The following is a 72,089-nucleotide window of genomic DNA, read 5'->3' on the forward strand; positions in this document are numbered from 1 at the left end:
GTGGACAATCTCCACACATCTCTAGCTCCCATCTCCTCCATCTCCTGTCCAGACTTTGCATTGTCACACTTCAATAATACACTGAAAAATGCCCTAGATGAAGCAGCACCTTCTACACGCACCTGACACAGACAACGGCAGCCCTGGCACACTATGCAAACACGCTTTCCTCAGCGTTGCTCAAGGTGTGCAGAGCGGCAGTCGAGAAATTCTCTCTTAGCAGAAGACTTCATCCACTATAAGTTCATGCTCAAAACCTATAACTCTGCCCTATATCTGGCCAAACAATCCTACTTCACCACCCTCATCACCTCACTATCCAACAACCCAAAACAACTTTTTGAAACCTTAAACTCCCTCCTGAAACCTAAAGTACAGGCCCCCATCACCAACCTCAGTGGTGAGGATCTGGCCACTTACTTCCTAGAAAAAAATCAACCACATCCATCAGAATATCTCAGCGCAATCTCCTCAGTGCCTGGATCCCCTTCCCTGCCGCAACTCAAGCTCACTAGACATCTTTGAGCCTGTTTCAGAAGAAGAAGTTTCCAAGCTCCTTGCTTCTGCTCGGCCTACAACCTGCAACAGTGACCCCATTCCTTCACATATCCTGCAGTCTCTCTCACCAGTGGTCACCACTCACCTGACTAAAATATTTAACCTCTCTTTTTCTTCAGGTATCTTTCCCTCCTCATTTAAACATGCCATCATAACCCCTTTACTTAAAAAGCCATCCCCGGACCAGAACTGCACTGCTAACTACAGACCTGTCTCTAACCTTTCCTTCATCTCTAAGCTCCTGGAACGCTTGGTCCACTCCCGGCTAATCCGCTATCTCTCGGATAACTCTCTTCTTGACCCCTTACAATCTGGTTTCCGCTCTTTACACTCCACTGAAACTGCCCTCACTAAAGTCTCTAATGATCTAATAACAGCTAAATCCAAAGGTCATTGCTCTCTGCTGATTCTCCTGGATCTCTCTGCCGCATTTCACACTGTGGATCACCAGCTCCTCCTCACTATGCTCCGCTCTATAGGTATCAAGGACACTGGTTCTCCTCCTACCTCTCTGACCGCTCCTTCACTGTATCTTGTGCTGGCTCCTCTTCCTCTCCTTGTCCCCTTACTATCGGGGTTCCGCAGGGCTCAGTCCTAGGCTCACTCCTCTTCTCTCTTTACACGGCCCCTATTGGACAAACAACCAGCAGATTTGTGTTCCAGTATCATCTCTATGCTGATGACACCCAATTATACACTTCTTCCCCCCAAAATCACCCCTACCCTAATTCAAAATACCAGGATTGTCTGTCTGCTGTCTCTAACATCATGTCCTCCACCTGAAACTAAATCTCTCCAAAACGGAACTTCTTGTGTTTATCCCTTCTACTAACCTCACTCTACCCAACATCGAAATTACCATGGAGGGTTCAACCATAACTCCCAAGCAGCATGCTCGCTGTCTTGGGGTCATATTCGACACCGAACTTTCCTTTACTCCCTATATCCGATCACTCACTCACTCTTGTCACCTGCATCTTAAAAACATCTCCAGAATCTGAACTTTTCCTACCGTTGAAACTGCTAAGACTCTTACTGTCGCTCTTATTCATTCCCGTCTGGACTACTGCAACTTTCTTCTGATCGGTCTCCCTCTTACCAAACTTTCTCCTCTCCAATCCATCTTGAATGCTGCAGCCAGAGTCATATTTCTGTCCAGACTCTTCACCGATGCCTCCATCTTGTGCCAGTCATTACACTGGCTACCCATTCACTACAGGGTCCAGTACAAACTCATCTCTCTCACCCACAAAGCTGTCCACAGTTCTGCACCACCTTATATCTCCTCTCTCATCTCTGTCTATCGCCCTACACGTGCCCTCCGTTCTACAAATGACCTAAGACTAACATCCCCTGTAATCCGAACCTCACACCTCTGTCTCCAAGACTTCTCTCGTGCTGCGCCAGCTCTCTGGAATGCACTTCCCCAGATGATCAGACTGATACCTAGCCCCGACCTATTCAATCGCTTTAAAAACCCATCTCTTCAAACAAGCCTACCACATCAACTACTCCGTAAACTAAGGGTACCGTCTCACAGTGGCACTTTGGTCGCTACGACGGCACGATCCGTGACGTTCCAGCGATATACTTACGATCTCGCTGTGTCTGACACGCTACTGCGATCAGGGACCCCGCTGAGAATCGTACGTCGTAGCAGATCATTTGAAACTTTCTTTCATCGTCAAGTGTCCCGCTGTGGCGGCATGATCGCATCGTGTAACAAAGGTGTGCACGATATTGTATACGATGTGCGCACAGTAACCAACGGCTTCTACATCGCAAATACGTCATGAAATTATCGCTCCAGCGCCGTACATTGCGAAGTGTGACCGCAGTCTATGACGCTGGAGCGATAATGGAGCGACCCTGGAGCGTCACAGATCGTGCCGTCGTAGCGACCAAAGTGCCACTGTGAGACGGTACCTTGACTTTGCCCTGTTCCCTCCTTCCAAATATTATCTGCATGTGAATCTACACCCTACTATTCATCTGTCCCCACACCCTCCACGCACATGATAACTGCACTTGATACTTCACTATTGCACTTAAACACACGGGCTGATGACCGGATCATGCAGCTTTGTATGAAAATCCCTATTTATAATTGCCAGACCTGAAATAACAAGCACTTTTTACCTATTGTGTCCCCCCATTTCCTTGTAGATTGTAAGCTTGCGAGCAGGGACCTCACCCCTAATGTCACTGTTTAAATTGTCTTAACTCGTACCAAATTTATTGTTTGTACATGTCCACTCTTAATTATAAAGTGCTGCGGAATATGTTGGCGCTATATAAATAAAAATTATTATTATTATTATTATTATTAGTAATCCTAAAAACGGCATAAGACCCACTGGAAAATAATTTTCGATAACAGGCTAAGAAAACACTATGCATAAATGCAGATGCCCACACAAGTCATGGCTACCCTATGAAAAAAATGCTCTTACAAAGAAAGCATGTTGAAGTAGATGCTCACATAATGCATTCAGCACTGTCGCACAATGTAGATCTGGTGTCCATACGCAAAGGAGTGACCAATAATTTGAGGTACTATGTATATAATTAAGGGGATCTTAAATTCAACACATTTTTTGTGGGACAAGTTTTACTTTTGAACGACATCATTGGTTTTACCATGCCATGTACTAGAAAACGGGAAAAAAATTCCAAGTGCGGTGAAATTGCAAAAAGTGCAATGCCACACTTGTTTTTTGTTTGGCTTTTTGGCTAGGTTCACTAAGTGCTAAAATTAAAATTAACCTGCCATTATGATTTTCCAGGTCATTTCGAGTTCATAGACACCAAACATGTCTAGGTTCTTTTTTATCTAAGTGATGAAAAAAAATTCCAACTTTGCTAAAAAAAAATAAATTGCTCCATATTTTGATACCCGTAGCGTCTCCATTTTTCGTGATCTTGGGTCGGGCGAGGGCTTATAGTTTGCGTGCCGAGATGACATTTTTAATTATACCATTTTGGTGCAGATATGTTCTTTTGAACGCCCGTTATTGCGTTTTAATGCAATGTCGCAGAGACCAACAAAACATAATTTGGGCGTTTCAAATTTTTCATCGCTGCGCCATTTAGCGATCAGGTTAATCCTTTTTTTATTTGATAGATCGGGCAATTCTGAATGCGGCGATACCAAATATGTGTATATTTTATTTTTTTATTGTTTTATTTTGAATGGGGCGAGGGGGGTGGTTTAAACTTTGATATTTCTTTAAACATTTTTTTTTAACTTTTGCAATGCTTCAATAGCCTGCATGGGAGCCTAGAAGCTGGCACAATTGGATCCGCTCAGCTACATAGGAACAATCATCAGATCGCTCCTATGCAGCTGAATTACAGGTTTGCTTTGAGCACCAACCACAGGGTGGCACTCACAGCAAGCCGGCATCAACAACCATAGAGGTCTCAAGGAGACGTCAGGTTGTCATGCCGATGCATCGCTGACCCCCGATCATGTGACGGTGCAATGCGCTCATTTCCGGCCTGATGGCCGGAAGTGGTAGTTAAATGACGCTGTCAGCGTTTGAGAGCGGCATTTAACTAGTTAATAGCGGCGGATGGATCGCGATTCCACCCGTCTCTATTGTGGGCACATGTCAGCTGTTCAAAACAACTGACATGTCCCGGCTTTGATGCGGGCTCACCGCCTTTCTCCCATTCTGCTTTGACTACAGTGGGAGCTGCTCAGCAAAGACGTTGGTCTCATTGTCTTGCCCAGACTCGTGCTGTTCACTTTGTTACTGCTGGCTCTCCAGCGAAACCTAAAATAACTGCAATAGGCTGCAGGGAGCAGGCATTCCTGAGACTAAGTCCAGAAATCACCCTACTAAGCATGCTCGTGAGGTGGCGACCTCCCACCAACATCGGTCATCAGCTGCTCGGGTGACGAGGCAGTTCCAGATTGATCCACGAGCAAGGTCCTGTCTGACTGGACTTGAACAAGAATGCATTAAAGGATTCCTGGAGCACACGTCGGCATGCTAAGATCATTTATTTTTTATGAGTGTGTGGAACATAGTGGTAGTGTGGAGTGTCTGCGTGTGCTCAAGGCAGGCGTAAAGCCTCTAGAATTCCAGCACCTCCAGAGAGGAGCTCTTGTGCATGCACACTATTATTATTATTATTATTTATTTAATTATATAGCACTATTAATTCCATGGTGCTGTACATGGGACAAGATTACATCAAAATACAAATATCACTTACAGTAAACAAACTAACAATGACATGTTTGTGCCGGCTACCTGTCTTCTTAGGACCTCGTTTTACCCACGACTCTGCGCTCCAACTCTTGGCTTTGACCCAGTTTGCCATCCAATTTCAGGCTCTACAACCCAGTTGGAGTGGTTGGATAAAGTCCTATTCCAGGTATTCTGGAAGGGGCAAGCTGATCATATAAAGGATGCTCTGGCCACTAGGGAGATTCCTGCTACATTGGAAGACCTTATATAAGTCTCTATGCGCATCGACCTTCGGCATGCCGAAGGAAGGTTGGAGCGAGCCCAGTGTAGGCAGAGCTTTAGGCTGGCTCCAAATTTCACCAAACCTTTGGAGTCTTCGGCTCTGGCTAGAGGTATTGCGAGCGGAATCTAGGTCTCGTTCCACTCGCACACACCTGACCTGCCATGTCTGTTGGCAGGCAGGCCACTACACCAACAGGTGTCCCCAGAGGCAGGGGAATCTACCGCATCTAGTAGCCATCGGAGGAGGCTCACTGGAAATGGTGGAGCTGTCCTCCAAACTAACTTTTAGGGTGACGTTTTCTTATGGATTGACCTCCCACTCTCTGGTGCAGAGAGTAATTTTATGTCCTCTGCTTTTGCCCAACGGAAAGCAATACCTCTTGTAATGCTCAGCAATCCAATCACCGTCCGGGTGATAAATGGCTCCGCTCTATCCTCTCAGATCACAGATCAGACCATTCCTCTCTCCCTTGCTATTTCTCCAAAAACATCAGGAGGTAATCAGGAGGCCTCCCGGCTAACTCTCTTGCACCACGCCAGTCTGTCTTCAACTCTGCTGCCCACCTAATTCACTTCTCTCCTTTCTACTCCCCTGTTTTCCCCTCTGAAAATCCCTCCACTACCTCCCAATTCCCCAACAAATCCAGTTCAAACTACTAACACTGATCTACAAAGCCATCCACAACCTGTTCCCTCACTATATCTCTGAACTAATCTCCCAATATCTACCCTCATGCAATCTACGATTCTCCCAAAACCTCCTACTCTCCGCCACACTTATTTGTTTCTCACACAACCGCCTCCAAGATTTCTTCCGAATATCCCCCATCCTCTGGAATTCCACGCCTCAACACGTCCAATTATCAACCACCCTCGTATCCTTCATACGGAACCTGAAAACCTATCTCTTCAGGAAAACCTACAGCCTGCAATAACTCTTTTGCTGCCTCACCACCACCCGATCTGCCGCCCTACCACCACCAGAGTTGCTGCACCCCCGACCTTCTGTCTCTTCCTCATTATCCCGTAGAATGTAAGTCCGCAAGGACAGGGTCCTCTCCCGTCTGTACCAGTTTGTCATTGAAAATTCGTTTACTGTAAACGATATCTATAAATCTGTATGCAACCCCTTTCTCATGTACAGCACCATGAAATAAATGGTGCTATATAAATAAATAATAATAATTTCCGTATTGGTCATTCCTGAGGGAATAGATGAAGTATTATTGGGTATACCTTGGTTGCATCACCATTCACCTCACAATGACTGGTCTACTGGGAACATATTAGGATGGAGTAGGTTGTGTGAGGTACGGTGTCTGAGGCCCCAGGTTCTGGTCAGTTCATCTGAGGTCACCACAGATCTAACCTCTCTCCCTAAACATTATTTGAAATATGCAGATGTGTTCTCCAAAAAAGCCGTGGAGACTCTTCTGCCTCATCACCCATATGACAGTCCTATTGTCCACTTGCCAGGTTCTGAGCTTCTCCGGGGGCTGTCTCTCCTGAAGACTGAGGCTATGTCCCAATTCATAAGGGAGAATTCGGATAGAGGGTTAAATAGGAAGTCAGTGTCTCCTGCTGAGGCGGGCTTCTTCTTTGTTCAGAAGAAGAACGGGGAACTTCGTCCATGCACTGACTATAGGGAGTTAAATGCTATTCCCATCAAAAATAAATATCCTCTGCCTCTCATCTCAGAGCTTTTTGACAGACTGTAAGGGTTTAGGGTATTTTCCAAGTTAGATCTACGTGGTGCATACAACTTAATTTGTATTCGAGAAGGGGATGAGTGGAAGACCTTGTTTAACACTCGGGACACTCATTATGAGTATCTGGTAATGCCGTTCGGTCTCTGAAACCCTCCGGCTGTCTTCCAAGAATTTTAGGAGTCACTGTCCACCTCGGTAGTATATCTGGATGATATACTTATTTACTCTTCAGATATTGATACTCACAGAAGAGATGCCAGTAAAGTCTTCAAACGCTTAAGTGATAATTCCCTTTTCACTAAGTTAGAGAAGTGTATGTTTGAGCAGGAGTCTTTGCCTTTCCTGGGGTATATTATATCGGCCAAGGGGTTGGCCATGAATCCTGCCAAACTGGTCTCTGTGATGAACTGGCCAGAGCCACATTCCCTTAAATCGGTGCAGCGCTTTATGGGGTTTATCAGCAATTATCGCCAGTTCATTCCACAGTTCTCTACCTAGTAGCTCCTCTGGTAGACGTCACTAAGAAGGGAGCTAACCCAAAACAGTAGTCTGAGGAGGTCTCCAAAGCTTTTACTTCAGTGAAGTCCCACTTCACTAGGGCTCCTGTGGTATATCGGCCTGATGTGGATAAACCCTTCATAATGGAGGTGGATGCCTCTTTTGTCCATGCGGGAGCAGTCCTATATCATAAGGATGCTCAAGGTCGGAATCACTCATGTTTCTTCTTTTTTAAGACATTCACACTGGCGGAGAGAAACTATTCCATCGGAGACAGGGAGTTACTGGCCATGAAGTTAGCCTTATCCGAGTGGAGCCCGGTACCCCTTTCAGGTTTTTACCGACCACAAGAATCTTCTTTATTTGCAGATGGCCCAGCAGCTGAATTCTCGCCAGGCCAGAAGGTCATTGTTCTTTTCCCACTTTAACTTCATCCTTCACTTTCTCTCCAGGAAGAAGAATTTACGTGCCGATACCCTATCCCATTCCATTGTCTCTTCCAAGGAGGAAGATGAGCAAGGGGTTATCGTCCCCTCGGAGAGTCTTTGGACGATGTCTCCAGTGTCTCTAGAGCAGTGTCCCCGGGGAAATCCTATGTTCCACATAACTTGCACCCACTTGTCCTATTTTGGGCTCACTCCTCCAAGGTAGGAGGCCATTTTGGTATCAAAAGGACTACTGAGCAGTTGACAAGAACTTATTGATGGCCTCAGATGGCGCGGGACATAAGGGATTATGTTCAGGCTTGGTTTTCATGTGTCAGGAATCGGTCATAGATTTCCAATCTAACACCGGATTATGTACCTGTAACCATGGAAAACCCAGCACAATAGCATCATGCAAAGTACGCAACACCAGAAAACGACAATCTTCCTGATGGGCTGGCGCCATGCACATAGTCAGCTGTGTCCAAAACTGAGGTTTATTTTTAGCCAACGGTGTAGCATCAATGCCCCTCAAAGGAATAGGGTTCTGCAAAGGCTGCAAGGGGAAACCACAACGTCTGGCAAATTCTAAGTCCTTTAAGTTCAAAGCGGAGCCTGAATCCACAAATGCCATGACAGAAAATGACGATAATGAGCAGATCAAGGTCACAGATAACAGAAATTTAGGTTGTACAGTACTGATGGTAACTGAACTAGCGATTCTCTTTGTACGCTTAGGGCAATCAGAAATAACATGAGCAGAATCGCCGCAGTAAAAACACAACCTGTTCTGACTAGGGTTGAGCGACTTTCATTTTTTTAAGATCGAGTCTGGTTTTGTGAAACCCGATTTAGTCCAGAGTCGAGTCGAGTGAAGTCGGCCGATTATCGCTAAAAGTCGGGGATCGACCGAAACACGAAACCCAATGCAAGTCAATGGGGAAGCATAGCCGGCAGTGAGTGGAGGCCAGGAAAACACCTACAGTGCACATTTTACTGCCAAAAACATCCATTCTTGTTTTCTGAAGCTTGTCAATCTTAATTAACTTTATAATAATAGTTGGGCACTGGAAATTGGGGGTCATTTGGCAAAAGTTGTGGGGGTAGGGCTGGTTCAAGGTGTAAGTGGGCCCAGGAAACATGGACTACGTCATGGCGGTGGAGCAGGGAGAGGTAAGTATTTCAACGTTGCAAGTGCTGTGATCCTGAGCAAGCAGGGGGGGGGCACTCGTTCGCATTGGCACTGGCACAGGACCCCTCAAAGTACGGCGGTGTGTTTGCATGGCGGGGGCGCCTCCCACCAGCAGCGACACTTTTGCGTACTCTGAGGGGCCCTGTGCCAGTGACGTCGCCAACAAGTATGCCCCCCCACCTGATGAAGGAACCTGCACTTTCATCTGCACCTTCCTCTCTGTCCCTGTGTAAGGTGGTATAACATGCGGGAAGGGGAACCTTACTTTCAGCAGGGTCAGATTCTGGCTGTGTAGAGTATAAGGGGAATGTAGTGGTCTAGGTCAATGTACCAGCAGACTCATCTAGCAGTGGCTGGGCAATGGGCAGGATGAGGAGGAAACAGATATAGGGCCAAAGAATAAAGTAGGCTAAATGCAGTTCAAAATTGGTAACAGGACTAAACAGGCGGCATTGCTTTGTTCAGTGGAGTAGCAAACCCAAGAGCAGCAGACACTGTTTCAAGGGCCTAACCACACTAGTAGGCCAAATGCAGTTTAATATCTGATAGTATAGGGCGAAAGCCAGAATGTGGAAGCTCAGCTTTGTTCAGTTGAGGACAACACCAGGCAGGGGCAGACAGACACCTTTAGTAGGCCGGAACAGCCAATTTTTAAAAAAAACAGCAGTTAGTAAGAGGCAGAAGGTAGAAGCTCAGCTTTATTCAGTTGAGGACAACACCAGGCAGGGGCAGACAGACACCTTTAGTAGGCCGGAACAGCCAATGGCATTTTTAAAAATGGTAATTTGGAACAGAAGGTAGAAGCTCAGCTTTATTCAGTTGAGGACAACACCTGGCAGGGGCAGACAGACACCTTTAGTAGGCCAGAACAGCCAATGGCATTTTTAAAAATGGTAATTTGGAACAGAAGGTAGAAGCTCAGCTTTATTCAGTTGAGGACAACACCTGGCAGGGGCAGACAGACACCTTTAGTAGGCCGGAACAGCCAATTTTATAAAAAAAAAGCAGTTAATAAGAGGCAGAAGGTAGAAGCTCAGCTTTATTCAGTTGAGGACAACACCAGGCAGGGGCAGACAGACACCTTTAGTAGGCCGGAACAGCCAATGGCATTTTTAAAATTCGTAATTTGGAACAGAAGGTTGAAGCACAGCTTTATTCAGTTGAGGACAACACCAGGCAGGGGCAGACATTCACCTTTAGTAAGCCGGAACAGCCAATTGCATTTTTAAAAATGGTAATTTGGAACAGAAGGTAGAAGCTCAGCTTTATTCAGTTGAGGACAACACCTGGCAGGGGCAGACAGACACCTTTAGTAGGCCGGAACAGCCAATTTTATAAAAAAAAAGCAGTTAATAAGAGGCAGAAGGTAGAAGCTCAGCTTTATTCAGTTGAGGACAACACCAGGCAGGGGCAGACAGACACCTTTAGTAGGCCGGAACAGCCAATGGCATTTTTAAAAATGGTAATTTGGAACTGAAGGTTGAAGCTCAGCTTTATTCAGTTGAGGACAACACCTGGCAGGGGCAGACAGACACCTTTAGTAGGCCGGAACAGCCAATTTTATAAAAAAAAAGCAGTTAATAAGAGGCAGAAGGTAGAAGCTCAGCTTTATTCAGTTGAGGACAACACCAGGCAGGGGCAGACAGACACCTTTAGTAGGCCGGAACAGCCAATGGCATTTTTAAAATTCGTAATTTGGAACAGAAGGTTGAAGCACAGCTTTATTCAGTTGAGGACAACACCAGGCAGGGGCAGACATTCACCTTTAGTAAGCCGGAACAGCCAATTGCATTTTTAAAAATGGTAATTTGGAACAGAAGGTAGAAGCTCAGCTTTATTCAGTTGAGGACAACACCTGGCAGGGGCAGACAGACACCTTTAGTAGGCCGGAACAGCCAATTTTATAAAAAAAAAGCAGTTAATAAGAGGCAGAAGGTAGAAGCTCAGCTTTATTCAGTTGAGGACAACACCAGGCAGGGGCAGACAGACACCTTTAGTAGGCCGGAACAGCCAATGGCATTTTTAAAAATGGTAATTTGGAACTGAAGGTTGAAGCTCAGCTTTATTCAGTTGAGGACAACACCTGGCAGGGGCAGACAGACACCTTTAGTAGGCCGGAACAGCCAATGGCATTTTTAAAAATGGTAATTTGGAACAGAAGGTAGAAGCTCAGCTTTATTCAGTTGAGGACAACACCTGGCAGGGGCAGACAGACACCTTTAGTAGGCTGGAACAGCCAATGGCATTTTTAAAATGGTAATTTGGAACAGAAGGTAGAAGCTCAGCTTTATTCAGTTGAGGACAACACCTGGCAGGGGCAGACAGACACCTTTAGTAGGCCGGAACAGCCAATTTTATAAAAAAAAAGCAGTTAATAAGAGGCAGAAGGTAGAAGCTCAGCTTTATTCAGTTGAGGACAACACCAGGCAGGGGCAGACAGACACCTTTAGTAGGCCGGAACAGCCAATGGCATTTTTAAAATTCGTAATTTGGAACAGAAGGTTGAAGCACAGCTTTATTCAGTTGAGGACAACACCAGGCAGGGGCAGACAGACACCTTTAGTAGGCCGGAACAGCCAATGGCATTTTTAAAAATGGTAATTTGGAACAGAAGGTAGAAGCTCAGCTTTATTCAGTTGAGGACAACACCTGGCAGGGGCAGACAGACACCTTTAGTAGGCCGGAACAGCCAATGGCATTTTTAAAATTCGTAATTTGGAACAGAAGGTTGAAGCACAGCTTTATTCAGTTGAGGACAACACCAGGCAGGGGCAGACATTCACCTTTAGTAAGCCGGAACAGCCAATTGCATTTTTAAAAATGGTAATTTGGAACTGAAGGTTGAAGCTCAGCTTTATTCAGTTGAGGACAACACCTGGCAGGGGCAGACAGACACCTTTAGTAGGCCGGAACAGCCAATTTTATTAAAAAAAAAGCAGTTAATAAGAGGCAGAAGGTAGAAGCTCAGCTTTATTCAGTTGAGGACAACACCAGGCAGGGGCAGACAGACACCTTTAGTAGGCCGGAACAGCCAATGGCATTTTTAAAAATGGTAATTTGGAACAGAAGGTAGAAGCTCAGCTTTATTCAGTTGAGGACAACACCTGGCAGGGGCAGACAGACACCTTTAGTAGGCCGGAACAGCCAATTTTATAAAAAAAAAGCAGTTAATAAGAGGCAGAAGGTAGAAGCTCAGCTTTATTCAGTTGAGGACAACACCTGGCAGGGGCAGACAGACACCTTTAGTAGGCCGGAACAGCCAATTTTTTAAAAAAACAGCAGTTAGTAAGAGGCAGAAGGTAGAAGCTCAGCTTTATTCAGTTGAGGACAACACCAGGCAGGGGCAGACCCCTTTAGTAGGCCGGAACAGCCAATTGCATTTTTAAAAATGGTAATTTGGAACTGAAGGTTGAAGCTCAGCTTTATTCAGTTGAGGACAACACTAGGCAGGGGCAGACAGACACCTTTAGTAGGCCGGAACAGCCAATGGCATTTTTAAAAATGGTAATTTGGAACAGAAGGTTGAAGCACAGCTTTATTCAGTTGCAGCTTCTTGGCAATAATATAAAGAAGACGCGACAGGACAACACTCGGTGGATGCCATATCTGTGTTTTCAATGGAAAAAAACCTTTCAGTTAACTACTTGCAGGAGAAAGTTTTTGTAGCTGGTGGACAATTTTTTTTAAAAAAAGCAGTTAATAAGAGGCAGAAGGTAGAAGCTCAGCTTTATTCAGTTGCAGCTTCTTGGCAATAATATAAAGAAGACGCGACAGGACAACACTCGGTGGATGCCATATCTGTGTTTTCAATGGAAAAAAACCTTTCAGTTAACTACTTGCAGGAGAAAGTTTTTGTAGCTGGTGGCCAATTTTTGTACTGTACCAGTTTTTTGTTGTATGTGTTTTTGTTTTTAATGTTAAAATGTCTGCATTTGATATCTCTCCAGTATTTTCTTTTTTATAAGCAAAATACTGCAGTTTTACATCGGTTACATGGATACACAGGCAGCTTGGTGGTCAGTGGAGGAGTATTTAAAGTAGGGACCGCAGACAGGCTATCAAAGGCCTAAAATAACAAACAATCGGCTCATGGCAGTTTTACAGCGGTTACATGGATACACGGGCAGGCAGCTTGGTGGTGAGTGGAGGAGTATTTAAAGTAGGGACCGCAGACAGGCTATCAAAGGCCTAAAATAACAAACAATCGGCTCATGGCAGTTTTACATCGGTTAAATGGATACACGGGCAGGCAGCTTGGTGGTCAGTGGAGGAGTATTTAAAGTAGGGACCGCAGACAGGCTATCAAAGGCCTAAAATAACAAACAATAGGCTCATGGCAGTTTTACAGCGGTTACATGGATACACGGGCAGCTTGGTGGTGAGTGGAGGAGTATTTAAAGTAGGGACCGCAGACAGGCTATCAAAGGCCTAAAATAACAAACAATCGGCTCATGGCAGTTTTACATCGGTTAAATGGATACACGGGCAGGCAGCTTGGTGGTCAGTGGAGGAGTATTTAAAGTAGGGACCGCAGACAGGCTATCAAAGGCCTAAAATAACAAACAATAGGCTCATGGCAGCTTTACAGCGGTTACATGGATACACAGGCAGCTTGGTGGTGAGTGGAGGAGTATTTAAAGTAGGGACCGCAGACAGGCTATCAAAGGCCTAAAATAACAAACAATAGGCTCATGGCAGTTTTACAGCGGTTACATGGATACACGGGCAGGCAGCTTGGTGGTGAGTGGAGGAGTATTTAAAGTAGGGACCGCAGACAGGCTATCAAAGGCCTAAAATAACAAACAATCGGCTCATGGCAGTTTTACAGCGGTTACATGGATACACGGGCAGGCAGCTGGTGATGAGTGGAGGAGTATTTAAAGTAGGGACCGCAGACAGGCTATCAAAGGCCTAAAATAACAAACAATAGGCTCATGGCAGTTTTACAGCGGTTACATGGATACACAGGCAGCTTGGTGGTGAGTGGAGGAGTAGTGCAAGGAGTGTCTGTCCCAGTACTCCCAAAATATAAATAGATGTTAATGTCTCGCAAAACAACCAAAACAAAAAAAAAGGTGGCATACTTAGGTACAGGGGTGGGCTCATCTACTGAGTTTCTGACATAGTAATTTGGCAGTAACTATTTAATGGTGCCAATATAGGACACAGACACAGACTACTTTAAGTTGCATCATAGATGTCTACAAATTTGTATTGTCAGTGCCAGACATTGAATGATGTCAGCGAATAGACTAAAGATTGGTGGAGCTGTGCGACATAATTTTGCACGTGGTAGAGCACATTTTGAGCTGGGGTAGGGGGGAACTCTCTTGAGGCCGGCGGGACCGCCCCAGGGCCCCTCATGTTACAACGGTGTGTTTGACGTTGGGTGCGCACCACCACCGCCAGAGACACTACATTGTACTATGAGGGACCCAGTAGCAATGCCGTCAACCAAAAGCGAGCACACCCACCTCTTCAGACAAACAGCAGTCTCACGGGTGCTTGCGCCAAGTCGCGATACCACGGCCCCGTGTGGGGAGTTTTGCCATTTAGGGAGGTGTAAACATGTCGTATGCTGTACAATCAGCTGCAGCAAATTATACATTAGAAAAGTAATTCACAGGCAAGAGCTTTTCATAGGAAAGCTAGGTGTCGGCCGGGCAAGGTGGGGCAAAAGATTTCGAAATCCAGTTGTGGTTCATTTTAATGAATGTTAGATCGTCAACATTTTGGGTAGCCAGACGAGTCCTTTTTTCGGTTAATATTGAACCTGCAGCACTGAATACTCTTTCTGATAGGACACTTGCTGCCGGGCAAGCAAGCTCCTGCAATGCATATTCTGCCAATTCTGGCCAGGTGTCTAATTTGGAGGCCCAGTAATCAAATGGGAATGACGGTTGAGGGAGAACATCGATAAGGGATGAAAAATAGTTAGTAACCATACTGGACAAATGTTGTCTCCTGTCACTTTCAATTGATGCAGCAGTACCTGTCCTGTCTGCGGTCATAGCAAAATCACTCCACAACCTGGTCAGAAAACCCCTCTGTCCAACGCCACTTCTGATGTGTGCACCCCTAACACTCCTAGTCTGCTGCCCCCTGGAGCTCGTGTGAGAACGATCACGTGCGCTGTGTGCTGGGAATGCCTGAAGCAAACGGTCAACAAGAGTTGATTGTTTGGTTGCTAATATTAGTTCCAAGTTCTCATGTGGCATAATATTTTGCAATTTGCCTTTATAGCGTGGATCAAGGAGGCAGGCCAACCAGTAATCGTCATCGTTCATCATTTTCGTAATGCGTGTGTCCCTTTTTAGGATACGTAAGGCATAATCCGCCATGTGGGCCAAAGTTCCAGTTGTCAAATCTCCTGTTGTGATTGGTTGAGGGGCAGTTGCAGGCAAATCTACGTCACTTGTGTCCCTCAAAAAACCAGAACCCGGCCGTGACACGCAACCAATTTCCTGTGCCCCCGGGAAAGGTTCGGCATTAAAAATATACTCATCCCCATCATCCTCCTCGTCCTCCACCTCCTCTTCGCCCGCTACCTCGTCCTGTACACTGCCCTGACCAGACAATGGCTGACTGTCATCAAGGCTTTCCTCTTCCTCTGGTGCAGACGCCTGCTCCTTTATGTGCGTCAAACTTTGCATCAGCAGACGCATTAGGGGGATGCTCATGCTTATTACGGCGTTGTCTGCACTAACCAGCCGTGTGCATTCCTCAAAACACTGAAGGACTTGACACATGTCTTGTATCTTAGACCACTGCACACCTGACAACTCCATGTCTGCCATCCTACTGCCTGCCCGTGTATCCTCCCACAAATAAATAACAGCACGCCTCTGTTCGCACAGTCTCTGAAGCATGTGCAGTGTTGAGTTCCACCTTGTTGCAACGTCTATGATTAGGCGATGCTGGGGAAGGTTCAAAGACCGCTGATAGGTCTGCATACGGCTGGCGTGTACAGGCGAACGTCGGATATGTGAGCAAAGTGCACGCACTTTGAGGAGCAGGTCGGAGAACCCAGGATAAGTTTTCAATAAGCACTGCACCACCAGGTTTAAGGTGTGAGCCAGGCAAGGAATGTGTTTCAGTTGGGAAAGGGAGATGGCAGCCATGAAATTCCTTCTGTTATCACTCACTACCTTGCCTGCCTCAAGATCTACTGTGCCCAGCCACGACTGCGTTTCTTGTTGCAAGAACTCGGACAGAACTTCCGCGGTGTGTCTGTTGTCGCCCAAACACTTCATAGCCAATACAGCCTGCTGACGCTTGCCAGTAGCTGGCCCATAATGGGACAACTGGTGTGCAACAGTGTCATCTGCCGATGGAGTGGTTGGCAGACTGCGTTCTGTGGAAGAGCTGTAGCTTCTGCAGGAGGACGAGGAGGAGGAGGAGGAGGGGGTGCGAACGCCTACAGCCAACTGTTTCCTAGACCGTGGGCTAGGCACAACTGTCCCTAAATTGATGTCGCCTGTGGACCCTGCATCCACCACATTCACCCAGTGTGCCGTGATGGACACATAACGTCCCTGGCCATGCCTACTGGTCCATGCATCTGTAGTCAGGTGCACCTTTGTACTCACAGATTGCCTGAGTGCATGGACGATGCGCTGTTTAACATGCTGGTGCAGGGCTGGGATGGCTTTTCTGGAAAAAAAGTGTCGACTGGGTAGCTCGTATCGTGGTTCAGCGTACTCCATCAGGGCTTTGAAAGCTTCGCTTTCAACTAACCGGTAGGGCATCATCTCTAACGAGATTAGTCTAGCTATGTGGGCGTTAAAACCCTGTGTACGCGGATGCGAGGATAAGTACTTCCTTTTTCTAACCAGAGTCTCATGTAGGGTGAGCTGGACTGGAGAGCTGGAGATCGTGGAACTTTCGGGTGTGCCGGTGTACATGGCAGACTGAGAGACGGTTGGAGACGGTATTGTTTCCGCCGGTGCCCTAGATGCAATATTTCCTCCTACAAAACTGGTGGTTCCCTGACCCTGACTGCTTTTGGCTGGCAAAGAAACCTGCACAGATACTGCCGGTGGTGCGGAAAATGGTGGCCTTACAGTGACGGAAGGGATGTTGCGTTGCTGACTAGCTTCATTGGCCGAGGGTGCTACAACCTTAAGGGACGTTTGGTAGTTAGTCCAGGCTTGAAAATGCATGGTGGTTAAGTGTCTATGCATGCAACTAGTATTTAGACTTTTCAGATTCTGACCTCTGCTTAAGCTAGTTGAACATTTTTGACAGATGACTTTGCGCTGATCAGTTGGATGTTGTTTAAAAAACTGCCAGACTGCACTCTTCCTAGACTCGGATCCCTTTTCAGGGATTGCAGACTGAGCTTTAACCGGATGGCCACGCTGTCCTCCAACAGGTTTTGGCTTTGACACGCGTTTTGGGCCAGATACGGGCCCGGCAGATGGAACCTGTTGCGATGTTGATGCCTGCTGCGGCCCCTCCTCCACCTCCGCTTCTGAACTACTGCCGCCTGCACCCTGTTCCCCCAATGGCTGCCAATCGGGGTCAATAACTGGGTCATCTATTACCTCCTCTTCGAGCTCGTGTGCAACTTCGTCTGTGTCACTGTGTCGGTCGGTGGTATAGCGTTCGTGGCGGGGCAACATAGTCTCATCAGGGTCTGATTGTGGATCTGTACCCTGAGAGGGCAATGTGGTGGTCTGAGTCAAAGGAGCAGCATAGTACTCTGGCTGTGGCTGTGCATCAGTGCACTCCATGTCAGAATCTACTTGTAATGGGCATGGCCTGTTAAATGTTTCACTTTCTAAGCCAGGGACGGTATGTGTAAAGAGCTCCATGGAGTGACCCGTTGTGTCGCCTGCTGCATCCTTCTCTCTTGTTGTAGTTTTTGCTGAGGAGGACAAGGAAGCGACTTGTCCCTGACCGTGAACATCCACAAGCGACGCGCTGCTTTTACATTTACCAGTTTCGGAAGAGGAGGCAAAAGAGCTAGAGGCTGAGTCTGCAATGTAAGCCAAAACTTGCTGTTGCTGCTCCGCCTTTAAAAGCGGTTTTCCTACTCCCAGAAAAGAGAGCGTTCGAGGCCTTGTGTAGCCAGACGACGAAACTGGCTCCACAGCTCCAGACTTAGGTGGAATATTTTTATCCCCACGACCACCTGATGCTCCACTACCACTACCATCATTACCAGCTGACAATGAACGCCCACGGCCACGACCTCTTGCACCAGACTTCCTCATTGTTTTAAAATCTTAACCAAAGTAACTTTATTTGTTGCTGTCAAACAACTTACACGGTGAGCTATAACTTCAGTATGATTTCAATATCCCTTAACAGGTTGGTGAGACCACAAGGAAAATCAGGCACAATGTTACACACTCTGTTTTCTGTGGCACAAAATCACAGAGATGACACACACGCAGGACTGTCACTCAAGCACTAATGTCAATATTAATCTCCCACCTAATTTATGTATTTTATTTTTTCAGGGAGACTTTAGAAACCAAATAATAAGAAAAAAAATAAATAAATAAATAGGCTTTCTATAGCCCACTGAATGAGAGATAGCACACACAGCAGTGGCACACAAGCCCTGACTGAGGCCAATATTTTTCTCCCACTGATTGATGTAGTGTTTTTGTGTTGAGGTAGATTTTAGAACACAAATCAAGGAAAAAAAAAAAAAAGCTTTCTATGGCCCACTGAATGAGAGAGGTGGCACACCCAGGAGTCAAGACTGGCACACAAGCTGAAAGGGCAATATTACTCTCCCACTGTTTTTTTATTTTTTTTTTTTTTTTTCAGGGAGACTTTAGAAACCAAATAATATTAAAAAAACCAAAAAAATAAATAGGCTTTCTATGGCCCACTGAATGAGAGAGAGAGGTGGCACACCCAGGAGTCAAGACTGGCACACAAGCTGAAAGGGCAATATTACTCTCCCACTGTTTTTTTATGTTTTTTTTTTTTTCAGGGAGACTTTAGAAACCAAATAATATTGAAAAAACCAAAAAAATAAATAGGCTTTCTATGGCCCACTGAATGAGAGAGAGAGGTGGCACACCCAGGAGTCAAGACTGGCGCACAAGCTGAAAGGGCAATATTACTCTCCCACTGTTTTTTTAAGTTTTTTTTCTTTTATTTTCAGGGAGACTTTAGAAACCAAATAATATTAAAAAAACCAAAAAAATAAATAGCCTTTCTATGGCCCACTGAATGAGAGAGAGGTGGCACACCCAGGAGTCAAGACTGGCACACAAGCTGAAAGGGCAATATTACTCTCCCACTGTTTTTTTATTTTTTATTTTTTTTTTCAGGGAGACTTTAGAAACCAAATAATAAGAAAAAAATAAATAAATAAATAGGCTTTCTATAGCCCACTGAATGAGAGATAGCACACACAGCAGTGGCACACAAGCCCTGACTGAGGCCAATATTTTTCTCCCACTGATTGATGTAGTGTTTTTGTGTTGAGGTAGATTTTAGAACACAAATCAAGGAAAAAAAAAAAATGCTTTCTATGGCCCACTGAATGAGAGAGGTGGCACACCCAGGAGTCAAGACTGGCACACAAGCTGAAAGGGCAATATTACTCTCCCACTGTTTTTTTTATGTTTTTTTTTTTTTCAGGGAGACTTTAGAAACCAAATAATATTAAAAAAACCAAAAAAATAAATAGGCTTTCTATGGCCCACTGAATGAGAGAGAGAGGTGGCACACCCAGGAGTCAAGACTGGCACACAAGCTGAAAGGGCAATATTACTCTCCCACTGTTTTTTTATGTATTTTTTGTTTTTTAAGGGAGACTTTAGAAACCCAATAATATTTAAAAAAAAAATAAATAGGCTTTCTATGGCCCACTGAATGAGAGGGAGAGAGGTGGCACACCCAGGAGTCAAGACTGGCACACAAGCTGAAAGGGCAATATTACTCTCCCACTGTTTTTTTATGTATTTTTTGTTTTTTAAGGGAGACTTTAGAAACCCAATAATATTTTTAAAAAAAATAAATAGGCTTTCTATGGCCCACTGAATGAGAGGGAGAGAGGTGGCACACCCAGGAGTCAAGACTGGCACACAAGCTGAAAGGGCAATATTACTCTCCCACTGTTTTTTTATGTATTTTTTGTTTTTTAAGGGAGACTTTAGAAACCAAATAATATTAAAAAAAAAACAAAAAAAAAAAGGCTTTCTATGGCCCACAATTAGAGAGAGAGAGGTGGCACACCCAGGAGTCAAGACTGGCGCACAAGCTGAAAGGGCAATATTACTCTCCCACTGTTTTTTTAAGTTTTTTTTCTTTTATTTTCAGGGAGACTTTAGAAACCAAATAATATTAAAAAAACAAAAAAAATAAATAGCCTTTCTATGGCCCACTGAATGAGAGAGAGGTGGCACACCCAGGAGTCAAGACTGGCACACAAGCTGAAAGGGCAATATTACTCTCCCACTGTTTTTTTATTTATTTTTTTTTTTTTCAGGGAGACTTTAGAAACCAAATAAGAAAAAAAATAAATAAATAAATAGGCTTTCTATAGCCCACTGAATGAGAGATGGCACACACAGGAGTGGCACACAAGCCCTGACTGAGGCCAATATTTTTCTACCACTGATTGATGTAGTGTTTTTGTGTTGAGGTAGAATTTAGAACACAAATCACGGAAAAAATAAATAGGCTTTCTATGGCCCACTCAGTGAGAGATGGCACACACAGGGATGGCACTGTAGCAGAAATGCCAATCTTAATCTCCCACAAAAAAAAAAAAAAACAGGGACTGTCCTACAATTACTATCTCCCTGCAGTAATCTAAGCCAGGTATGGCAGGCAGCAATAGGAGTGGACTGATGCACAAATTAAATAAAAAGTGTGGACAAACAAAAAAGATAGCTGTGCAGAAAGGAACAAGAGGATATGTGCTTTGAAAAAAGCAGTTGGTTTCCACAGTGGCGTACACACAGCAATACAGCTATCACGGAGCCTTCTAGGGCAGCCCAATGAGCTACAGCGCTGAGGAAAAAAAAAAAAAAATAGCTTCCACTGTTCCTGCACACCGAAGGTGGTGTTGGACAGTGGAAATCGCTACAGCACAAGCGGTTTGGTGGTTAGTGGACCCTGCCTAACGCTATCCCTGCTTCTGACGAAGCGGCAGCAACCTCTCCCTAAGCTCAGATCAGCAGCAGTAAGATGGCGGTCGGCGGGAACGCCCCTTTATAGCCCCTGTGACGCCGCAGACAGCAAGCCATTCACTGCAATGCCCTTCTCTAAGATGGTGGGGACCAGGATCTATGTCATCACGCTGCCCACACTCTGCGTTCACCTTCATTGGCTGAGAAATGGCGCTTTTCGCGTCATTGAAACGCGACTTTGGCGCGAAAGTCGCGTACCGCATGGCCGACAAGCACAGGGGTCGGATCGGGTTTCATGAGACGCTGACTTAGCCAAAAGTCGGCGACTTTTGAAAATGATCGACCCGTTTCGCTCAACCCTAGTTCTGACGTCTGAATCCTTGTCGTTCAGCTCTAGACAAAATCCTATCACACTGCATAGGCTCAGGGCTTTGCTCGGAGGACAACGCCATAGTGTGCACAACTCTGCGCTCGCGCAAGCGCCGATCAATCTGAATGGCCAGAGACATAGAATCACTCAGACCAGCAGGCGTGGGGAACCCCACCATAACATCTTTAACGGATTCAGAAAGACCCTTTCTGAAAATTGCCGCCAAGGCATCCTCATTCCATTTAGTCAGCACAGACCATTTTCTAAATTTCTGGCAATACGATTCTGCCGCTTCTTGACCCTGACACAGGGCCAGCAAGGTCTTCTCTGCATGATCCACTGAATTAGGTTCATCATACAATAACCCTAGCGCCTGAAAAAAGGTGTCTACATTAAGCAAAGCCGGATTCCCAGATTCCAGGGAAAATTCCCAATCCTGAGGATCACCACGCAGCAGGGAGATGATAATTTTAACCTGCTGAATGGGATCACCAGAGGAACGGGGTTTCAGAGCAAAAAACAGTTTACAGTTATTTTTAAAGCTCAAAAATTAGACCTGTCCCCAAAAAACAAATCAGGAGTTGGAATTCTAGGCTCTAAAACCAGAGTCTGAACAATATAATCGGAAATACCCTGTACTCTAACAGCATGTTGGTCCACACGAGAAGCCAATCCCTGAACATCCATGCCAGCGCCAAACTCCTGAGCCACCCAGAGGAAAAGAGGGAAGGACAGACACAACAGACTACAGAAAAAAAAATGGCTCAGCACTTTTCTTCCCTTCTTCTGAGATGCGTTTAACTCATTGTTGGCCAGTTGTACTGTTATGATCTGGTGGCCTAGGAGCAGCATGAGACATACTCTGGAGAAGGTGGAACCTGTACTGACCGCAGACCCTGAACTTGACACCGCAACTAGAAGTAGCTATGGGATGTACCTACCAATCCTAGACACCTCGACACAGCCGGAGGACTAAATACCCCTATAGATAGAAACGGGAAAACTATCTTGCCTCAGAGAAAATCCCCAAAGGATAGACAGCCCCCCACGAATATTGACTGTGAGAGGAGAGGGAAATAACATACGCAGACTAAAAACAGGATTTAGCAAAGGAGGCCACTCTAGCTAAATAGAAAGGATAGGACAGAGTACTATGCGGTCAGTATTAAAAGACTAGAAAATATCCACCACAGAAAATACAAAATCTCCACATCTAACTAAAGATATGGAGGGTATATCTGCATCTCCAGAGATTCCAGCTTGGCTGAATAAATCCTTACACAGACAAAGCTGGACAAGACAAAACATAGAAATGCACTGAACTATAAGGCCCACAGCATGTGGACTGCAAAAACAAAGCCAGAACTTATCTTTGTTGATTTGGACAGCAAAGCAGGAGAAACCAGGCAGGGATGTGAATCCTCCAAAAACAATGAACAACTGGCACTGACTAAAGGATCAAGCAAGACTAAATAGCCCAGTCAGACTTGCAATAAGTGGACACACCTGATGAATGCTGCGATCCAAAGACAGCAGCACTACCACTTATAACCACCGGAGGGAGCCCAAGAGCAGAATTCACAACAGGGATGTAAGGCTCCTTCCAACAGATATCTCCACTCCTCTAAGTCCAATTTAATGGCCAAAAGTTCTCTGTCGCCAATTGAATAATCTCTTTCAGAAGAAGAGAAACTCTTGGAGAAGAAACCACAGGGCACAAGATGACCAGTAGAAGACTTCTGAGAAAGCACAGTTCCCGCACCTACAGCAGAGGCGTCAACCTCTAGGAAGAAGGGTTTATTAGCTTCAGGGCGATGGAGTAAAGGAGCGGAGGCAAATGCTTCTTTGAGAGAGTGGAAAGCCTTTTCAGCCTCTGCTGGCCAAAGATGAGGATTGGCACCCTTCTTTATCAAAGAGGAGATGGAAGCCGACAGGGAGGAGAAATGAGAAAAAAATTGCCGATAGTAATTTGCGAATCCTAGAAAGCGCTGAATCGCCTTAACCCCAAGCGGATGTGGCCAGTTGAGTACGGCAGAAACTTTAGCCGGATCCATACACAGACCAGAATCAGAGATGATGAAGCCCAGGAACGGCAGGGACGACTGTTTGAAGACACACTTCTCAAGTTTAGCATACAGATGATTCTCCCTCAGACGGAGAAGAACTTGCCGCACATGTCTCCTATGAGAAAGCAGATCCGGTGAAAACACAAGGATGTCGTCCAAGTACATCACTACACAGGTGTAAAGTAGGTCCCGAAAAACATCATTCACCAACTCTTGAAAAAATTGCAGGAGCATTACATAAGCCGAAAGGCATCACCAAATACTCATAATGACCGTCTCTGGTGTTAAACGCAGTCTTTCATTCATCTCCTGAACGAATTCGGCTCAAGATGTAAGCTCCTCTGAGATCCTGTTTAGTAAAGATTCGTGCTCCACGCAGATGATCAAAAAGTTCTGGGATGGGAGGAATTGGATACTTGTTTTTAATGGTGATGTTATTGAGGCCACTGTAATCAATGCAGGGACGAAGGGAACTGTCCTTCTTGACGAAGAAAAAACCAGCGCCTGCAGGTGAGGAGGATTTCCGTATAAAGCCTCTGGCCAGATTTTCTTGAACGTATTCAGACATGGCTAGAGTCTCGGAGGGTGACAGAGGATAAATACGATCTCTAGGGGGAGTAAAGCCGGATACAAGATCTATCGGACAGTCGTATGGGCGATGCGGAGGTAAGACCTCTGCTTCCTTTTTGTTGAAAATGTCCGAAAAAGAGTGATAAGCTGCGGGTAGATTCGCTAGTTCCAGAGCCGAGGGAGGGAGACTAGCAGGCTTGACGGGAAGCAGGCATCTGTTTTGACAAAACTGTCCCCAGGAAAGGACGTCCCCAGTACGCCAATTCAGAGTAGGTTCATGGTTTCTTAGCCATGGGAGTCCTAAAAGAAATTCATGGGATAAAGAAGGTAAAACATAAAATGCCAACTTCTCTCGATGTAAAGCTCCAATTTGAATCTCAATCTCCTCTGTGACAGAAGAAATGACCTCCCGCAAAGGCCGACCGTCGACAGAAGCTGTTTGCCTAGGAACCTCCAAGGCTCTGACAGGAATCCCAAGCCTCTCGACCAGCTCAAGTTGAACAAAATTCCCAGCCGCACCAGAATCTATATAAGCCTCAAGAGAGAAGCGACTGGAACCCATGTGTAAAATGACAGGCAAAATCAAAGGTGGAGAGGAATCATGGCTACCTAGGGAGGCCTCTCTTACCTGACAAAGGCGGAGCCGTTTCCTGGCATCTGGGGACAAGAACGCAGAAGATGAGAAGCGCTGCCACAATAAAAGCATAAGCCCTGTGCAAGTCTCTCCATTCGGTGTTGTTCGGCCGGCTTGAGGCAATCAACCTGCATAGGCTCAGGGGAAGAAGAGGAAGAAACTGCAGTGGTTTGGAAAAGAGAAGTACCACGTGTAACGGAGGATAAACAAGGAGGTCTCCTCTCTCTGATAACCTCACGAGAACGCTCCTGGAACCGCAAATCAATGCGAATCGCCAAAGAGATAAGGTCATCTAAAGCAGAAGGAGTATCCCGCCCTGCCATCTCATCCTTAATGCGGGAAGACAAACCTCGCCAAAATGCTCCTACCAAAGCCTCAGTATTCCAACCTAAATCAGAGGACAGCGTCCGGAAACGGATGGCATATTGAGCTACAGAAAGGCTCCCCTGACTAAGGTTGAAAAGGGACTCAGTAGTCGATACCAGATGACCAGGTTCATCAAACACCTTGCGGAAGGTGTCTAAAAAGAGAGCAAGTTGAGAAACCACAGGATCATCTTGCTCCCAAAGAGGGTTCACCCAAGCCAAAGCCTCGCCCTCCAAATGGGACACCACAAAAGCCACCTTAGCACGGTCAGTTGGGTACAGTAGTGGGGATAATTCAAAGTGTAGTTGACACTGATTGAGAAACCCGCAACATAATTTAGGATCCCCACCATACCGAGGTGGCCTGGCAAGACGGAGCGAGGGCTGTGGAGCGGACGCCTGTACAGGAGCAGAAGCGGCAGTCTGAAGAGAGAGAAGTCGATTATCGACAGAGGCCATAAAATTCAAAATATGGTACTGAGTGTCCCGTTGTTGACATAACTCTTGCTGAAGAGATGCCAAGTGAGTAGCTTTACCAGGGACGGTAGACTGTAACGTCGCGAGACGAGACTCTATGTTCTTGAGAAAGGACATGATTCTAGTCTGGTTCTCCCACAAAAAAAGTAACTCCTTTTGAGTGGCAGAGACACCAGCGGGGTCCATGGCCTGGTTATACTGTTATGCTGTAAGAATCAGGCTGCACTCAGATGTCACCCGAGTGCAGTGCTATTGAGTGTGATGATCCAAAGAGGGAAAACAGAGAGTGGACCCTCTAGACCGCGATGACGAACCCCTCACGGCCGAGCTGACCAGATAGACCGCCCCTATACAGGGAGAGTTAGGGGCAGGCCCGTGAGGGACTATTGCCATGGAAGCTGGAGGACCAGGACAGGAGAAGACCAAGAAGAGGCAGAGATAGTAGGACCACAGGATAGGTGAGCAGCCGTACATGGTGGTTAGGTATTTTCTGCTGTAGGACCATCCGCATGTGTGGTCCCTGGTTGCTGCTGTGAAGCTGTCTGCAGGTTGTGAGGTCATTTGCAGCTGGTGCATGACTTTCCACGTGGGTCAGTGCATGCAGTTTCAGTCAGGTGCCCTGAGCCTCAGATCCTGCACTGTGTGTGCAGTAATGGTTTCTGTTTGTGCTTAGGGCGTACACGGCCACACCTCCCCTGCTTTTATCAGGGTTAGGGTGGGTTCTTCAAATACTGTCCCCAGCCAATTGCTGAGGGGCAGCTCCTATATAAAGTTCCCCTGCCCTATGGGCAGGGCCTGAGCTACTCACAGAGCTCATGAACTTTGCTATGTGTGTTTGTGTTCCTGCACCTCTCCTGTCTATGTTTTGGTACCAAAGTCCTTGCCTTGATTCCTGTTTTGTCCTGTTCTGGCGCCTGTCCTGGAGGCGGTATATCCAGGCCCGAATCCTTGATCCTGTACCTGTCCTGTACCTGAACCTGTCTGAACTGTCTGCTGTGATTATGTTCCTGGAATCCCTCTGCATCTGGAGTCTCTTGAAACCAGTGTTTCTGCTGAGCATCTGCTACTCTGTGCTCTGACTACCATGCGGTGTTAACCCCGTCTGGCTCACATCCAGTACTGATGATTGGTGGTGCCTGTAGGTCATGTCGGATGTCCTGAACTGAACGACTCCTGTCTGATGTCTGCTGGTGACCCTGGATCCAGAGGTCCTGATGTCCTGTCTGTACCCTGATGTCCTGACTGTGTCTTGATGACCTCGTGTTTCCTGATGTCCTGATGTCTTACCTGCATCCTGATGACCCCATGTTCCCTGATGTCCTGATGTCCTTCCTGTGTTCTATGTCCTGATGTAACTGATGACCTGGGCTGCCATGCCAGTGTCCCAGCTGATGACCTGGCCTGTCACGCCAGTGTCCCAGATGTCTATCCTGTATTCCTGTGTCCTGATGCCCTGCCTGTGTCCTGATGTCCTGAGGTCTTTCCTGAGTCCAGATGTCCTGATGTCTTGCCTGTACCCTGATGTCCTGCCTGGGTCCTGATGTCCCACCTAAGTTTGCCTCGGTGATCCGTTGGTGCCTTGGGGTCGACTGGGTGGTACCCTTCTGGAGGTGTGGAATCAGGAGCCTGACATCGTCATGTTTTGTTTATGTACTGTGTGACTTTACTTTAGTAAACTTTACTTTCTCTATACCTGAAGTTGTGAAGTGTAATTAAGTCCTACGTGTCTCTTTCTTTGTCCACATGCTCAGCTGCCACAGAACCCCGCTCTCTGCCCTCCCCTAGTTCGGGTAGGCCCGGGTCCTCCTTTGCGGTTTAAAGGGTCCTTATTTCGTCCCCGTGGGACGCGCGCCCCATGCCTTCTGAGGTTGGTCGGCTTGGGGGCGTCTATGGGCTGGGTCACATCTGCAGCTGCAGCTGATCATGACACAATGAAGCCACAGTACTGGACACACCTATTGTGCCTAACCCACACACTCTGCTTTCATCAATCCCATCTACCTTTCCATGGTTCACGGTGATTGACTTGGCCAATACCTTTTTCAGTGTACCACTGCCACCTGGCAGAGAGTACTTGTTTGCTTTCACGCATAAGGGCTGGCAATATACTTGGACTGTGATGCACAGAACAGCCCGTCTATGTGCACTCCTGCCATGACCACAGTCCTGGAGCCCTGGAAGATGACATATCCCACTGCCACTCTTTTACAGTATGTGGATGACCTCCTCCTCTGTGCTGACACCCTAACAGAAGCACAGACAATGTCCATCTCCTTACTTCAGTTCCTGGCACACGATAGATGCAAGTAATCCAAGGACAAGCTGCAGTTCTGTAAGGAAAAGGTTGTGTTCCTTGGACACTGCATCTCCCACCAAACAAAACACCTGACTGAAGACAGGAAAGCAGCTGTGCAGAGCATAACTCTGCCGACCAAGCCAACACAGCTAGAGTCCTTCCTTGGACTTGTCTTCTACTGCTGCCCCTGGATCCTTGATTCCTTTCTACACATGCAGCAACTGTATGACTGCCTCAAGGAAAATCCCTTCAGTCTAACAAAGGAAATCAAAAACGTGTTCCACATGCTAAAGGCTGCAATCACATCTTCTCGTACTCTAGGACTACCAGATTACAACAAACTATTCTGCCTGTTTGTCATGGAGAAGCAAGGCCATAGAATTAGAATCCTGATACAGCCCCACGGAGGACAACTCCCTCTTAGGTACTACTCTGCCAGACTTTACCTCGTGGCTCATATAGCAGCAACTTGCATGAGAGCCGTGTTTGCAACCCACCTGTTGCTGGATAAGACATCTGACATCTTTCTGGGCCACCAGCTGAAGACAATGGCACCCCATATCATTACTGCCATTCTGGCCCAGACACAGCCAAAACACCTGTCTGCTGCAAACCACCTACGTCTACAATGCTCTCTTCTGCTCCCAGGCAACGTCACCATCTCCAGTTGTGCTGTCCTTAACCCAGCTGCTGTCCAACCTCTGCCAAGGGAAGAAGGGTATGAAGATCATATCTCTGACACACTAGTGGAAGAGGTAATCGACTCTGCGATGGCTCAACATAATTGTCTCGCTTTGATGAAGCAAAGAACCTCCGGATTTGACTCAGTCACGGAAGTACCCCTGAAAGATCCTGACCTGACTCTCTTTGTGGAAGGATCAAGGTATGCAGACCAAGAAGGCCATTTTCACACTGGTTTAGCAGTAGTCACTGAAGATACCGCACTTCTAGCAAAATCACTGCCTCCATCTTTCTTTGCACAGGATGCAGAACTGCGGGCCTTGACAGAAGCATGCAAAATTCAGCCCAGCACAAAGTTACAATATACTCCGATTCACACTACATTCATGGTGTGTATCATGACTATGGACCAATCTGAAGGGCTAGAGACTGCATCATGGCTAATGGAAAGCCTGTCAGACACCACAAAGCAACACAAGAACTGATGGAGTCCTTATTGATGTCAGAAAGAGTTGCTGTGGTAAATGTGAAGGGGCACACTGGGGAACTTCATGGGAAGCAGTGGACAACAGACTGGCTGATACATCAGTAAAAGAAGCAGCAATGCTGCCACTTGACAAAGAAATATCTCATCTGTACTCTTTATTGGATTCAGAAACAGAAGAAAAGAAACAATCCTGGGAAAAGATACTCTCAACACTCCAGAAGCAAGCATCTAAAGAAGAATAGGAACAATGGGCCCATGATGGAGCCACACAGGATGAAAGACACCTAATGATGAACAAAGGAAAATCCTGCCTACCAAGTGTCCTCTACCTTGTGGTGGCCAAATGAGCCCATGGCACAACTCATCAGTCCAAGATCAAGATGCATAATCTTGTCAGTCTGTACTACAATGCACCGGGCTTCTCAACAGTAGCCGCAAATGTCACAAAGGGATGCGTTGACCACCCGGGCTGCAATCCAGGGGAAACAGAAAAGACACCCCAGAAGTGCACACCAAGACCCCTATACCCTTTCCAGCGCATAAAGATAGATCACATACAAATGCAGGACTCGGTGAGGTTTGAGTATGCCTTAGTGGTGGTAGATATATTCATAGGGTGGCCAGAAGCTTATCCAGTGAAAAATAAGTCAGCAAGGACCACTGCAAGGAAGCTTCTCTCTGAGATAGTGTGCAGGTATGGTCTCCCAGAAACCATAGAAAGTGACCAAGGGCCTGCATTCACAACAAATCTCACAAAGGACATATGTGAGGCCCTAGGGACAGAGTTGGCCCTACACACTACATGACATCCACAGACCAGTGGCAAGGTTAAGTGGTTAAATGGGACACTAAAAGGTAAAATGCTAAAAGCAGCACAATAGAAAGGGAAGCCATGGCATAAGAGTCTTCCACTTGTACTGTTTAGTGTCAGACATACAACAGCTGGTCCAGCCAAACTTAGTCCATATAAGATCCTGTTTAGAAATGCTCACAGGTTAGGATTGTACTTCCCACAGCAGCTGTCTATGCAATATGACATTCTGACTAAGTTTGTGATTGAACTGACCAAACACCTAACTAAAATACATTCTTGAGTTTTTTATCCATCCCAGATCCTGGAGTCCTAGAGGGAACCCACCAGATCCTGCTCGATGAGTGGGTCCTCAGCAAGAGGTTGTACAGATGTACTATCGAGCCCAGACACAATGGACAGTTCCAAGTCCTATTGACGACTGATATAGCAGTCAAGCTTAAAGGAAAGCCCACATGGATCCACGCTTCCCACTGCAAAAAAATGCAGGGTCCAGAGGCCAGTAGCAGTGGTCTCTCTTCATCCATCTAACACTCATCCTTTATCTAGCCCAAGGAGTTGCCAGTCACCAGGAGGCAGTCACTCATGAGGAGAGTATAGTGACCTTCTGGTATAATGTCTCCACCTTAAGAGTAACATATCATTTTGGCTATTGTCTCATAGTAGAATTCCCAGAAAGAGGAGAAGGGTCAAACTGTGAGGACTGGTCACTTGTTGGTTGGCACACTGGTGAAAGTGACAGGGGATACCAGCCAGTCCAGGCCCTGCAACGCAAAGACAAATGGGGAGCCAGCCTATTAACCTGCATGACTTTAACCAAAGCCACTTTAAAAGGCCAAAGGGACTTTCTGGATTCAATGCTCCTCATCCCTGCCACTCAATGCTCCAAGGAGGCATGCATAGTTCTGTACCTCACTATTGACAATCCCTCAGAGAATAACTAAGGTTTACATGTTCTAGGCTCAAGTACCAAACTTAGGAGAACAGGATATGGTGACAACATGGGTAGATTTCGATTAAGAAACATTGATTCCAGGCATATCTCTGACACACAAACTGAAGATACAGACATACTCCAGGGGAGGTGGCTATGGCATATCCCGTTAGGAGGGGGTCCATCTACGAGAGATGGGTCATCTCATAAGCGATGAAGAAAGCCTTAAAGCGCACTAGGACAGATCGATAGGCTCAATAAGATTATGGTTTGATTTTGCATATCTCCAAAGGGGGGGTCTGTTATGGATATGATATATTTGAAGATATAACAAAATGGAAGCTTTGCCACATATGTATGAAATCATGGTTTTTTTTTTGTGCTCTGATTAATTTCTGTCATAAGATTCATTCCTGTCACAAAGTTAATTCCTGTTTACAGGTTACATAGAAACTTCAAATGTACTCCACTAAGCTTATCAAGAGTAAATGTACCTTCACTTTGGGATATTACTCCCCTCATAAACCAAAGATCAATATGATGCGAGAAAGACAGATGTCAGCCCGACCTAACAATATACCGTTAGGGCAATAACCAGTACAGCAATAGCCATTAGAGTGATAACTAGAGATGAGCGAATACTTCAATGTTCGATTAGGATTGGGTTCGCTGAATTAGCAATATTTGCCGATTAATTTATTGAATATTCACAAAACTTTGCCGAATATCATTCACGTCAATGGGAGGCAAAAGCAAATGAATGAACAACACCTTAGAACGGCCCCAAATGCTGCCAAAATGCATCAAATGAGGGACAGACACCAGGAAAGTGTCCTCAATTCACCGTCAGTACAAATTGCAGCATGGAACTGCAGTAATCAGCCAGGCGTGAGGTATTGGGGTCTGGGACAGCATTTACAGCTTTCCAATGAACATCACAATAAGATGAGGTGGGTGTTGGATCGCTGTTGGGCCCCTTTGCTGGGAGCCCTGACACCACATGTGACACTTCTACCTGCTTTCATGCTGAGCCACACCCAGGTGGCACAAATATCTGTTTTCTAGACTACCATTACCATTGTCAGAAAAATTTAAGGAAAGTAACACTGGTAGATGAGTACAAGGAAGAGGAGGCCTGATGGTCTCAGAGGCTTACTGCTACAGGCAACATGCATGAAGAAGACCTAACCAGGAGTGTTGACATTTCCCAAAATTATTGGCAGACACCACAAAAGTGGCATACATTTCACCACAGTAGAAATGGTAGAATAGGGACCAAAAGGTCTTTCACTACACCCAATATGGCAGATAGACACCCAACCAGGAGTGCTCATGTTTCCAAAAATATTGGCAGATACCACAAAAGTGGCATCAATTTCACCACAGTAGAAATAGTAGAATAGGGACCGACTGGTCTTTCACTCTACACTACCTAATAAAGCAGATGGACACCAACCAGGAGAGTTCGCATTTCCAAAAATTATTGGCAGACACCATCAAAGTGGCATAAATTTCACCACAGTAGAAATAGTACAATAGGGACCAGCAGGTCTTTTACTACACTCAATATGGCAGATAGAAACCCAATCAGGAGTGTTCACGTTTCCAAAAATTATTGGCAGACACCACCAAAGTGATATCAATTTCACCACAGTAGAAATAATAGAATAGGGACCGACAGGTCTCTCACTACACTACATAATACAGCAGATGGACACCCAACCAGTGTGTTCACTTTTCCAAAAATTATTAGTAGATACTACCACAGAGCATCAATTTCACCACAGTAGAAATAGTAGAATAGGGACCAACTGATTTTTCAGTACACCCAATACAGCAGATGGACAACCAACCAGGAGTGCTCCGGTTTCCAAAGATTATTGGCAGACACCATCAAAGTGGCATCAATTTCACCACAGAAGAAATAGTCTAATAGGGACCAACAGGTCTTGCACTACACCCAACACAGCAGATGGACACCCAACCAGGAGTGTTCACGTTTCCAAAATTATTTGCAGACACCACCAAAGTGCATCAATTTCATCACAGAAGAAATAGTAGAATAGGGACCGACAGATCTTTAACTGCACCCAATACAGCAGATGGACACCCAACCAGGAGTGTTCACGTTTCCAAAAATTATTGGCAGACACCACCAAAGGGGCATCAATTTCACCACAGTAGACATAGTCTAATAGGGACCAACAGGTCTTTCTCTACACGCAATATAGCAGATCGACACCCAACTTGGAGTGTTCACATTTTAAAATTGAGGGCCTGATGCCACCGAAGTGGAATAACTTTCATTAGAATAGAAATAGTATAATTGGGACTGACATGTCTTCCACTACTGCTATGACACGGTAAGCTGCAGCCGCAGATGCGGCCCAGCCCATAAACGCCCCCACGCCCATCGACCACGACAGCGTGAGGCGCTCATCCCCCGGGGACGCAATATGGACCCTCGATAATGCAGAGGGTGACCCGGGCTTACCCGAACTAGGGGAGGGCAGAGACTGGGGTTCTGTGGCAGCTGAGCATGTGGACAAGGAAAAGACCCATAGGATATGATAACACTTCCCAACTTCAGGTATAGAGAAAGTAAAGTTTAATAAAGAAAAGTCACACAGTACATAAACCAAACATGACTATGCCAGGCTCCCGATTCCACACCTCCCAGAAGGGTACCACCCAGTGGACTCCAAGGCACCAACGGATCACCAAGGCACAAATAGGTGGGACATTGAGACATCAGTACATAGGCAGGACATCAGGCTACACAAGGGCCTCAGGACACAGGCAAGAAATCAGGGTACACGAGGACGTCAGGACATCAGGGTACACAATGTCATCGGGATGCAGGCAGGACATCAGGACACAGACAGGACATCAGGACATTTGGACACAGGGTCACTGGCAGACATCAGACAGGAGTCGTTCGGTTCCAGACATCCGACACGACCTACAGGCACCATCACAGTCATCAGGCTCCAAGCTCCAGGCAGCAGTCATCAGTTGGTTCCAGACTGCAGTCGTCAGGCTCCGGGAATTGGATCTAGGAAGGAAGTCAAGCGGGATGGTGCTAGAACCACAGGATTGCTGGACCTGCCAGGAGCTAGCACTGCATCGCAGTCAGAGCACAGAGTAGTAGATGCTCAGCAGAAACACCTGTTACAAGAGACTCAAAGTCACTGGGTGTGAGGCTCCAGACACACAGGGATTCCAGGAACATAATCACAGCAGACAGTTCTGACAGGTTCAGGTACAGGACAGGTACAGGATCAAGGATTCAAGCCTGAATATACCTCCTCCAGGACAGATACCAGAACAGGACAAAACAGGAATTAAAGCAAGGACTTTGGTACCAAAACATAGACAGGAGAGGTGCAGGAACACAAAACACACATAGCAAAGTTCAGGAGCTTTGTGAGTAGCTCAGGCCCCGCCCATAGGACAGGGGAACCTTAATTTGGAGCTGCTTCTCAGCAATTGGCTGGGGACAGCATTTCAAGTACACACACTAACCCTGATAAAAGCAGGGGAGGTGTGGCCGCATATGCCCTTAGCACAAACAGAAGCCATTACAGCACAATCAGTGCAGGAACTGTGGCTTAGGGCACCTGGCAGTGGCTGCATGCCCAGACACACATGGAAAGTCATGCACCAGCTGCAAATGACCTCGCAACACGTGGACAGCTTCCACAGTGGCAACCAGGAACCGCACATGCGGGTGGTCATGCAGCAGAGCAAAGACCTAACCACCCATGTACGGCTACGCAGCAGAGCAGGGAACTGAGCAGGCTCCATACAGGTAACAGCCAACAGTATCCCAGCTTAATTAGGGGGAAAGGAGCAAAGGGTTAAAGCAAAGACTTGCATTGTCATGCCGAAAACCAGATACAGACAGAACGGCGTGACAAGCTAACACAGCAGATGTTGACCAACCATGACTGTTCACATTTCCACAAATTTGTGTTAACATCAGCAGTAGCAACAGCCACAGAAGCGACACTAAATATATCTCAGAGTGCAGTTATTTGACATTAATGCATCACAATAAAAATGCAATATCTCCTTGTCTGTGGAGTCTGCGATTGGGGTGTAAAAGTCCTTGGAGATCCATGACTTATTCTGAGAGAAAGCTGGCTGCTGGGTCTGATAAATCCTCCAAAAGCATGTGAGATGAGCTCAGGCCACTCATCCATTTTGGAAATGTGAAAGGGTCCAAACCCTCCCTGATGGTATTGATATTTGGTTCGAGATACTCCTGCACCATCCTCTCCATTCGTTCACCACGTGTAAGAATTGGACTCTGGTGTGCTGGTGCATCAGCTTGTCTAAAAAAAGTGTCAAAGGACTCACAGAAATTGCTTCTTCCACTTCCACCACCGCTGCTGCTGCTACTGTTTTGGCATTGACAAATTGATGTGCTGGAGGTTGTAAGTCTACAGCTGCGATGTGAACTGTGTGCTTCACTGCTATCTTGGGGAAAAGCTCTCTTAAGGTTGTATAAAAGTGTGTTTCGATACTCCAGCATTACCGGGTCCCTTTATTAGTGCGGGAATCATCTGGAAAAATTTAGTTTTACAACCTATATATCTAATAAAGTGGCAACCCAGTAGTCAGCATTATTATTGTTATTATTATTTATTTATATAGCACCATTAATTCCATGGTGCTGTACATGTGAAAAGGGGTTACATACAGGGTTATAGATATCGTTAAGAGTAAACAAATTTACAATGACAAACTCGTACAGAGGGGAAAGGACCCTGTCCTTGCGGACTTACATTCTTCAGGATAATGGGGAAGAGACAGGAGGTCGGTGTGCTGCAGCTGCAGTAGGAGGTCTTGGGAGGATCAAAGATTATGTGAGGGAAGAGAGTGGGAGATTAGTTCAGAGATATAGGGAGGGGACAGGTTGTGGATGGCTTTGTAGATCAGTGTTAGTAGTTTCAACTGGATTCGTTGGGGAATTGGGAGCCAGTGGAGGGATTTGCAGAGGGGAGAAGCAGGGGAGTAGTGAGGAGAGAGGTGGATTAGCCAAGCAGCAGAGTTGAAAACAGACTGGAGAGGTGCATTGAAGTTAGCGGGGAGGCCACAGAGGAGGTTGTTGCAGTAATCGAGGCGAGAGATGATGAGGGCATGCTCAAAAGTTTTAGTAGATTGTGGGCTGAGGAAGGGACAGATTCTGGCAATATTTTTGAGTTGGAGATTTTAGCAAAGGAGGCCATTACTATCTAAATAGACAGAGATAGAAAAGGCTACTGTGCGGTCAGTATAAAAACTAAAAGTCCACGCAGAGTTTACAAAAAATAACCTCCACACCGACTCACGGTGTGGAGGGGCAAATCTGCTACCCCAGAGCTTCCAGCTAGCCTAAATAACTCATAATGACAAGCTGGACAAAAGAGACATAACTTAAACCTGAACAGAAGGTCAAAAGCAGGGATACACCCAAGAACTAGCAAAACTTATCTTAAGCTGAAATGGACTGGCCAGCAGAGTACTTCCAGGAGAGGACTGAATCCACAGGAAAAACATTGACAGCTGGCATTGACTACAGACTAGAGCCCAGTTAAATAACGAGACCAGGGAACCGATTAGTGAATGCAGCTGCTAAGTTCCACTCGAAACCACCAGAGGGAGCCCAAGAGCAGAACTCCCAAAAATACCATTCATAGCCACAGGATGGAGCCCAAGAACGGAATTCACAACACATAGCAGTTGGGTCAAGGTTAACTTTTTTGAGGATGGGTGTGATGGTGGCATGTTTGAAGGCATATGGTAAAGTACCAGAAGATAGCGATAGGTTGAAGATATGGGTTAGAGCTGGAATGAGCATGTTAGTGAGGTTGGGGAGCAGGTGGGAAGGGATGGGGTCAAGTGCACAGGTGGTAAGGTGTGATTTGGAAAGGAGGCGAGAAAGTTCTCCTTCAGTGATGTTGGAGAGGGAAGTTATTGGGGAAGGGCAGAGGTCTGGTATATGGAGTGGTTGGGGTGGTGGAGCAGTAAAGGTTTGCCTTGCTTGGTCGATCTTGTTTTTTTAAGTAGGCAAAGTCCTCAGAAGAGATGATGGGAGTTGGAGGTTGCAGTGGCGGGTGAAGGAGAGAGTTAAATGTGCTGAACAGTTGTTTTGGGTTGTAGGATAGTGATGATACAAGGTTAGTGAAATAGGTCTATTTAGCAGAAGTGAGGGTTATTTTGAAGGCAAGTATAGCTTGCTTGAAAGTGGTGAAGTCGTCTGGCAGGCGTGGTTTTTTTTCCAACGCCGCTCCACCTGAGTCTATGGCTGATGTGACGGTGGAGTTATAGAAAGCGGTGGTGCTATCCGTGTCGTGGAGTGAAGATATGGAGGACAGGGGTAGAAGAGAGTCTGAGGGTTTGTGAATGTCTAGGTGTGCAAGGTTTCTGCGAGGATGTGGTAGTGGCTGGACATGGGGGCGGGTGAGGAGGACAACCATGAGAAGGTGAGTAGATGGTGGTCAGATAGGGAGAAGGGAGAGGTTGTGAGATTAGATAAGGAACAGAGGCGGGTGAAGATGAGGTCTAGGGTATGTCCGTCTGTGTGGGTGGCTGTGGAGGACCACTGAGTAAGTCCAAATTGAGGTATGGGCCAGAAGTTTGGAGGCTGCTGGCTGGCGGGTGTCTGTTGGGATATTTAAGTCACCCATTATGATGGTGGGGATGTCAGCAGAGAGAAAGTGAAGAAGCCAGGTGGAGAATTGGTCAATGAAAGCAGTGGCTGAGCCCGATTTGTCATTTTGAGATTAGAGTGAGAGAAGATACGGACAGAGTGAACCTCAAAAGAAGGGAGGATAAGGGTGGGTGGGGGTTGAATAGGGTTGAAGTAACATTACTAATGTTACCAATCATTACTCTATGGGGATCATGTTGCAGATAGTGCAGCAAGAAGGCACTCAAATGTCAGCCTCTACCATGAGGTCCAAACCCATGCTGTGTTGGTGGCTGAGTAACAATGAGGCTCGTTTCCCCAGAGAGGGGAGGATTATCCTCTTCATCCAACAGTTGCTCGCCCATCACCTTTTCCTCCTCCATTTGTTCCTCGCATCTGGCATCTTCGATAACAGTTTGTCTGTTATCATCACCAGCCCCCCTCGATCACAGTAATCCACGCTCTCTTGGCACCCACCTGTGTGATGACAGTCTTGAACTTTGAGACAATGTTATCCCTTTCATAGCCTCCTCTGCTTCCTCCTCTTCTTCTTTGACCACCATCTCCTCACGCAGGCTATTTAAAGTCTGCTCCAGCATATAAATGACCAGAATAGTGATGCTGATGATGGTGTCGTCAGCTCTAACCATCTTGGTAGCCATTTCTAAACTGTGCAGAGCGGGGCAGAGTTCCTTAATCTGTGCCCACTCTGTAAATGTGATATGCGCCACCTCCATACTGTGTTGGCCCAGGCTATATAGCATGACATACTGTGTGAGTCCTCTTTGCTGCTGCCACAGTCGCTGCAACATGTGCAGAGTGGAATTCCACCATGTCGGCACATTGTATATCAACCTGTTAACTGGCATGGACAAAGACCTCTGTATTGATACAAGTCGATGAGCAGAGGGGTGCGAATGGCGAAAATGAGGACACAGCTTATGTGCTTTCTGGTGCAGGTCACTCAGGCCAGGATAGTGGCTGAGAAAATTATGTACCACCAGGTTGAGGACGTGAGCCATGCAAGTGTGAGAGCTTGCCTCGCCATAGGGCCATCACCAGGTTTGCACTATTTCCCTTCCTTCCCATTTTCCTTCCCTGGATGCAGGTTCAGGGGAGATAGCCATTGATCAAATTCAGCCTGGAAAGCTGTCCACAGCTCTTCAGCTGTATGACTGCAATCTCTAAGACATATCAATTTTAAGACTGCCTGATTGTGGTGAGCCCTGGCTGCACAGTACAGAGGTGGTGGGGGTTCGCTATTCACTGTGGGAATGCATGTCTCATGAAGGCAGAGGTTGAGTGTGCAGGTGGAGGCCCTAGAGGAGATAGAGGAGGCAGAAGCAGTGGAGGAAGTGTTAAACATAGAGGTTCAGTCTGCAAACCTTGGGGATTCCAAGACTTGTGAAGCAGCACCTGTCCCCATTGCCACCAGTCACCCTGTGCCCAGTCAGTGAGATGTTGGCCGTGCTTACTCATCTAAGTTTCTGTGGTGAAATGCATCCTGGCAGACAGAGATTTTGTCAAAAAATGGGTGATGTTGTCTGCTACATTCTGGTGTAGTGCAGGCACAGCTTTTTTAGAAAAGTAATGGTGACTGGGTAATTGGTACTGGGGAATTGCAACAGCCATCGGCTTTCGGAAACGGATGGTATCCACCAGGTGGAAAGGCAGCATTTCTGTGGCCAACAAATTAGCTTTGTCATGCGTACTAGGAAACAATTTTTTCCGTGACCACAACTGCGGAACCATGGGCTGGCTGCTGTATTGTGAGAGGGCTGAGTATGGACAAACTGCTGGACCGTGAGACAGGTGCAGGTGGAGATGCTACTGTGGATTGAGAAACTTGTGGTGTGAACATTCTCTGAGATCGGTCAAAAACAGCAGGCATATCCGCTTCCATTACAGCAGAAGGTGGGCTCTCAGTCAGCGTGACTCGATCCAGTAAAGAACGCGAGGTTCTGCAGTCAAAGACCTGCGCCTCAATAGTTAGCACGGTAACAGAGGAGGAAGAAGAAGCAGCAGATGCAATTGATGGGGTGGCTGATGGTGGTTTATGTCCGCTGGTCTGCATTTTTGTGCAATGGGATTCCCACACTAATGCATATTGATTGCGCATGTGAAGGTTCATACATATAGCAGTCAAATTATTGCAGTTTTTAACTCAACTCAGTTTTTTTTTGCAAAGTTGGCAGATTAAGTGAGTTGGCTCATCCTTTGCAGTATCAAAAAATGGCCCAGGCTAGGAAACCCTTGCCACCCCTGCGAGCTACAGACCCACGGACGCTGCTGGTCAGAGGCACAGTTCTGGCTGAGGATGCATTGCTCATCGTGGCTGCATCACTAGGTGTCAGCGAAGTATGGCGCAACATAACCTCCTTGTCTTCCTCTTCAGATGACCTACACAACTGTGTGCCTCTATGCAGGGCCAGCTCCAGGTTTTTGAGGGCCCCTGGTGAAAGAGTCTCAGTGGGCCCCGCCTTTAACACATACCACGATTCATGATGCACAGATACAGCAGAGAAATATAGGTATAATACAATACCAGATTTCACTTCTTACATGAGTGATAGCTATTGTAAATTCAACAATACCGTACAGCAGAGGGGCTTTATATAAGTCAACCCCTTATATGTCAATTTTTGTGACCTACTCCCTCTTCCTCAGTTACCAGCAGGCATTTTATTGTTAGCTGAACTTGCTTCAAAGAAAAAACTGTATACATTGAATATGCCAATTTTTTAATGGAAAACCTTTTAAAGTAAACATTAGAAAGTATTATCGTAGAACATTTGTAAAAGTGCAAAATGTGCAGCATATAGCACAGCCACTTAGTATATATCACAGCCCACATAGTATATAACACAGCCTACATAGTATATAACACAGCCATTTAGTATATAGCACAGCCACGTAGCATATGACAGCCCACGTAGCATATAGCACAGCCCACATAGTATATAACACAGCCCACATAGTATATAACACAGCCCACCTGGTATATAACACAGCCCATGTTGTATATAACACAGCCCACGTAGCATATAGCACAGATACGTAGCATATAACACAGCCCACGTAATATATAACACAGCCACATAGTATATAACACAGCCATGAAGTATATAGCACAGCCACGTAGCATATAACACAGCCCACATGGTATATAACAAAAACATGTAGTATATAGCACAGCCACATAGTATATAACACAGCCCACGTAGTATATATCACAGCCCACGTAGTATATAACACAGCCTATGTAGTATATAACACAGCCTACGTAGTATATAACACAGCCATGTAGTATATAGCACAGCCACGTAGCATATGGCAGCCCATGTAGCATATAGCACAGCTACAAAGTATATAGCACAGCCATGTAGCATATAACACAGGCCACGTAGTATATAACACAGCCATATAGTATATAACACAGCCCAAATAGTATATAACACAGCCCACCTGGTATATAACACAACCCACGTAGCATATAGCACAGATACGTAGCGTATAACACAGCCCATGTAATATATAACACAGCCACTTAGTATATAACACAGCCCATGTAGTATATAGCACAGCCACATAGCATATAACACAGCCCACGTAGTATATAGCACAGCTGAGCCCACCTAGTATATAGCACAGCCTGCGTAGCATATAAGACAGGCACATAGTATATAGCAGTGTGGGCACCATAACCCTGTTAAAAAAAGAATTAACATAAAAAATAGTTATACACTCACCTTCTGGCGGCCCCTGAATCCAGCCCAGGCCTTAGTGATGTTCCCGGCAGCTCCTGTTCCCAGTAATGCCTTGCGAGACAATGACCTGTGATGACGTAGTGGTCTCGGGAGACCACTACGTCATCGGGTTATTTCACAAGGCATTAATGGGAACGCTAGCTGCCGGCAGCATCGCGAGCATCGGGAAGGCTGCAGGGGCTGTTGGAAGGTGAGTATAGCACGATTTTTTAATTTTTAAATTATTTTTAACATTATATCTTTTTACTATTGGTGCTGCAATGGAAATGGGCCCCCCACCTGCTCAGGGCCCCGGCACTTGCCCAGGTGCGCCGGGTGCTGATGCCGGCCCTGCCTCTATGTTCATGCCAACTGGGATCTAACACCTCATCATCATCATCCTTTATGTTATCACATTCCACGCCATTGGAGACACCCTCCTCCACTTCTTGCTTTGACAGCACAGTATAGTCTGCATGAGCCTCAGATATCTGAATCTCATCAGATTCACCCATCTGTGGTTTTGTACAGTCAGATGAATGTTTGGATAGTTGAGACATGGGGGAAGCAAGGAGAATTTGAGTGTCACACCAGTGGACTGCACTGGGTGTGGTGTTGAGGTGGAGGAAGAGGTGGAGAGGCCATTTGAAACTGCACTTGCCATCCACTCGAGTACATGTTCTTTCTGGACATCATTGACAAGGCGTACTGCTGTATATCTGCCAAAGAAAGGCAGTGCTGTAGCCTGTCCAATAACATAAGTTGTCAGTTGTCTTTGCATAGGAGGTGACGTTGCTTCACTAATGCTTTCACAAACATTACCACTTACCCCACATACACCTCGAACACCAAGACTAATTCTCATTCCACCATGGCCTCACTTTTTCCCAGTCATGCTCAGATAGTGTGGTAGGAGCACAGTATTAACAACCAAAAATTAGATTTTAAACTCTGCAAACAGCTGAATTTCAGTGACAGTAAATTAAAAGTTGCAATATTGCATGCTGTATCGTGCTATTCACAGAAAAAAAAAATTTGGACCAAGGATGAGGCCTCTATAACATACGAGATGGCTCAAACTATACAGTCATGGCCAAAAGTATTCACACCCCTGCAATTCTGTCAGATAATACTCATTTTCTTCCTGAAAATGATTGCAAACACAAATTCTTTGGTATTATTATCTTCATTTAATTTGTCTTAAATGAAAAAACACAAACGAAAATGAAGCAAAAAGCAAAACATTGATCATTTCACACAAAACTCCAAAAATGGGCCAGACAAAAGTATTGGCACCCTCAGCCTAAGGGTACATTTCCACTGCCGAGAGACAAATCGGTCCGTAATCTGGACCGAAAAAACGGATGTAACGTATGCGAGTGTCATGCGAGTGTCATGCGAGTGCAATGCGAGTGCAATGCGATTTTTAATCGCATCATCCGTATGACATCAGTATACATCCGTATTGCTGTCCGATTTTTACGCACCAGTGTCCTTTGAAAAGCCGGCAATTCAGCGCCGTGTACAGTAAAATCACACTGACAGGTTAGAATAGAGTAGATATATGCACATAGAATGTGTATATATACATATATATATGTCAGTGAGACATCTATATATGTATATTTATATTTAATGCAGCGCTAGAGAGCATTAAAGCCTCTAATTCAATTGCCGGCTTTTGCTCTCTCCTTCACAAACCCGACAGGATATGAGACATGATTACATACAGTAAACCATCTCATATCCCCCTTTTTTTTGCATATTCCACACTACTAATGTTAGTAGTGTGTATGTGCAAAATTTCAGCGCTGTAGCTGCTAAAATAAAGGGTTAAATGGCGGAAAAAATTGGCGTGGGCTTTGTGGAAATGGATTGAGAGAGCAATAAATTATTACAACAACCTGTTTGTTTCTTTCATTAAAATACTTTTAAATCACGTGTGTGTGTGTTTTTTAACCCTTTCCTACAATTGGATTAATAATGGATAGGTGTCATAATTGACGCCTCTCCATTATTAATCTGGCTTAATGTCACCTTACAATTGCAAGGTGGCATTAACCCTTCATTACCCCATATCCCACCGCTACAGGGAGTGGGAAGAGAGTGGCCAAGTGCCAGAATAGGCGCATCTTCCAGATGTGCCTTTTCTGGGGTGGCTGGGGGCAGATGTTTTTAGCCACGGGGGGGGCAATAACCATGGACCCTCTCCTGGCTATTAATATCTGCCCTCAGTCACTGGCTTTACCACTCTGGTGGAGAAAATTGCGCGGGAGCCCACGCCAATTTTTTCCGCCATTTAACCCTTTATTTGCGCAGCTACAGCGGCCAAATTTTGCACATACACACTACTAACATTAGTAGTGTGGAATATGCAAAAAAAAAGGGGATATGAGATGGTTTACTGTATGTAATCATGTCTCATATCCTGTCGGGTTTGTGAAGGAGAGAGCAAAAGCCGGCAATTGAATTAGCGGCTTTAATGCTCTCTAGCGCTGCATTAAATATAAATATACATATATAGGTGTCTCACTGACATATATATATGTATATAGACACATTCTATGTGTATATATCTAGTCTATTCTAACCTGTCAGTGTGATTTTACTGTACACCGCGCTGAATTGCCGGCTTTTCAAAGGACACCGGTGCGTAAAAATCGGACAGAACTCGCATGGTGCGAGTGCTGTGCGATTTTTTTCTCGCACCCATTGACTTGCATTGGCGAGTCTCATCCGAGACTCGCAGCAAATCGCAGCAAGCTGCGATTTTTTTCTCAGTCCGATTTCGGCCGAGAAAAAAATCGCAAATGAAAAGACACCTATTGAATAACATTGGTCCAAGTGCAATCCGATTTTTCATCGGATTGCACTCGTCCGTTTTCCTCACCAGTGGAAATGTACCCTAATACTTGGTTGCACAACCTTTAGTCAAAATAACTGCGACCAACCGCTTCCGGTAACCATCAATGAGTTTCTTACAATGCTCTGCTGGAATTTTAGACCATTCTTCTTTGGCAATAAATAATAAACACCACACCAAAAATATAGCTTTTTCATCATACTGACAGAAAAAAATGAATAAAAAACGATTATAATCTCATTTGTACAAAAAAAAAATGGTTTAAATGAAAATGTCAAATTGTTTTGTGAAAACAAGCCCCAATCATTCAGCATAAAAAATAAAAAGGTAATGCTCTCAGAATATGGCGATGCAAAACCAATCAATCTTTTTCAAATATTGTTTTTAGTGTGTAAAAGTGGCAGCAACGCTTAAAAAACTATATAAGGCTATGTTCACAAGTTGCATTTTTGCTGCATTGTATAATGCAAATTTTAAGCTGCGTTTTACAGTACAAGCAAAAGATATGAGATTTCAGAAATCTCATGCACACACATCGATTTTTTTTACTGACTCAATTAGTAAACTACTGCATTTCGGAAACCTGCACCATGTCATTTCTTTCAGTGTTATTGCAGCATTTTTTCACCTATAGAAAGCAATGAGTAAATGAAAAAATGCAGCAAAAAATGCAGCGAAAAATGCAGATGTGAAGTTTTGCTGCATTTTTTGTGAAAAAATGCCGGTTCAGCAGTATGTGAAAAGCATTTATTTTAGTGATTTTCCCAAGTTTAAACCATAATGTTTTTATCTCCCCACCTGATAATGACAGTTTAGGATTATTACAAATTAATTAGAATTAGTAAAATAATTTGAATAAAATTAGTGATATGTGTAAAGTAAATATTGGCTGACCAAGGTGGGTTATTGAATAATGCCTGACCAACTCAGGGGGTGACGAAAGTGTGAAAGTAAACAGTGTTCTACAAGCTCAATGCTCTGCAAAAAAAAGAGCTATTCTTGTACTGTTGTCTATTTGTTCATTCCGCCTCCTCAAAATCAAAATAAGAGCACAGTCATAACATGGCCAACGATCGTTTCGCAGTGTATGGAGCTGCCAGCACCTCTCCTGACATAAGCATGATAGCTTTATGTATTTCCATGTAGCTGTCATCCTTAAATCATCATTTTAGGCATCTTTTCACAGCACATGTTTGATCAACAACAGTTCTGTGCACATCAAACCAGCTGAGTACCACTAGAACAGACTCCAAATGGAGTCCAAAGTGTTCACATCTGCCTCAAAATAGTGAGTTGTTCCCTTGAGAGTTTCATCTGAATCACATTTTTGCTGAATTTACATGGTGTGGATGATAGGGTCACTGCACACGGAGGTAGTCACGGGAACACTGCATCTCTAAGGATCCACTTAGTTTGTTAATTACAGCATAAACAGTTCAGATCTTCCAGCGTCGCTACCCCACTTGTGGCACGCACAAAGGGAGGAGGTAACGACAAGTGTAGGAAGAAGACAGTCCATTGAGTCCATACAATGTACAAGGCCAGTTGATCTGAGAGTCCCAACCTGGCTTCTCCAAACATCTCCATGGAGCAAGACCACTCAAATTCGAAAGCCAACATACAGATAACATTCCATTATTCTTAGTATTCTAACAACAGTCGCTTGGTTAATTAAGATACAATGCCGTGTCTTCACATTGCTCCGTCTTAATTAGCCAGACCTGATAGGATTCCGATCATCCTTCTTCACTTATCCGGGACAGTCCACAGCTATTTTCACAAAAACTGCAATGAATTCTCAGCTAACATAAAATATAATATATGTAGAAACGATGCCATAATCACTGGGATATTGTGAAGCATTCCAGAGTTACCACCATATAAAGTAACACAAGTCAGAAGTGTAAAACTTGGTTGTGCCAGGAATAGTGGATGGATCTTATGCATTGTACTTACAGTGAGTTACGGACCGGAGCGCAGCAGAGGATAAGACCGCATGGTTCTCGTCACAGTCATCATCTCCACGTAAAGATCTGGTAATACAAGACCAAGAGTGACATTTCCCTTCCGTAATCTTATTTATCACCACAGTATTAGCTCTCGGATGGAGCCAGGGGAGGTATAAAAAATATGATGGGATTTCTCTAATAGGCAGCAAAACATTATATTATTGTAATTACCCCAAGGTCCAAAAATTCCCATTGGTGTAAAATCATCAGAGGTATTATATTTAATTTTTATTTAATACAAACCAACTAGTAAGTTGGTAAAATATGAATTTTTAAAGGGAATGTGTCATTAAATAATAACCTATTGTTTAAATCATATTTTTTAACTTTTTTGGAAATATCTTTAATAAATTAAAAATGTAATGTATTTAAAAATGAGAAACTTTGAAATGTCCATACTTCCCACTGGAGATCTCTTAGATAGTTAACAACTCTATGGATGGTGCATAACATAAGGCCCACCATTTACACTCAGCCATGTCACAGCTAGTGGCATAATTGAAACTCAAAGGCCCCAGTGTAAAAAAGCTCCAGCGTGCCCCCAATTATTGCAAGTGTTTAATAGCATTAGTCTTTTTATCTAGGCCAAAAGGGGTTTTGGGTCTCCCTAGGGTCCACAGCCATGTGCAATTGCAACCCCTAAACCTATTGTAGTTATGCCCCTGGAAACAGCTCACTTCCTCCTCCTACTGTATAATGACTGATACAGCAGAAAAAAACAGATCCACCATTAATAATTGGTGATATCACAGCTCACCTTCTCCTACTCTACAATAACTGATAACACCTCTATATACAGTAGATAACACAGGATCCACCAGTCACAATAGGTGATGTCACAGCTCACCTCCTACTGCTCAGTGACTAATAACAACTCTATATACCGTAGAAAAAAACAGATCCACCATTAATAATTGGTGATGTCGCAGCTCACCTTCTCCTAATGTACAATGACTGATAACTAGTGATTGGCGAGCACTAAAATGCTCGGATGCTCATTGCTCGGTTTGAGCATATTGGAATGCTCGGGTGCCAGACATGAGCAACGAGCCTAATATAAGTGTATGGGAAACCCGAGTATTTTTCCGGCGGCCCCACCCGGCAGTCTGCAGAGGGACTAGAAATTGCAGAAATCTATGGGATCAGTGCTCAAATGACATGGGAACATCACGGGGAAGACCCCTGGAAGCGTTTCTGACTCCCAGGTCACTGCTGTGAACAATGTTGTCAGAGTCTTACGCCACTTTTACAGACTCACAAGAAAACATATAAAAACAAAAACAAAATAGATTTTCCTGGGAAATATGTTAAGGAACATCCTTTCCAGGGTAATGACATGTATATAAGGAAAAATAAATAACCAAAAACAAAAGTGCTCCTCCACACCTTGGGCTATGTTCACACGTTGCATTTTTGATGCGTTTTTGAACTTTAACATTGCTTTCAACCAAGACAAATGCATTCACTGAGAGATGTCATTGTAACATTTTTCAACCTTAGCTGGCCATGTGGTGCATGACACATCATCAGACACATCCTGTTTCATTTATGAAGGAAGGAGTCTGAAAGTCTCAAAGCCTATTTTTATAGGACTGACAAGCGGCCTTTACTATTCATCCAACAGCCAGCTATGCTTTGTTGTTTCTATTAATAAGCAGTGGGTCTCCTATACTGTTGTTGCCTATGCAGTGAGTGGCAGGGCTGGCCAAAAATTAGGATGCACCCCGATACTCCTTTGAAGAAACGTACTGGAGGGCCTCCTGAGAACAATGTTCCCATTATTAGGAAGAGGTTCTCCCATACTGTTTTCCTATGCATTGAATGCAGAGCTTGTCCTGCACCAAATTTAGACGCACCCCAATACCCCTTTGAAGAGATGTACAGGAGGGCCTCCTGAGAAAAATGTTCCCATTATTAGGAAGTTGGTACTCCCATACTGTTTGCCTATGAAGTGAATACAAGCCCTACCCCAAATTTGGACGCACCCCTATAACCTTTTGAACAGATGTACAGGAGGGCCACCTGAAAGCAATGTTCCCATTATTAGGAAGTTGGTACTCCCATACTGTTTGCCTATGCAGTGAATGCAACACCTGCCCCAAATTAGAACGCACCCCAATAACTCTTTGAAGAGCCGTACGGGAGGGCCTCCTGGAAGCAATGTTCCCAATTATTAGGAAGTTGGTACTTCCATAATGTTTGCCTATACAGTTAATTGCTGTGTTGAAGCTGAAGAACCTACTTTGGAGAATTGCAGTGTTGAGCCTGAAGAACCTGAAGTGGAGAATTTTAATGTTGAGGCTGAACAATGTGTAGGGGAGAACTGCATTGTTGAGGCTGAAGAATCTACAATGGAGAATTGCAATATTGAGGCTTTCCTGACGATGTTTGAAGGGGTCATCGAGAGGGAGAAACTCCAAACAGAGCAGTGGGCAGAGGTAGTGGTGCCATACTTGACTGGGACCCTATGTATGGAAAGCTAAATATGGAGATTCTTGCATGCTTGGGGGTAACAATGACTCTCAGGGCACATCGGGTTCACCGTTGGGCCGATCAGCAGGAGAAACCACCGCGCTCCCAAATGTTTGACTTGTTGCACCTGGTCCAGAAGTGGCTGCAGCCAGAGTCCTCTATGCCTGCACAGATGGTGACATACCAGTTTGTGCAATACCTGCCGAGGCCCGTACAGACTTGGGTTGCCCAGGGTGATCCCCAGAATGCAGATGAACTGGTCGGACTGGTCAAGAGATACCAGGGGATGGAAGGTTCCATGGGAAAGCAGCCCACTCCATACTGGGGGTCACAACAGGGAGCGAAGGCCCAAAAGGGGGTGGGGTGTCCCTACTGTTTGCTTATGCAGTGAATGCAAGTGGAGCACCTGCTAGGACCATGGGGTATCCTGGTCGGGTCCGGCAGTAGTTAAAGGGAATGTGTCATGGCAGCGGTGACCTGGTCCGTGGCCCTGGGCGTCCAGTAAAATGGGAAATAAAGTGTATTTGGAAATAAAGTCTAAAGTTCGTGACGCCACCTTTGGTACTTGGCCAGGGATGGACGACGCTGCTTAAAGGGATTCGCTGAGGCCGATGGTACTGCAGCTTTGTTGGTTTGGCTCCTCACAGGTGGAGCGGAGGCACCAGGGCTACCATGACAGTCTAAGAGGGGTTGTAGATGTTGAGATGCAGGAAAGAATTGGAGGACACAGGGTTGCAGTCTCTTTACCTTTTACTGGTGAAGTTCAGGTACACAGATTTCAGGTGGTCTTTGGAATCCGGGCAGCCTGGAAGCGATTTGGAATCTCCCGAGCCAGGTTGGGTTGGAATCCTTCCTTTCTGTGCTGTATTCCCTGTCACTTTCTGCCTAAGGCTTCACACAAAGTCCTCTCTAAATCTGTCCTCTTAGACACTACCCGCATGGCAGGCAGCTCGAGCCTTTTTAGGCTATGTTCACATTTGCGTTGTTGGGTACAGCGTCATCGATGGATACCGACGCATGTGTCATGCACCCCTATCTTTAACATGGGGGGCGCATGGACATGCGCCGGTATGTGTTGTAATGCGTTTTACGACGCATGCGTCATATTGACACACAAGACAGGGCTTCGTGGACGCAACTTGTAGCGTTTTCCCTGCACTGAAATTCCTGTTCTTTACTGTCTTATGACAATGAATGCATCACAAAATGCTGCGTTGTGTACATGCGTTGTTGGTTGCGTCGGCAATGCTGCGCCCAACAACGCAAATGTGAACGTAGCCTTACTGGTGTCCCTCTCTCGTGGTGACTCCGTGCTCTATTCTGCTGCTGTGCCTTCGGCTGTCAGTGGTGGCCAAGAGACCTGCAATCTCCTGCCCTCCAGATTCTGATGTGGAGCATACAGTTCCCACACAAAGTCGGATGCTAGTGTCCAGTTTCTTGCCTCAAACCTGGAATGAGCCCAATTTCAGCTCCACTCCAGTTTCTCTCTACTCCTGTACTTCCTCTCCCTTCACTCTCTCACACAGACTGACTGTAACTCCTCCTCCAGACCAGAACTAATAGAGAAGCTACCCTGAAACCGGGTTTAGAGCTCCCACTTCTGGCCTGGAGTCTGAAAAATGTTTTATGTTAGTGCTGCCTTTTAAGGGGATTCTCCTCTCTTCCAAGCATAGCATCACCCTCCCCAGGAGGAAGGCAATGCCATTGTGGCATCTGGACTCCTGGGGTGCCACACAAGAGCTGCCAAAAAATTTCACATACCATAATACCCCTTTGAAGAAATGTACAGCAGGGCCTCCTGAAAACATTTTACCCATTATTAGGAAGTGGGTCTCCCATACTGTTTGCCTATGTAGTGAAGGCAAGGGCTGCCAAAAATTTGGACGCACCCTAATACCACTTTGATGAGACGTAAAGGAGGGCCTAATGAAAACAATGTTACTATTATTAGGAAGTGGGTCTCCCATAGTGTTTGTCTATGCAGTGAATGCAAGGGTTACCAAAAATTTGAAGGCCCCATACTTCCCCTTTTGATGAGACATGGAGGAGGGCCTCATAAAAAATGTTGCCATTACTAAAGAGCAGGTCTTCTATACTTGTAATGCCCATGCACTAAGTACATGGTATGACAAACATTTACCCCTGAGGGGTATACATGAACATACTGTATAACCTTTTTTTTGGTACAGGCATCATAAATAACCTTTAAAAAATTATGTGGGTATTGTATCATGGACCATGGTCACCCTGACGATCTAGTGGTGCAGAATGAGGATGAGGAGAAAGAGCAGGACAACAGCAAAGAGCCAAAATCAGGAAGCGTATACCCATTCAGGAAGCGTATACCCATGTGTCGGTGTGAAGAGGTGCATGGGAATAGACCACTCAAATAAAGACACTGGATTTGAGTTTATGGTATGATGCTATCAATTGGTGGTGGTGAGAAGTCTGGCCCAATTCAGGACTTGTTCATTATTATAAGAGTCAACCTGTAAGCATTTTCAGTTGTCAGGTGGATGCGCTTATCAGTTATAATAAGGCGTAGAGAGCAAGTTCATGCCATTTGTCCAGCTTGGACACCCAATAATTATAAGGCACAGAGAAATCATGGAGGACGTTGGTATGGTCAGCATGGTATTTCCTCAGCATCTTCCAAAACTTTGCACTCCTTGTGAGAGTACCCCATGCCTCAGGGCTTGTGCAATGGGACCGTCTGAGAAAACTCCCAGAACTTTGAAGTGTTCACCTTCTTCTGCTGGATTGGAGATCGGGATTCGAAGTGACCCCAAATCCGCCATTGACTCCAATGTTAATGCTAGGTAATTTTAAGCGAAGATTTCTCAGCGACTATGAAACCAACAAAAGGGCAAACACATCATCCTTGTTGCATTAAATGTCTTGTTTAAGAGTACATCATAAAATTCTTGGAGCATAGGGTAGATGCCAAGATATCGGGCTTCAAAGTGACCACAAATTCGCCTTTGACTCCAATGTTAATGTTAGGTCAATTTGAACGCCGATATGTCGGTGACCATCAAACCTAGAAATAAGCAAATGCTTCACCCCTGTTGCATTAAATGTCTTCTTTCCGAGCACATCATAAATTTTTCGGAGGATAGAGAAGTTGCCGTGATATCGGGCTTCAAAGTGAACCCAAATCAGCCTTTGACTCCAATGTTAATGTTAGGTCAATTTCAGGGCCGATATCTCTGCGACTACAAAACCAAGAAACGAGCTAACAATTCTTCCTTGCTGCCATAAATATCTTATTTTAGCGCACATCATAAAATTCTTGGAGCATAGGGTAAATGCCAAGATATTGGGCTTCAAACTGAACACAAATCTGCCTTTGACTCTAATGTTAATGTTAGGTCAATTTGAACGCTGATATGTCGGTGACCATCAAACCTAGAAATGAGCAAACACTTCAACCTTGTTGCATTAAAAGCCTTCTTTCAAAGCACATCATAAAATTATTGGAGCATAGGGAAGTTACTGAGGTCCACAGACAAATCCAGCAGGGCAAATGTCCATCAAGTGTGTTGTGCCCTGCTTCTATTGTGCTCCATGCATGAGAATAGCATTATAAATAATATTTTGTCACTAGCTAAATGTGAAAAAGTGTGCTGTATCCCACCTTGTCGTTTACTGCTGTGGTGATATGAACCTGTCTGCAAACCTAAGGCACATCATATAAAAATTATAACATTTTCTGTTGCTGAATGAGATACAGCCTGCCGTATCCTTTATTGCCATGTTGTGGTGGTGATATGAACGTGTCTGCAGACCTAATGCGTATTAAAAAATGTTTCTGTTGCTGAATGTGATACAGCCCTCCATATCCCACATTGTCATGTTGTTGCTGTGATATGAACCTATCTGCAGACAAACGCGCATTTAAAAATATATAGAATATTTTATGTTGCTGAATGTGATACAGCCCGCCGTATTCCCACATTGTATTGTTGTGGTGATGATATGAACCTGTCTGCAGACCTAATTCATATTAAAAAAAATTATAATTTTTTCTGTTGCTGAATGTGATACTGGCCACCGTATCCCACATTGTCATGTTGTGGCAGTGATATGAACCTGTCTTCAGACATAACGCACATTAAAAAATATATTTTCTGTTGCTGAATGTGATACAGTCCGCCATATCCCACGTTGTCATTTTGTGGCGGTGATATGAAGCTGTCTGCAGACCTCAAGCACAAGAAAATATTTTTTTTTGCTCATAAATGTGATAGTGCACACTATATACAACCTTTTCATTTAGTGGCCTTGAAATTGTTCTGTTTGCAGAGCTGTTGCACATTAAAATTAATTTATTTTATTTTTTAACAATCGTGACACATCACCTAAAATCTGAGTTTGAAATTGTTTCGAGCCTATCTTCTAGATTATGTGCATCTTTTGCATCCAATTTCTCCTCACCAGCATCTTTTATACTTCTTTAGATGCACATCTGTTACACCTATCTTCTGACGAGCATCAAATGCTCTCTGGTATTTGGGGCTGGGTGAATAAGTAATCATTGTAGGCTGGATAATGGATCTCGTACTTCCCATAGAAGCCCTGTTATTTATCCTGTTGTACATTCCCATTCCCACCGTATTCATGGCCCTTTTCCTGATCAGTTCAAGTAATTACATGCCAGCCATATTTCTCCAGCAAACCTGCACCTTAACCGCAGCAACTGTAGGAAAAAAGGCATTCCAACATCCAATCTTGTATATTATACAGGCCTCTACATCTACATTAAAAAATATATTTTATGTTACTAATTGAATACAGAAGGGGAGATCTCACTTTGAAATTGTTTGTATCATCTAGTCAATGTTATACAGGCCTTATCGATAGGCCCAAAATGAATTTTTCTGTTACTTACGTAATACATTAGGGGACATGTCACTTTGAAATTGTTTGTAGCATATAGTCAATGTTATACAGGCCTTAACGACAGGCCTCCAAAATTCTTCTGTTACTAATGTCATACAGTAGGGGAAATGTCACTGAAATTCTTTGGAGCATATAGTCAATGTTATACAGGCTTTAACGACAGGCCTCCACAATTCTTCTGTTACTAACGTCATACAGTAGAGGACATGTCACTTTGAAATTGTTTGGAGCACCTAGTCAAGGTTATACTGCCCTTATCATTAAGCCCCAAAAATTCTTCTGCTACTAATGTCATACAGCAGGGGAAATATCACTTTAAAATTGTTTGGAATATCTAGTCAGTGTTATTCAGGCCTTATAGACAGGCTGTACAAAAAGTTATTAGGTTACTACGTCATATGGTAGGGGATATCTCTCTTTCAAATTGTTTGGAGCGTCTAGTCAATGTTATACAGGCATCATCGACAGGCCCCCCAAAAATTATTCTGTTACTAGCAACATACAGTTGGAGACATGTCACTTTGAATTTGTTTATAGCATCTAGTCAATGTTATACAGGCCTTATCGAAAGGCCCACAAAAATTCTTCTGTTACTAACGTCATACAGTAGGGGACATGTCACTTTGAAATTGTTTGGAGCATCTAGTCAATGTTATACAGGCCTTATCGACAGGCCCAAAATAAATTATGCTGCTTATGTTATACATTAGGGGACATGTCACTTTGAAATTGTTTGTAGCATCTAGTCAATGTTATAAAGGCCTCAATAAACAGCCCCACCCCAAAATTCTTCTGTTACTAACGTCATACAGTAGGGGACATGTCACTATGAAATTGTTTGTAGCATCTAGTCAATGTTATACAGGCCTTATCAACAGGCTTAAAATAAATTCTGTTACTATTGTTATACATTAGGTGACATGTCACTTTGAAATTGTTTGCAGCATCTAGTCAATGTTATACAGGCCTTATCGAAAGGCCCCCCAAAAATTCTTCTTTTATTAACGTCATACAGTAGGGGATATCTCACTTTAAAATTGTTTGGAGCATCTAGTCAATGTTATAGAGGCCTTATTGATAGGCCCTCCCAAAAAGTCTTCTGTTATTAACGTCATACAGTAGGGGATATCTCACTTTAAAATTGTTTGGAGCATCTAGTCAATGTTATAGAGGCCTCATCGACAAGCCCCCCAGAAATTCTTCTGTTGCTAGCGTCATACAGTAGTGGACATGTTAGGGTTAAAGGATTGCATGAAATATAAATTAAGTTAAATTGTGATCGCAACCCGGTGTCCACCATGCGTAGATGAAAAACCGCAGCTAGTAAACAATGGCGGAATTGTGTGGCAAGCGATCTTGAAAACACAAGGGGTTAAATGTAACCCTGTGTGAATAGAAACTAATTACCCAAATCTGTTAGCTTCACAGAGGGGTAGAGAGAGAAATACAGCTGTCCCTAGACAGTATGGCGCAGCTAGATGCCACGCTAGTGAAAATGGCACAAGCAGTAGAGCGAATCCTGGACTTAGTCTCAGGAATGACTGCTCGCTGCTGTCTATTGTTAGTTACCATAGTTGAACCTGGAGAGGCAGCACTAACAATGTGCACAGCCTGAGGCAGAGCAAGATGCTGAGACCAGCAACTTTGCTGAGCAGCATCTACTGCGGTCGAGACTGAATGGGAGACTGGAGGAGAACATAAGGCTTGGGATCCATCTGGTCCAGAGGGAGAATCCCAGCGCCTAACATTACTCCCTTCCTAGCAACCCCTGTGAACCTTGCCATGCTTGAACGCAGCAATAAGCATGAATGTGCTCAAGCGGCTCCCATGTCCTATCCTCTAGCCCATGACCCCTCCAGTGAACCAAAAACAATTTTTTGCCATGCAACACCCTGGAACCAATAATCGCTTTCACCTCAACCTCATTCAAAAAATGTACCCGAAGTCCCGGCAGAAGACTCAGAAAATCGGGACATGTGAACAGGTTTCGAGAGGGAGATGTGAAAGGTGTCAGTAATATTCAAGCTCGGCGGAAGGGACAAGCGATATACTACAGGATTTACCTGCTCAAGGACTTTGAAAGGACTTATATAGAAGGTTTAATAGTTTACCTTTAATTGCCTTTTGCCTTTAGTTGCTAGAATGTATGCTTATGACACTGTAGTCTGTTAGTCTCCTCTTCAAGGATTTTAGTCATGCCTCACCTGTGCACAGCACAACCCAGGAAAAATAATAAAAGTCCCTAAGAAAGCGACACTCAAGCCTCTCTACCCGTTTCAGAGACTGCAGACTGACTACATATAACTACCCAAGGTAGAAGTGTGTTAAAAATGTCCTAGTATGTGTAGATCTCTTCTCTGGTTGGCTGGAAGCCTATCCGGTAAAATGTGCAAATGCTAAAACGACTGCAGACAAACTGATGAAAGAACTGATCTGCAGGTATGGTGTCCCAGAAACCACAGAAAGCGATAGGGGTACACAATTCACGGGAGAAATAATGAGGGAAGTCATGCAGGCCCTGGGAGTACAGCAAGGATATCATGCACCATATAGACCACAAAGTAGTGGGAAAGTGGAGAGACTAAATGGGACACTTAAACTGAAAATTCAAAGGCCATGGCAGACACAGGAAAGAGCGGGGTAGAGTGCTTGTCTCTTGCACTCTTTTCAGTTAGACACACTCCAGATAGAAAGACAGGCTTGTCTCCTTTAGAAGTCCTGTTTGGTAGTGCCCCCAAAGACTGTTCTGTACTTCCCACAGGTGCTAGAAATGCAACACGGTGCTATGACAGCCCAGGTCCAGGCCTTGCAGGAAAGACTTAATGTGGTGCATAAACGTGTTTTCATCCATTCCAGATCCTAATGCCAGTGCATACGTACATCACCTGAATCCAGGTGATTGGTGGTCATACACAGACATGTGAGAAGGAGCCTAGATCCATGGTTTGACAGCCCAGTTTAAAGTTCAGCTGACCACATTCACGTCAGTGAAACTTGAGGGAAAGCCCACCTGGATCCATGCCAGTCACTGCAAAAAGATCTTTTCACCAGCAGAATGACTGTTCTCCTAATCACCTTGCTGGTAGTGGCAAGATTATTGCACTCTACAGAGAGACTGGATAAACTTTTAAATGTTGACAGGGACAACAAACTTATTCAACATCATGCTCTTCATATAAAGGACATGGAAGGACAAAAACTGTTGAACTGTTGGATCTGTGCGCACAGCCCAGTATCTGCAAGGACTATGCTGTACTTAGCCTTAAGGCTGAGTCACACATAACAATATCGTTAACGCTTTTGGTGACGTAGCAACGATTCCGCTAACGATCTCGTTATGTGTGACAGCGACCAACGATCAGGCCCCTGCTGGGAGATCGTTGGTCGTTGGGAATGATCAGGACCTTTTTTTGGTCGCTGATCACTCACTGTCATTGCTGGATCGGCGTGTGTGACACCGATCCAGCGATGTGTTCACTTGTAACCAGGGTAAATATTGGGTTACTAAGCGCAAGGCCGCGCTTAGTAACCCGATATTTACCCTGGTTACCATTGTAAAAGTAAAAAAAAAACAGTACATACTCACATTCTGATATCTGTCACATCCCCGGCGTCCACAGGGTTAAAACTGCTTTCGGCAGGAGCGCTGCTAATGCACGCGTAAAGCAGAGCACAGCGGTGACGTCACCCCTGTTACTGCCGGCGCTGACACATTCAGTGCAGGGAAGCTCTCGGCAGCAGCGCGTGCATTAGCAGCACTCTTGCCGAACGCAGTTTTAACCCTGTGGACGCCGACGGGGGACGTGACAGACATCAGAATGTGAGTATATAGTGTTTTGTTTTTTTTTACTTTTACAATGGTAACCAGGGTAAACATCGGGTTACTAAGCGCGGCCCTGCACTTAGTAACCCGATGTTTACCCTGGTTACCCGGGTGCTGCAGGGGGACTTTGGCATCGTTGAAGACAGTTTCAACGATGCCGAAGTCGTTCCCCTGATCGTTGGTCGCTGGAGAGAGCTGTCTGTGTGACAACTCCCCAGCGACCACACAACGACTTACCAACGATCACGGCCAGGTCGTATCGCTGGTCGTGATCGTTGGTAAGTCGTTTAGTGTGACTCCAGCTTTACCCCCGGAGCCAAGGAAGGTATTAACACCACACTGCATACACAATGAGACTTGGAAACAGATTTTCTAGGTTCCTTAAGGTTCTTAATTAGACTAATACAATATAAAGACTCCTTTTTAAATCCAGCCAATTGGCTTAGCGGCCTAGCGGGATGGATTATTTTTGGTATTTTACAGACTTGCATGCAATTTTTATTGTTTTGTTTTGTTTATTGCTTTATGTAGCTGTAAAAGCGCTAATATATGCATTACATATGTTATTGAAGAGTGTATGTTTAAGGAAGGAATCTAAGGCTGTGCGATTCATAGTGTATCATAGACCCCGGATAACCACTGCTGACGGGGGAAGTGAGTGTCCACACTGAGGGTGGATGGGCAAAGCAGGTAGCAAGCCCCCTTATGGGTACAAGACCCATGAGACAGTAGCTCCTTTGTGGACATCAGCTGACCCTGTGGCAGAGGTTATACCATTTACAAAAGGGGGAAATTGATATAGAAGGGTTAATAGTTTGCCTTTAGTTGCTAGAATGTATTCTTATGACACTGTAGTCTGTTAGTCTCCTCTTCAAGGATTTTATACTTCTTATCATATATATTTTCAATAGTCAATAAACAGCATGTTTGGGGTACATGGGAAATAAAGGTCAGCATGACCTGAAGTAACAGGGGGAGGGCTGCATGAATTACATTGAGAGTTACTTTTGTTGTAAATGGTATAAAATACTGCCTCTTGCTGCATTACATCAGATAAAAGTGACTTTGCTCACATTCTGTGTGCATCTTCCTTTTTCTACAAGCGCGCTTGTCAATGGGTGTAATTCCACAATTTGGCCTCATTGGTGGTCTGGCATGTCTGACGTCTGACATTGGGTCAGAACACAAACAGCTACAACAGGACCTAGATAGCATGGAGCAAGCTTAGTGGACTCTACGTGCAGCTTGATGTTATGAGCAAAGAGGCAGGCCAAGTTGCCAGGCGTGAAGACAGGAGCGGGGCTGCGATGCGTATCAGCAGAGACGCTCATTGTCTTCTTAGAGGCCTTGATTGAATCCTGTGTGCATTCTCAGATGTCACAAACCTCCACAGCCCAGTCTACCACCCTAGAGTTGAGAGACGAGATGGGCATGGGAACACACGAATGCTGACCGTAATTGAGGAGTTTGCCCTGTTGAGTCAGCGACCATGTTATTAAGGGCAAACTCTGCCCATGGCAGTAAGGATGACCAGTTGTCATGCCTGGCAGAGACAAAATGCTGTAGATACGTGACCAGGGTCTGATTGGCCCTCTCCACCAACTCTTTCATTTCTGGATGATATGCTGAAGAAAGGGTAAGCTTAATGCTCAGCAGCTTAAGGAGCTCTCTCCAGAACAGAAAAGCAAACTGGGGACCCCAGTCACTGACTATTTTGTCAGGCATCCCATGAAGATGGAAAACGTGCTTCACGAATAGCGCAGCCAACACCCGTGCCGACGGTAAACACGGAAGAGGAATTAGATGTACCATCTTGGAAAAATGGTCGGTGACTATCCAGATGACAGTATTGTTATGGGACTTTGGCAAGCCCACAACAAAGTCCATGCCAACAATCTCTAAGGGCCTATCTGCCACAGGCAGAGGGTGCTGCTAAGCTAACCTGTGGGCCTCTGCTGGGAAGGCCGATTCTGGGCACAGGAAACACATGCCGGAACGTAGTCCCTAGCAACATGCACCATCCACAGCCACCAATAAGACCTCACCAGGAGCTTAGTAGTCCTCTTGGTCCTGAAGTACCCACCCAACTTGGACATGTGAGGTTTGGTGGTACAAGTGTCTTACTCGGAGGTAGTGGCTCCAACAAAACCGGAGCCACCGTACGCAGACTCTCCGAGGGAACAATAAGCCGTGGCTCATCCCCCTACTCAGAAGACACTAGGAATGGGACAAGGCGTCAGCCCATAAATTCTTCTCCCCCGATAAAAAATGTATGGAGAATTTGAATCGGGAGAAGAATTTAGTCATTGAGCCATCTGCAGATAAAGCAGATTTTTATGGTATGTGTACACCTGGAAGGGATGCCGAGCACCTTCCAGGAGATATCTACATTTGGAGAAAGCCAACTTCATGGCCAGAAGCTCCCTGTCCCCAATAGAATAAGTAAGCTCTGCTGGCAAGAAGGATTTAGAAAAGAAGGAGCAGGGTAGTTTCTGAGCATCCTTCTGGTACAGCACAGCTCCCACACTGATGGAAGAAGCATCCACCTCCAGGATGAAGAGCTCATCCACATCTGGCCGATACAATACAGGAGCCCTAGCAAAATGGGATTTCAGGGAGAAAAAGCCTCAGAAACCTTTTTAGTCCAAAGCTTAGAGTTAGTTCCCTTCTTGGTAAGAGCTACCAAGGTAGCCACGAGGGTAGAGAAGCAGGGAATGAACTTGCGGTAGTAATTAATAAATCCTATAAATCACTGCACCGCTTTAAGGGAATGTAGCTCCTTCCATTTCATCACTGATTCTACGTTGGCAGGATCCATAGCCAAACCCTTGGCTGAGATGATATAGCCAAAGAATGGTAAAGACTTCTGCTCAAAGAGACACTTCTCTAGCTTGGCGTAAAGAGAGTTGGCACGCAAGAGTTTAAAAACTCTGGCAATGTCCCTACGATGAACATCCAGATTGGGAGAAAAAAATAAGAATGTTATCCAAGTAGACGACAACGGAGGTGAATAACATCTCCTGAAAGATGTCATTGACGAAGTCCTGGAAGACAGCCGAGGCATTACAGAGACCAAATGGTATTACCAAGTATTTGTAATTCCCGTCTCGGGTGTTAAAACGCTGTCTTCCATTTGTTACCCTCGCCAATGTGTATTAGATTATAGACGCCTCGCAGATCTAACTTGGTAAATATCCTCGAACCCCGCAGTCTGTCAAACAGCTCGGAGATAAGTGGCAGAGATTATTTGTTCTTGATGGTGATGGAGTTCAGACCCCTATAATCTATGCAGTGACGGAGTTCCCCATTCTTCTTTTGGATGAAAGAAGAAGAATGGGTCAAAAGAGACCCGAAGAAACTACCGAAAAGTCCACAAATAACAATATATAAATAGTTTTATTGATAAAAATATAACAAACAGGTGAGGGCACAGTGCCGCATTAAGCACAAAAACACAGCACACTGACTACACTAGGGGCGCCCACGCTGTCTGCACGCTTGTCACCAGACTACAAGAGGCCCCGTTGTTTGTCTGCTGTTCGGCGGAGCACAGCACATTCGCTGGGAGCCAAGAGAGGATGGTCGCATCGCCATAGACATATATATAGCTACTATTCTTGTTTTCTATATGCATCATTGGCAGTCAGGGTGCGTTGCTATAACTACCGACTTACACTTCCGGGACTAAGCTGGGTTTACTTCCGGCACCCAGGAGTATAAAGTACCGCTCATGGCATTTGTTGCCATGCCCCCTTAAGAAGGAGTGCTTCCGAAACGTGCGTCGGGGTGGGCGCGGACCCTGGGAACCTGGTGGCTCACATCTCATTAGAGGTAATTATTATTGTTATTTCCTCATGGTTACTGTTTCTATGCTTGATGGGATGATGTAGCTCATGTGTATAAGTACACTTTACTATACTTCTACATTAGAATACGTCTATTTCTTTTTTTGATAGCTTATATGGGCAACATTTTCCCTTCAGTGAATACATGCTGTTTATATTTTATATACCCCCTGAGCGGGGAATGAATGGTTCTCTGATGGCTCTCTGATTGGGATGTGGGTGGCTATGGTTCCCTGGCTCTGTGCACCCCTGGTGTAGTCACACGATTGTGCAGTGTTTTTGTGCTTAATGCGGCGCTGTGCCTTAACCTGTTTGTTATAATTTTATCAATAAAGACTATTTATGTATTGTTATTTGTGGACTTTTGGGTCGTTTCTTCGGGCGATCTTGAAAACACACGGAGCTATATGTCACCCTGTGTGAATAAAAACTAATTACCCAACTCTGTTAGCTTCACAGAGGTGTAGAGACAGAAGTACAGCTGTCCCTGGACATTATGGTGCAGCTAGATGCCACGCTAGTGAAAATGGCTCTGCGTGAAATCCCCTTTTACTTCACAGGTGGACGCAACCCTCTCAGGGGCAAGGGAACAGGTAGTTTACACAGTCACAGCATGTGCACACACACAAACTCCTCCGGAGGTGCCGGAGTTCTAAAGGCTACACGTCTGCCCTGAGCACACACAAACTAGTCAACACTACCGTAGTGTTCCACACACACATATAACATAAATGATCTTAGCGCACTGATGGGCGTGCCAAATATCCTTTTATAGACTGTGCCAATCAGACAGGACCATTGTTTGTAGCATCTAGTCAATATTAAACAGGCCTTATCGACAGACCCAAAATAAATTCTTCTGTAACTTACGTAATACAGTAGGGGACATGTCACTTTTAAATTATTTGCAACATCAATCAATGTTATACAGGCCTTATCGACAGGCCCCCCCAAAATTCTTCTGTTACTAGTGTAATTCAGTAGGGGACATCTCACTTTGAAATTGTTTGGAGCATCTAGTCAATGCTATACAGTCTTTTATAGGCTCCCCAAAATTATTCTGTTACTAACATCATACAGTAGGGACATCTCACTTTGAAATTTTTTGGAGCAGATCTTCTTTGTCATACAGGCCTCATTGACACTGAAACAATTCTTTCTGCTGTGAGTAACATGATTAAACAGGACATATTTCACCTTCTAATTTTGTGTAGCTGAAATTCAACTGTGTGCAGAGGTTGTGCAGAGTAAAAAAATCTATTTTTAGTCGCTAATAGTGTGCTCCCACCACACTATCTGAGCAACATGACAGGGAGACTTGGCGCTCGAGGTGTATGTGGGGTAGGTGTTAAGGTTTCTAAAAGCAATAGTGAACCACTAACATGACGTCCTAGCCAAAGACAGCTGACAATGTCTGTTACCGGATGTTGTTCTTGTGTAATTTGAGTCTCTGATATCTTTAGTGGGGTTATGTGCCTTCTGTTTCTGCTGCTGGAGATGTTAACACAAATTTGTGGAAATGAGAACAGTCCTTGGTATAGTAGAAGAACTGTTGGTCCCTGTTATACTATTTCTACTGTGGTAAAATTGATGCCACTTTGTTGATGTCTTCCACTAATTTTTTGAAATGAGAACATTCATGGTTGGGTGTCCATCTGCTGGGTGGGGTGTAGTGGAAGACCTGTTTGTCCCTATTAGACTATTTCTACTGTGCTGAAATTGTTGTCACTATGCAGGTGTGTGCAAACAACATTTTGTAAACGTGTAGATTTCTGGTTGGGTCTCCTTCATGTGTGTTGCCTGTAGCAGTAGGCCTCCAACACCGACAGTCCTCTACCGTATTTGATTCAACTACCCGTGTTACTATCCTTACATTTTTCTGACAATAGTAATCTACGAAACTGATATGTGTGCCACCTGAGTGTGGCTGAGCATCACTTTCAATTTTGGGGGGGATTTTATCACTTAAATGGCGTCAATAATTCAACTTTTCCTTTACAGACATTACTGGCACTGTCATCATTGGGACTCACAATCTAAATTTACTATCTGTATGTGGGTAGAAAAATTATTATTGTGAGTAAACCCTCACAAACACGGATAGAACATACAAACTTTTGGCTGATTCAGTCTTTGGTTGGGTTGTAACACAGGACTACAGTGCTGCAAGACTGCTTATGTTTTTGCATTGACAACTGAACATTTCTGTGGTTGGAAGGCTATCACTGTGATTCAAACTGTGTGCCTCACTGCTGTGTTGGGGAAAACCACTGTCAAGATTGTCTTCCAGCACGTTTTGATACTGCAGCATGGGCACGTCCCTTTCCAGGGGGAAAGCAACAGGCAAAATGTTCTTTTGTATCGTGGATAGAACATACTGGCAACCCAGTATTCAGCACTATTTGGAATCATAACTATAAGGGGAAACAATCATGTTGCAGATAGTGCTGTAAGAAGGTGCTCATGGGTCGGTCTCTTTCATGAGGACCAACTCCGCAGTGTGATAGTGGTGGTAAAACACTCAATCTTTCTTCCTCCATTCCATCCTGACAACCACGGACAGCATAGAGGGAATCATTGTCGTCTTCATCTCCTATCTGTTACGCGTCCATCACCTCTTCCTTCTTGTCCTTTTTCATGGTCCTTCTCCATTTGTTCCTCCCATGGCAAATGTCTGTGAGTAGAGTTGAGCGACTTTCATTTTTTTAAGATCGAGTCGGGTTTTGTGAAACCCGATTTTGTCCAGAGTCGAGTCGAGTGCAGTCGGCCGATTATCGCTAAAAGTCGGGGATCGACCGAAACACGAAACCCAATGCAAGTCAATGGGGAAGCATAGTCGGCAGTAGGGTTGAGCGAAACGGGTCGATCATTTTCAAAAGTCGCCGACTTTTGGCTAAGTCGGCGTCTCATGAAACCCGATCCGACCCCTGTGCTTGTCGGCCATGCGGTACGCGACTTTCGCGCCAAAGTCGCGTTTCAATGACGCGAAAAGCGCCATTTCTCAGCCAATGAAGGTGAACGCAGAGTGTGGGCAGCGTGATGACATAGATCCTGGTCCCCACCATCTTAGAGAAGGGCATTGCAGTGATTGGCTTGCTGTCTGCGGCGTCACAGGGGCTATAAAGGGGCGTTCCCGCCGACCGCCATCTTACTGCTGCTGATCTGAGCTTAAAGAGAGGTTGCTGCCGCTTCGTCAGAAGCAGGGAGAGCGTTAGGCAGGGTCCACTAACCACCAAACCGCTTGTGCTGCAGCGATTTCCACTGTCCAACACCACCTTCGGTGTGCAGGGACTGTGGAAGCTATTTTTTTTTTTTTTTCCCCTCAGCGCTGTAGCTCATTGGGCTGCCCTAGAAGGCTCCGTGATAGCTGTATTGCTGTGTGTACGCCACTGTGGAAACCAACTGCTTTTTTCAAAGCACATATCCTCTTGTTCCTTCCTTTCTGCACAGCTATCTTTTTTGTTTGTCCACACTTTTTATTTAATTTGTGCATCAGTCCACTCCTATTGCTGCCTGCCATACCTGGCTTACATTACTGCAGGGAGATAGTAATTGTAGGACAGTTTTTTTTTTTTTTTTTTTTTTTTTTTGTGGGAGATTAAGATTGGCATTTCTGCTACAGTGCCATCCCTGTGTGTGCCATCTCTCACTGAGTGGGCCATAGAAAGCCTATTTATTTTTTCCGTGATTTGTGTTCTAAAATCTACCTCAACACAAAAACACTACATCAATCAGTGGGAGAAAAATATTGGCCTCAGTCAGGGCTTGTGTGCCACTGCTGTGTGTGCTATCTCTCATTCAGTGGGCTATAGCAAGCCTATTTTTTTTTTTTTTTTTTAATATTATTTGGTTTCTAAAGTCTCCCTGAAAAAAAAAAAAAACCTAAAAAAACAGTGGGAGAGTAATATTGCCCTTTCAGCTTGTGTGCCAGTCTTGACTCCTGGGTGTGCCACCTCTCTCCCTCTCATTCAGTGGGCCATAGAAAGCCTATTTATTTTTTTTAAAAAATATTATTGGGTTTCTAAAGTCTCCCTGAAAAAACAAAAAATACATAAAAAAACAGTGGGAGAGTAATATTGCCCTTTCAGCTTGTGTGCCAGTCTTGACTCCTGGGTGTGCCACCTCTCTCCCTTTCATTCAGTGGGCCATAGAAAGCCTATTTATTTTTTCCGTGATTTGTGTTCTAAATTCTACCTCAACACAAAAACACTACATCAATCAGTGGGAGAAAAATATTGGCCTCAGTCAGGGCTTGTGTGCCACTGCTGTGTGTGCTATCTCTCATTCAGTGGGCTATAGCAAGCCTATTTTTTTTTTTTTTTTTTTTTTTTTTAATATTATTTGGTTTCTAAAGTCTCCCTGAAAAAAAAAAAAAAACCTAAAAAAACAGTGGGAGAGTAATATTGCCCTTTCAGCTTGTGTGCCAGTCTTGACTCCTGGGTGTGCCACCTCTCTCCCTCTCATTCAGTGGGCCATAGAAAGCCTATTTATTTTTTTTTTTTAATATTATTTGGTTTCTAATTCTCCCTGAAAAAAAAAAAAAAACCTAAAAAAACAGTGGGAGAATAATATTGCCCTTTCAGCTTGTGTGCCAGTCTTGACTCCTGGGTGTGCCACCTCTCTCCCTCTCATTCAGCGGGCCATAGAAAGCCTATTTATTTTTTTTAAAAAATATTATTGGGTTTCTAAAGTCTCCCTGAAAAAACAAAAAATACATAAAAAAACAGTGGGAGAGTAATATTGCCCTTTCAGCTTGTGTGCCAGTCTTGACTCCTGGGTGTGCCACCTCTCTCCCTTTCATTCAGTGGGCCATAGAAAGCCTATTTATTTTTTTTTTTAAATATTATTGGGTTTCTAAAGTCTCCCTGAAAAAAAAAAAAAAACCTAAAAAAACAGTGGGAGAGTAATATTGCCCTTTCAGCTTGTGTGCCAGTCTTGACTCCTGGGTGTGCCACCTCTCTCCCTCTCATTCAGTGGGCCATAGAAAGCCTATTTATTTTTTTTTTAAAATATTATTGGGTTTCTAAAGTCTCCCTGAAAAAAAAAAAAAAAACCTAAAAAAACAGTGGGAGAGTAATATTGCCCTTTCAGCTTGTGTGCCAGTCTTGACTCCTGGGTGTGCCACCTCTCTCCCTCTCATTCAGTGGGCCATAGAAAGCCTATTTATTTTTTTTTTTAAATATTATTGGGTTTCTAAAGTCTCCCTGAAAAAAAAAAAAATACATAAAAAAACAGTGGGAGAGTAATATTGCCCTTTCAGCTTGTGTGCCAGTCTTGACTCCTGGGTGTGCCACCTCTCTCCCTTTCATTCAGTGGGCCATAGAAAGCCTATTTATTTTTTCCGTGATTTGTGTTCTAAATTCTACCTCAACACAAAAACACTACATCAATCAGTGGGAGAAAAATATTGGCCTCAGTCAGGGCTTGTGTGCCACTGCTGTGTGTGCTATCTCTCATTCAGTGGGCTATAGCAAGCCTATTTTTTTTTTTTTTTTTTTTTATATATTATTTGGTTTCTAAAGTCTCCCTGAAAAAAAAAAAAAAACCTAAAAAAACAGTGGGAGAGTAATATTGCCCTTTCAGCTTGTGTGCCAGTCTTGACTCCTGGGTGTGCCACCTCTCTCCCTCTCATTCAGTGGGCCATAGAAAGCCTATTTATTTTTTTTTTTAAATATTATTGGGTTTCTAAAGTCTCCCTGAAAAAACAAAAAATACATAAAAAAACAGTGGGAGAGTAATATTGCCCTTTCAGCTTGTGTGCCAGTCTTGACTCCTGGGTGTGCCACCTCTCTCCCTTTCATTCAGTGGGCCATAGAAAGCCTATTTATTTTTTTTTTAAAATATTATTGGGTTTCTAAAGTCTCCCTGAAAAAAAAAAAAAAACCTAAAAAAACAGTGGGAGAGTAATATTGCCCTTTCAGCTTGTGTGCCAGTCTTGACTCCTGGGTGTGCCACCTCTCTCCCTCTCATTCAGTGGGCCATAGAAAGCCTATTTATTTTTTTTTTAAAATATTATTGGGTTTCTAAAGTCTCCCTGAAAAAACAAAAAATACATAAAAAAACAGTGGGAGAGTAATATTGCCCTCTCAGCTTGTGTGCCAGTCTTGACTCCTGGGTGTGCCACCTCTCTCTCTCTAATTGTGGGCCATAGAAAGCCTTTTTTTTTTTTTTTTTTAATATTATTTGGTTTCTAAAGTCTCCCTGAGAAAAAAAAAAAAATAAATTAGGTGGGAGATTAATATTGACATTAGTGCTTGAGTGACAGTCCTGCGTGTGTGTCATCTCTGTGATTTTGTGCCACAGAAAACAGAGTGTGTAACATTGTGCCTGATTTTCCTTGTGGTCTCACCAACCTGTTAAGGGATATTGAAATCATACTGAAGTTATAGCTCACCGTGTAAGTTGTTTGACAGCAACAAATAAAGTTACTTTGGTTAAGATTTTAAAACAATGAGGAAGTCTGGTGCAAGAGGTCGTCGTGGGCGTTCATTGTCAGCTGGTAATGATGGTAGTGGTAGAGGAGCATCAGGTGGTCGTGGGGATAAAAATATTCCACCTAAGTCTGGAGCTGTGGAGCCAGTTTCGTCGTCAGGCTACACAAGGCCTCGAACGCTCTCTTTTCTGGGAGTAGGAAAACCGCTTTTAAAGGCGGAGCAGCAACAGCAAGTTTTGGCTTACATTGCAGACTCAGCCTCTAGCTCTTTTGCCTCCTCTTCCGAAACTGGTAAATGTAAAAGCAGCGCGTCGCTTGTGGATGTTCACGGTCAGGGACAAGTCGCTTCCTTGTCCTCCTCAGCAAAAACTACAACAAGAGAGAAGGATGCAGCAGGCGACACAACGGGTCACTCCATGGAGCTCTTTACACATACCGTCCCTGGCTTAGAAAGTGAAACATTTAACAGGCCATGCCCATTACAAGTATATTCTGACATGGAGTGCACTGATGCACAGCCACAGCCAGAGTACTATGCTGCTCCTTTGACTCAGACCACCACATTGCCCTCTCAGGGTACAGATCCACAATCAGACCCTGATGAGACTATGTTGCCCCGCCACGAACGCTATACCACCGACCGACACAGTGACACAGACGAAGTTGCACACGAGCTCGAAGAGGAGGTAATAGATGACCCAGTTATTGACCCCGATTGGCAGCCATTGGGGGAACAGGGTGCAGGCGGCAGTAGTTCAGAAGCGGAGGTGGAGGAGGGGCCGCAGCAGGCATCAACATCGCAACAGGTTACATCTGCCGGGCCCGTATCTGGCCCAAAACGCGTGTCAAAGCCAAAACCTGTTGGAGCACAGCGTTGCCATCCGGTTAAAGCTCAGTCTGCAATCCCTGAAAAGGGATCCGAGTCTAGGAAGAGTGCAGTCTGGCATTTTTTTAAACAACATCCAACTGATCAGCGCAAAGTCATCTGTCAAAAATGTTCAACTAGCTTAAGCAGAGGTCAGAATCTGAAAAGTCTAAATACTAGTTGCATGCATAGACACTTAACCACCATGCATTTTCAAGCCTGGACTAACTACCAAACGTCCCTCAAGGTTGTAGCACCCTCGGCCAATGAAGCTAGTCAGCAACGCAACATCCCTTCCGTCACTGTAAGGCCACCATTTTCCGCACCACAGGCAGTATCTGTGCAGGTTTCTTTGCCAGCCAAAAGCAGTCAGGGTCAGGGAATCACCAGTTTTGTAGGAGGAAATATTGCATCTAGGGCACCGGCGGAAACAATACCGTCTCCAACCGTCTCTCAGTCTGCCATGTACACCGGCACACCCGAAAGTTCCACGATCTCCAGCTCTCCAGTCCAGCTCACCCTACATGAGACTCTGGTTAGAAAAAGGAAGTACTTATCCTCGCATCCGCGTACACAGGGTTTTAACGCCCACATAGCTAGACTAATCTCGTTAGAGATGATGCCCTACCGGTTAGTTGAAAGCGAAGCTTTCAAAGCCCTGATGGAGTACGCTGAACCACGATACGAGCTACCCAGTCGACACTTTTTTTCCAGAAAAGCCATCCCAGCCCTGCACCAGCATGTTAAACAGCGCATCGTCCATGCACTCAGGCAATCTGTGAGTACAAAGGTGCACCTGACTACAGATGCATGGACCAGTAGGCATGGCCAGGGACGTTATGTGTCCATCACGGCACACTGGGTGAATGTGGTGGATGCAGGGTCCACAGGCGACATCAATTTAGGGACAGTTGTGCCTAGCCCACGGTCTAGGAAACAGTTGGCTGTAGGCGTTCGCACCCCCTCCTCCTCCTCCTCCTCGTCCTCCTGCAGAAGCTACAGCTCTTCCACAGAACGCAGTCTGCCAACCACTCCATCGGCAGATGACACTGTTGCACACCAGTTGTCCCATTATGGGCCAGCTACTGCCAAGCGTCAGCAGGCTGTATTGGCTATGAAGTGCTTGGGCGACAATAGACACACCGCGGAAGTTCTGTCCGAGTTCTTGCAACAAGAAACGCAGTCGTGGCTGGGCACAGTAGATCTTGAGGCAGGCAAGGTAGTGAGTGATAACGGAAGGAATTTCATGGCTGCCATCTCCCTTTCCCAACTGAAACACATTCCTTGCCTGGCTCACACCTTAAACCTGGTGGTGCAGTGCTTATTGAAAACTTATCCTGGGTTCTCCGACCTGCTCCTCAAAGTGCGTGCACTTTGCTCACATATCCGACGTTCGCCTGTACACGCCAGCCGTATGCAGACCTATCAGCGGTCTTTGAACCTTCCCCAGCATCGCCTAATCATAGACGTTGCAACAAGGTGGAACTCAACACTGCACATGCTTCAGAGACTGTGCGAACAGAGGCGTGCTGTTATTTATTTGTGGGAGGATACACGGGCAGGCAGTAGGATGGCAGACATGGAGTTGTCAGGTGTGCAGTGGTCTAAGATACAAGACATGTGTCAAGTCCTTCAGTGCTTTGAGGAATGCACACGGCTGGTTAGTGCAGACAACGCCGTAATAAGCATGAGCATCCCCCTAATGCGTCTGCTGATGCAAAGTTTGACGCACATAAAGGAGCAGGCGTCTGCACCAGAGGAAGAGGAAAGCCTTGATGACAGTCAGCCATTGTCTGGTCAGGGCAGTGTACAGGACGAGGTAGCGGGCGAAGAGGAGGTGGAGGACGAGGAGGATGATGGGGATGAGTATATTTTTAATGCCGAACCTTTCCCGGGGGCACAGGAATTTGGTTGCGTGTCACGGCCGGGTTCTGGTTTTTTGAGGGACACAAGTGACGTAGATTTGCCTGCAACTGCCCCTCAACCAATCACAACCGGAGATTTGACAACTGGAACTTTGGCCCACATGGCGGATTATGCCTTACGTATCCTAAAAAGGGACACACGCATTACGAAAATGATGAACGATGACGATTACTGGTTGGCCTGCCTCCTTGATCCACGCTATAAAGGCAAATTGCAAAATATTATGCCACATGAGAACTTGGAACTAATATTAGCAACCAAACAATCAACTCTTGTTGACCGTTTGCTTCAGGCATTCCCAGCACACAGCGCACGTGATCGTTCTCACACGAGCTCCAGGGGGCAGCAGACTAGGAGTGTTAGGGGTGCACACATCAGAAGTGGCATTGGACAGAGGGGTTTTCTGACCAGGTTGTGGAGTGATTTTGCTATGACCGCAGACAGGACAGGTACTGCTGCATCAATTGAAAGTGACAGGAGACAACATTTGTCCAGTATGGTTACTAACTATTTTTCATCCCTTATCGATGTTCTCCCTCAACCGTCATTCCCATTTGATTACTGGGCCTCCAAATTAGACACCTGGCCAGAATTGGCAGAATATGCATTGCAGGAGCTTGCTTGCCCGGCAGCAAGTGTCCTATCAGAAAGAGTATTCAGTGCTGCAGGTTCAATATTAACCGAAAAAAGGACTCGTCTGGCTACCCAAAATGTTGACGATCTAACATTCATTAAAATGAACCACAACTGGATTTCGAAATCTTTTGCCCCACCTTGCCCGGCCGACACCTAGCTTTCCTATGAAAAGCTCTTGCCTGTGAATTACTTTTCTAATGTCTAATTTGCTGCAGCTGATTGTACAGCATACGACATGTTTACACCTCCCTAAATGGCAAAACTCCCCACACGGGGCCGTGGTATCGCGACTTGGCGCAAGCACCCGTGAGACTGCTGTTTGTCTGAAGAGGTGGGTGTGCTCGCTTTTGGTTGACGGCATTGCTACTGGGTCCCTCATAGTACAATGTAGTGTCTCTGGCGGTGGTGGTGCGCACCCAACGTCAGACACACCGTTGTAACATGAGGGGCCCTGGGGCGGTCCCGCCGGCCTCAAGAGAGTTCCCCCCTACCCCAGCTCAAAATGTGCTCTACCACGTGCAAAATTATGTCGCACAGCTCCACCAATCTTTAGTCTATTCGCTGACATCATTCAATGTCTGGCACTGACAATACAAATTTGTAGACATCTATGATGCAACTTAAAGTAGTCTGTGTCTGTGTCCTATATTGGCACCATTAAATAGTTACTGCCAAATTACTATGTCAGAAACTCAGTAGATGAGCCCACCCCTGTACCTAAGTATGCCACCTTTTTTTTTTGTTTTGGTTGTTTTGCGAGACATTAACATCTATTTATATTTTGGGAGTACTGGGACAGACACTCCTTGCACTACTCCTCCACTCACCACCAAGCTGCCTGTGTATCCATGTAACCGCTGTAAAACTGCCATGAGCCTATTGTTTGTTATTTTAGGCCTTTGATAGCCTGTCTGCGGCCCCTACTTGCAATACTCCTCCACTGACCACCAAGCTGCCTGCCCGTGTATCCATGTAACCGCTGTGAAACTGCCATGAGCCTATTGTTTGTTATTTTAGGCCTTTGATAGCCTGTCTGCGGTCCCTACTTTAAATACTCCTCCACTGACCAGACCACTGCTGCCCGTGTACCCCTGGAACCAATTATAAAGTGCCTACAGCCAGCCCATTTTTTTATGTTAGGCCTTTGAAGCCTGTCTGCGGTCCCTACTTGCAATACTCCTCCACTGACCACAATGCTGCCTGGAGTGCCTGCCTGTGTATCCATGTAACCGATG

This window comes from Ranitomeya variabilis, chromosome 5 (genome assembly GCF_051348905.1).
Source record: "Ranitomeya variabilis isolate aRanVar5 chromosome 5, aRanVar5.hap1, whole genome shotgun sequence".
NCBI classification, from domain to species: Eukaryota; Metazoa; Chordata; class Amphibia; order Anura; family Dendrobatidae; genus Ranitomeya; species Ranitomeya variabilis.